This window comes from Prinia subflava, chromosome 5 (assembly GCF_021018805.1).
Source record: "Prinia subflava isolate CZ2003 ecotype Zambia chromosome 5, Cam_Psub_1.2, whole genome shotgun sequence".
In the NCBI taxonomy this organism is placed as follows: Eukaryota; Metazoa; Chordata; class Aves; order Passeriformes; family Cisticolidae; genus Prinia; species Prinia subflava.
Window position 1 is genome coordinate 1,282,870 of NC_086251.1, and position 72,089 is coordinate 1,354,958.

At 42.4% G+C, this 72,089-nt stretch overlaps 1 long non-coding RNA gene across 1 annotated transcript; it reads left to right on the forward strand.

The window, feature by feature from the left end:
* Window positions 1-229: 229 nt before the first annotated feature.
* On the forward strand, window positions 230-28,217 carry LOC134550521 (uncharacterized). Its single transcript, XR_010080350.1, has 4 exons — window positions 230-1,721; window positions 4,943-5,018; window positions 13,454-13,718; window positions 27,651-28,217. It is a non-coding gene; the product is annotated as an uncharacterized LOC134550521 (long non-coding RNA).
* The last annotated feature ends 43,872 nt before the right edge of the window (window positions 28,218-72,089 follow it).

Below are 72,089 nucleotides of genomic sequence, written 5' to 3' on the forward strand. Positions count from 1 at the left end.
AGTTGATAATTAGGGGATGCTCTTGAAAGTCCAGGAGCATTTCTAGAGTCAAGGCAAGCTACAGGCTTGACTGACCAGTTTGGAGACCTTTCAACAAGGGCATTAAAATAAAAGCCTTTTCTGTCACATAAGAGATGAGCAGTGCTTTGAAAACACCCAGGTTCCAGAAAACAGTGCATAGGAAGGAGCTGCTTTACAGTATAAATGGGCTGAATTAAGGTAAGCAAATCTGTAGGAAGTGGGTATAAAATACGGTCACCATTCAGAATGAAACTGTAAGAAACCCAGGCTTTTTTGTGCTCAGGCTACTCACAATTCTTAGGCTGTCCTTGAAGTGCTGCTTCATGGGACTTTCCGTGTCTTGGTTCTCCAACGAGTCCCAAAAGTACAGCAAAAGCTCCAGGGAAAAAAAAGAGGACAGCAGGGTAGTTGTACTCAGAGGACCTAATTCCTGTTATCCACAGAATTCATTTTATTATCTCTCTGTGCCTGTATCTTTCTCTATTCTTGGTCTGCTTAGACTGAACCTTCTCAGAAACACCAGTCACATTTGGGTATCATCGCTGCCATCTGTCAATAAAACTCTTCTCAGCTTTGAAAAGTGAGCGGGACACTATAGGCAGGTGTTTAGATAAGGATTTGGAACTATGGAGTTCACATCTCAGGTGCAGCACAAGGTTCCTGCATGAGCTTAAACAGGCCTTGAGCTGGGCTTCCAGTCCCTACGTGGAAAACAAGGAGTTTTGTTCACTTTCTGTGTCTTGCCTAGTTGGGTTTGAAATTCTGTGGTGCACAGACCTCTAACAAAGATATTTATCTACATGCAGGACCAGGAACAGAGGGAACTGAGGCAAAGTCTCTGCCATGAGGCTGTTTTACAGCTACTGGTTAGGAGTTTTGCCCAGGGCTGAAGATTTGCACATTGATTAGCATCTTTTTTCCCAAGCCTGGAAGACAAGGCAGCTTTGGAATTCAAAACCTCATCCAGGTTCACCAATGCTACTAAACTTTTTTTTTTTTTTGTAAGGCTGCCTCTTTAGACAATGAGACAATGTGAAATTAGATTAACTTAACCTCTTTCTGTATTTTGCTATCAGAACTTTACAGAGCTCAGATTTTGACTTTACATCCATGACAGATAAAATTACCAGTCTGGATTCCTTACTGCAGTGAACATTTTGGCAGAACTGCTGTCCAGGTATGGATTCCTGGATTTAGTCCCTGCTGTGCTCACTCTTAAGCTGTGTTACACACAGACCAGTGGGGGCAGAAGGAGATTCTGGCATGGAGTCTGTTTTCAAATCACCCCATAAACACAGAATTTTTTACCCCACAGCCAATCCTTTTGCTCAAAAACAGAACCTTGCAATTCAACAAATCTAACAGCAAAACTCCACACAGGAAAATTCCAGTTGAAGCTTAGGTAGCAGTTGTTATTCCCTCTTCTCCCGAGCCTTAGAAATTGCCCTTCTCTTCCCACTGCAGAGAGACCTCCTTTTAAGTGCATTTCCCTAAGGAAATGAGAATGTGTGTCTACTTAATTTCAAAAAGACTGCACAGGGCTGTGTTTTGGAAATTTTCTAATCTGATGATGAGCTGCAGTCCCTCTCCCTGTGCTGCAGACACTGTACCAAAACAAACCAAGCTTTCGCTGACACTCTTTGCTCTCCAAGTGGATTCTCACTTGCAGGAAGGATCAACACATCTCCCACTACAAAAAGGTCAGTCAGGTCCTTCTGCCCCTCAGCAGATGTCTGAGTTTCTTTTTTTTTTTTTGATTTTAATGGGAATTGGTATCAGCAGAAACCAGGACACTTGTTTCAGCCATTTGGAGAAATGGGAGGATTCAGATTAAGATTTCACACATTTTAAACTAAAATTAAGGTGCTGAGGAATGTTGGTAGAAGGACAATATCAGGTAAACAGAGCTGGGGGCTGGTATTTAGTAATTGCTGAGAGCAGCTAAATGGTAAAGAGCTGAAATACACCTCTACTTGTCAGGAGAGCTGAAGAAACCCCCTAGTTATTCCTCTATTTTTCATTCCTTACATCATGAAAAGCAGGCCATTTATTTTAAAGTAATGAATGGGTGATACTGTGTGGGAATTAGCAGTGATGAAATGCTCAGACTCCCTGAAAATCATAATCAGCATGATCTTATTATTGCCTCACTTCAATCCTTCAAAATACATTCTGTTCTCAAACCCTTCAAGTTGAATGATTTCATTTAAAAACTTTAGGCTTAGAAAATCATAGTTGTCTGTAATATTCTCAGCTAAAATTAGTTATATGCTGTGAACTATGCTACAATAATGGTGTGGTCATGTGTACTGTTCCAACTGCTTTGCAAATGTGAACTGTTTTTCCATCTGAATTATACTAAATATCTATTTTTATACTTCATTTCCCTGGCTGTGATTTAATTAATATTTTAATTAAATTTAATATTTAATTAAAATTAATGATAAATAATTTAATGATTAATAATATTGATTTAATGATTACTATTTTGCTCAAATACAGCACTATGTATATTTTATCCTCTTCTGCTACCACCTCACTGAAATTTAAGAGTTCAATAGAAGAAAAATAGCTTTGTAGACCCATGAGTGCTTCAGAGTTCCATCCTTATTCCTATGCATATTTTAAAATAAATACTCCATACTTAATTTTTTTTGCAAATATATCAGTGATATAAATGCTAAATACATTTAGAGCTTTTTTCCTTTGATGAAATAATAATGAATCTCTCTCTTTTTCACCCTTAACTTTATTTCACTGCTGAAGGGGGTCCTGCACAGTGGCTTTAAAACCCAAATAATTCCAGTTTACCAACCACTATTTGCTATATATTGCCAAACCATGGGAATCATATTCTACATCTGACATTAAGCTGAAAACCATTCAGGAGATATATGTTGATTCAGGATTTTTTTTTTCCTAGCTTGCTGTTGCACAGCTAAGAGAAAAACCTTATGAAGATTTCTAATTCTCCTTCATAGTTCCCTTTGTCTAAAGAACAAATATAATGAGTCCACTGTGCTACTGCTCAACCTTAAATCCAGTGCTGGATAAAGCCAGGTTCACCACATGTTCCATTTGGATTTTCTGGGAAAAACACTTCCTTCTATCCTTTCCATTTTTCAGTGCTCATCAAAACCCAAACCGGTAACAAGTCAAGCTGAAAGAGATTGCTCCAAACCCATTTCATGCTTGTTAGAATAACTTCTGCCTGGAACAGCACCAAGCAATGAAAACAATTAACACCAGCTTAAAAAAGGCTTTTTTTGCAAGCTCCAAAGACTTGAAGTACATTTGGCTCAATTTCGGGTGTACATTCTATATTCTATACATTTAATCCAAGACTAACGTCACTGTTTTCTGTTAACAAGGAACTGTAGGCATGATTTGGAGGCTTTAACCTCCATTTAGTCCTTGTTCAAACAAACAATGGCCAGGAAGAGGGAGGAACTGAAGGACTCTTTAAAACAAGACCTAAATAAGCAGCAAAGTCCAAACTCAGCACAGCAAAGCTGGGGCTTGCCTAGAGTTAACCTAGACTGAAGTGATTTCCTGCAAATATTGAAAAAAACCAACAAAATCACCTTGGGAACTTCAAAGACAAGTCAAGCATAAATTGTGTCTTAAAGAAAAACAACTTCCTCTTTTTATTACACTCTAATTATGTTTAAGTCCATATACTCTAATAATGTTTAATTCTATCACAGATTATTCTAAGGTATGAGAAACAAGAGGGCCAGATAAGTTTTGCAACCAAATTTTGCTTTTATCATGATGAACTTCCTTACTTTACTGCTCTATTAAACACATTGTACTAAATAACCATCAGTGAAACAGAGGTGTCAGTCTAGCAGTCATTTCTAAACATAATTTTGCTGACAAAAAAATTATGTATTTTAAACCTTTTCAACATTTTTCCTGTTTCTGAGTTTGACAGGCTGAGATGTGTCTGCAGTATGATCTCAAGCACTACATTCAATTAGGCACAGGTTTATTTACTACTGTAATCACTGTAGGAGAAATGGAATTGTTCCTTGCAGGGAAGCTGACAGCAGAGTGCAGAAATCTGCTCAAAGGCTGGGAGCTTTTTTGGGGTTTTTTTGATGGCTGCAAAGGAATCCGTTGAGAAAACAGGATATTATTTGCATAATGCATCAAAATGACTGTTAGTTTTCCTTTATGAAGGCACAACAAACTTCCTGACACAGATAATATCCTAGCAACTCCTTGTGGTAACAGAGACACCATTCCAGCAACAGAAATATTTACAGTATGTTTTTATGGCATATTAAGTCTCAGCTATTTAAAAAGCTGGAGGAATTGTTCTGTATTTCTAAAAATGGGTGCCTGAGAGTAAGCTTTTAGAACTATGCATAGCTTACAATCCAATTGTTGCTTTTTTTGTGAGATGCAGGTTGATTTTGGAGGAATATTTTTAAAAGACAGGATATTCTTGTCATTTTATATTGGCCGATGTTTTCAAACACAAATTTTCAGCAGAGTGGTAATTTTTTTGTTAGACAAAGATTGGAGAATTTGGAGCTATGTGGCAAAATTCAACTTTTACAAAGGAAATTAAGTCATGAATATATACAAAAAAATCTTAACAGAAAACTGGGGTAAGGCACTTCATAAGGATGAAAACCTGTATTTTAAGATCCAAATAGTCAACTTCCATTTGACCTATAACATTTTTTTTAAGGATAATATAGCATATTAATCGTAGTCTACGTACACAATGATGGCATAATCCTAATTTACATACAAAGTTTTCATCTTGAAAATTTTTAGACCTTAGGAGATTTGTACAAATAGGAGACTTTTAAATGAAAAAGTTAAGATTTGTGATAGTAAAAGGCTGATTTCTGATCTGGCTTTACTTTCTGGGGTTGGTTACTCATACCTGCCTGTTCCATTACAGCCAACAGGACTTCATGGGTGAGGAACTTCCTGAGGCCCCTTCCTGAAGAAAGTTTTGGCTGCAGAAGGATGGTTAGGTAAATGTGGATGTTTCTCCTGAGCAACATTTTTCCACTTCTAGGCTGAAATGTCTTCCAAGGTGCCTTGCCTCAAAAAGTGGATATGTAACCAGTTTAAAGTTAAATGGGTGTGAAAAACCAGCTTGAAAATCAAGATCCATTTGTATTTCATAAAAACCTTTCTCTTTAGTTGCAAATCTGGATGCTTCAAGGTTTTTACATTTCAAAACAGGTCAGAAATATCAAATAAAAGAAGACTAGCCCTGTTTCCTATGAATGAGCTCTGCTCTACACATTTCCCTGGCATCTCTCAGACCTCATGATATCTCTTTGGAGGACACCACATTAATAACCCAGCATGGCAAACACTTGTATATTTATGCTTCTGCAGCTTTCTCATTGAATGAACAGAGTGATTCTTCTGCCTGGTGACCCAAGTCAGGAAAATGTGTGTTCAAAGCACCCTGTCATCAATCATTTTCTTAACTTTAAACATATGTCAGGTCCCCATGAAGCTGACCAATGCTTTGGGTCACTCTGAAAACTGACTTTGGAGCAGCTGAAAGAAGTGGGATCTAGTTTTAAAGACTATTTTAACCTAATCCTCCATTCCTCCAGATAAAAAATGTCAAGACTAGGCTAAGCAGCTTATGATTTTTTAGCAAACGGAAAATAAGGCTCAGCACACTCAGCTGCCACCACAACCAGGGGCTGCAAGAATTCTGCAGAGTTTTCTGTGAATGCAGGAATCCGTGTGGAGTTTTTGCTTAATTTGTTTCATTAAGTCTGTCAGGAAATATGATATAGTGCTCAGGAACGTAAACACTCTGACTTACGAGTTTGTTGCCATAAAGTAAAGGGCTTTTTCTCAAAGCCATGGCAGACATGAGTGTACACAAAGATATTCTGCACAGCAGGGGAGGCCACCCACAAAGTTATGTGAATTTAATTTTTGATCCACATTCTTCCTCTCCCATAAAAGCCAAGGTGGGCCGTGACTGTTTTCCCATAAAGCGCTGAGAATGCTCAACCCGAGTCACTTGGGCCTCGAACAGAGAACAAACCCACACACACCCCCAGCCCCCCCGCTAAAAAGATCCTCTTTTTGTACATCCCACAGGGGAGCAAATTCCCCAGAGGAAACACCCAGGCTGAGGGAAGCACTGCAAGGACGTTTTCCTTCTGCGTTTTAAAAGAAATTCCCTGGCTGAGATCAGACCTGGTCCCTGCTGCCAACCCAAGGCCCAGGCACAGGAGATGGCACTGCTGGAGAAAAGGCATTTTTGGCTCTTGGCACCTTGGTTTTCCAGCTGCTGAGGGGGCCCCATGGGTGGTCGGAGCCTTTGGTTTCCCTTCTGCAGCCAACAAGAGACAGAAGGGAGATAACCGCATAGGAAAAGGGGGAGAAAGAGTCATAGAATGGACACTCTGAGACATGTGGAGCCAGATCCTCTGAGAGCTAAATTAACTCATCCCTGTTTGTGCCAATGTAGGATTTTCATGTCTTGGGAAAAGTGCATTTTGTGTCGCAAAATTAATGACGGAGCAAAATTAACCCCTAAACCCAAACTTCTACTGAGTACATCTTTCATCTTCCACTTTAGGACAAACATGAACCCAATCAAGAACAGCACTGGGGCATTTTCTCAACATAGGCTAAAAACCTGCTCCTTTAGTGTTGTTTGTTGCTGTGTTTACCTGAAATTTGAACAGACACTTCAGTGCCGCATGACCAGCAAGTGGCAGCTCTGGGGTGTGTACAGCCAGCCATGTTGTTGTCTGAGTGGTTTTAAATCTATGCAAATCTGGCATTCCAAACACATGGGCACTGTCAGGTCGTTTGTCTTTCAAGTTACTACTGGATTCTAGCAAAAATCCTAGGAAAATTATCCTCACTATAATTCTGTGCAAGTATCATTGGTTTAGGAAGATCAAGTTGGAAACTGGGGTTTTCCTGTCTTGGAACAAGTTGAAAACAACTTAAGCTCAGCAGATCTGCTTTAATTCTGTCTAAGTTCTCTCTTGAAAGCAAAGAGAAAATATTCTTTTGCTTATTCTTTCCCCATCTTGATATTGCTGGTCCTGGATCTGCATCAGACAGCAAATACAGATAAAAATTTTAATCTAGTGGAGACAAAATTAACTTCTCTGTTCCCCACTTTACTTATTGGAAAAAAACCCCCCAACATCTTTGAGGACAAGCCTGTGCTTCTAAAAGAAGGTGTGAGTTTATCCCATTAATGCATAATGGCATTAAGGCTTACCTCTCCAGTGTCCCCTAGGGCTTTTCCCAGTGGCAGCCAGGGAGATGAAAGCCCTGGCTCTGTTCTGTCCTGATGGACACTCTGAGAGTCCCCAGAGGAGCCAGCCAAGGTCATTGCTGTCCTGTGGGGCTCTGCAGCCTTTTCTGAGGGCACCCCACCCTCAGCCTGGGTGCCCCCAACTCTAATTCGGCCTCAGGATGTCAAATTCTGGAGATCACACAAGTCCCCATGGGAAACCAACTTCAAGTTCCACAGGGAAGCTTCAGATCCTGCTGTAGTAAATGAAAAGATACTCAGACAAGGTGATGAGAAGAATATTGAGCTTGATCATGAGCATGCCTGTGATACTTTCAGTTTTGGCTGTCATGTATTTCAGACTCTGTGCTGCCCAGGGTGCAGCTCTGAGCTCACAGTCAGTGCTGTGAGCTCTGCACACAGCAGGGACACAGAACAAATCCTTTTCCTGCTGCACACCAAGGACAACTTTCAGCCCAAAAGCACAAACAAGGGTGGGCTGGAGGGAGGAAGAAGAAGGATGGGACCTCACAGCCTGAAATTGGACAATTAAACCCCAATGTGCAAAGGGACCAAAACTTACAAAGTGTGAGCCCTCATGGCCTGTCGGCCATTCTGTGACCATTCTGGATCCACCCTGGGTGTGGCCCTGGCCAGGCCCTGTCCTGCCCAAGGTGTGTCCTTACAATAAATAAAGCCTTTCAATAAATACCTACTTTATTCTCTAGCTGTGTGCAGTCTCTGTTTCAGGTCAGCCTTCCCAAGCCATCAGGTCTGAGATGGAGAGAGCAGCATCTCCTTTTTTCAGGGGAAGGCAGAAGATGGAGGGCACTGCTCAGCAGAATGAAAGCACTGTGAGCAAGCCTGTGGGGGAATGCAGCCAGCCTCGCCTTTGAGCAGGTAAAGGAAGGGTAAAGGAAGGCATAAGGAATCAAGAAACCACATTTATTCCCAAGTCCTGCAAGTTATGTTCACTTACAGAGGAGGGATGCAGAACCAAATCTCTAAAGCAAAATTTACCATGTCTGTTCTACCCTGACAGAAATCCTCCAAACTGACCAAAACTGCAGCCCTTGGGCTGGTGGCCATTGTTCTGAGCTGCTGAGGGTGAGGACCTGCTTCAGCTGCTCACACACCTCTGTCACACACCCTGTGAGCCACCCCAGCCTGGCTGAGATACCCAGTGCTGGAAGACTTAGAGGACACACCTGGGGCTCCAGGCAGAAGCCAGGCAGAAGACTTTGGAGCATCTCAGATGGGCTGTGGGGCATCAAGATCTACATCTTTGCACAGACCTTCACTCAGTACAAAAGAACCCAGACAAATCACAGCGATGGGCACTGTGAGGGAAGCACAGAGAGGAGGATCCCTCTTTGTGTGCAGATCATTTTTCCCAGGTGATGCCTTGGGAAGGCTGACCTGACACAGAGACTGGTCAGAGCTAGGGAATAAAGTAAATATTTAGTGAAAGGCCTCCAGGGTACACCTTGGGCAGGACAAGAGCCTGGCCAGGGCTACACCCAAGGTGGATCCAGAATGGTCACAAAAATGCCTGACCAGTCACAAGGTCTCACACTTTTATAAGTTCTGGTCCATTTGCACACTGGGGTTTAATTGTCCAATTCCAGCTCCAGGCTGGGAGGTCCCATCCTTCTTGTTCCTCCCTCCAGCCCACCCTTGTTTGTGCTTTTGGGCTGAAAGTTGTCCTTGGTGTGCAGCAGGAAAAGGATTTGTTCTGTGTCCCTACTCTGTGAAGGGATCTGAGTGACACTGACTGTGAGCTCAGAGCTGCACCCCCGGGCAGCACAGAACCTGAAATACATGAGAGCTAAAACTCCAGGCATCACAGGCATGCTCATGATCAAGCCCAAACTTCTTCTCATCACCTTGTTTGAGCATCTTTTCATTTACTACAGCAGCATCTGAAGCTTCCCTGTGGAACTTGAAGTTGCCTTCCCATGGGGACTTGTGTGATCCCCAGGATTTAACATCCTGAGGCCCAAGTAGCTTTAACACCTCTTCATTGAGGGGGTAAATATTTACATGAAATTGTCCAGACTTTAACATAACAACTTCAATTCCTCCTGGCAAGAAAGCCAGCACAGGTCACTTTGTCAATGACAAGGCTTCCAGATAATTAAACAACACTCGCTGGCCACTAATTTATATGCATTATAACTCAGACTTAAGAACCCAAACAGAGTAAACTTCACAGACACTAAACACTTATTTGCTGTGACATTATTTACATTTGGATCTACAGAAAGCAGTAAATCAAAAGAGGGCTTTAGAAGAGGAAGAAGAGAGAACAGTCTTCCTTTTCCCAAAATTAATATTTAATAACCTTTCAGTCATGTGAACTTTTGGATGCAATTCCTAGAAATAAGAAAATCATAAGGACTTGAACGAGCCAAATAATTAATGTCTAAAAATGCTATAACGGCTTTTTCTGGCATACTGGCAGGGCCTACTGTGAGATCTTAGGGCCTGGTGTGAAAAGAAGCAGAGGAAGATGCATAAAAACATATTAGAAGTGATTGTCCATGTGGCAGAATATGCAAATAGGATGATCCAAAATTATATCCAGGAGTGCTATGTGGGAAGTAAGTCCAAGAGAATAAAGAATACAAACAATATTCAATCAAAAGAGTACTTATCCCAAAACCAGGCTAAAAAAAATTTGCATAATTGAGAAGTTTGGAGACTTGAAGAGCCTTTTTTTGGTAAAACTAATAGTGAGCCTTGAAAACAAGGAAGCTGAACAGGCAAGAAGTACAGCTACAATTCCTGGGGTTATTCATCTCTGCCACGGGGAAATAAATAAATCAACTTCTGTTAATGTTCCTGGGTTTTCAGTGTCTGGTGCCCAAATTTTGTCACCATCTTCAATTTTCATCCTATGATTTCAGTCAAATGATTTTAAATGATGCAATTTATAAGCATGTATGGCAAAGTCATTTCCCTTTCCTTTTTCTGCATGCAGCAATATCCAAACCAATGTAGAAGTTCGGTTTTTTTCACTTTGAGCCTGGTGCTTCTCTATTTCTCCAGGTGTTTTATTTCAGGAAAATGATCATGAAGATAGGCTACATTCTTGATTGCTTTTGTATTTCCTTCGTCGTTGTATTTTTTATTACTCTTGGCACCAAATCAAAACCAGCAGAGGTGTCTTTTCACTTGCAAGCAGAGAGTATTATATACACCTTATCACTTCATTAAATCAATTGTTGTAGTGATTTCTCAGCTTTTCTTGGCCGGTCTTCCAGTCGCTTTTGAATTTTCCCGAACATCACAGGGTACAATTAGTGCTAATAGTGAGCCATTATCTACATCGTTTTTCAAAAGGGAAGTATTTGATGCATTTTGCAGTGTGGGAGATCGGTGAATAAAGCCAGCCGGAAATGTAGACATTTTTCCTCCCCTCGAAGTGTTATTATTTTACATCCTTTTTAGTATCAAGTAAATGCACTGCTTAAATGCGAAGTATATTTTCAGTGTGGGCGCACAAGAAGGGAAGGTGCGAGCCCAGATGGATTTCTCATGGCAACAGATGTTTGTAATTAGCAGATGTTTGTAATTAATCCCTCTCGGGGCATTGAGAGAGACCTCGATGCCTTTCAGGGCAGACGCCGAGGTGCTTCTTCTCCATGCCAGAGGAATTTTCACTCTCATAAATAAGAGGCCTTATCTCCAGCACTGAAGACGAAGGACGTTTTCAAACCAGCCCTATCAGATGGGATGCAGCAGGAGGCGGCCTCTCGGCTCGCCCCGTGGGTGTCAGCATCCCTGGTGCTCCATCACACAGCCCAAGGCTCCAGCCAGTCGTGGTGCCTCCCTCCAAGCGCTGCTCTTGCTCACCGCTTCCCATTTTAGGCAGAGCAGCCACGAGAAGCTGTCCTTCCCCGGAGCTCTTCATGCAAAGACAATGGCCTGGCATTTGCTCAGCTCTGTATTGCTACCGGGTTTGTGTACTCGTGTTTATATACATTTAGCTTCAAAGGGCTCCCCTGTGCTGGAGCACAGCCAGGCTCACAGGCGGGGTCACCTCAGGGAGAGTTTTCCTTGACAGCTTCTTGGGCAAAGGCATTTCCTGCACTTTCTGTACTGAGCTACAATTCATCACCAGAGGGATCTTTGATGCAGATCTTGAAAACATGCAAATCAAAGTACATCTTTTGGAATTATTATGGTCTAAAACAACATCCTCATCTAATATACTCTCATCCTGGGAGCTGCAGAGGTAAGAGATCACTCTTCTCCTCCAGCCCAGAAAAATTGCCTCTGACAGGGAGCTTATAGTCAAAATAGAAAAGACAACGCTAAAATGCTGCACATTCAGTGTGAAAATGGAGAAATATAGGGCCAGTCTTAGTCACAGGGTCCTGACTGCACTCTCAGACACCCTGACATTTTTAGGCTCTCTAAGTGATGTGAAAATCAAGATCAAGTGAAAATTGATGGTGAGGAAGTCTCCAGTATGAAGAACCAAGGCAGCAGCAGCTCTGTTAAGCTGGGAGGAGGAAAGCAGGATCTCCTCAGGGACATGCCAAAGGATTGACTGGAGGTACAGCAGGAGAGGTGGAATAAAAAAGAATTTTTCACAGGTAAAAGCTAAAGAAGGCAAGGATTTCTAAACCAATATTAATCACCTCTCTAAAAGCTGACAGACTAAGGAAAACAAATAAATGCAGCAAATAATTATGGGCTACAGTAATATCATCACAAATATTTCACATCACTGGAACTCTCTCCTGATCTTTCATTATCCAAGTGATTATTCCACAAGAGAATAGATTTTACAGCTACCAATCTCTTCAGGTGATTGAAGCATTGAGGCTTTCCCTGAGCACTCTGATGGATACAGGTATGCTCAGGTCAAAATCTGGATTCCAATACCTTTATTCTCCCTGGGAATACATGCCCTAGCAGTGTCATGCAGATAAAGACAGACTGCAGAGACAAAGGAATTGATCCTCAAACAACTCATTTTCCTCACTGGAACATGAGTTGTTGTACTATCAGTTGTACCATCCGGAACTGAGCCATGGGTATTTTATTCTCTCCAATAAAATAAGGATTTGAAGGCACAGCTTTGCCAAGTCAGTGCCATAAACAGTCCACACAAACTGAGCCTAAGAATTTTTCCAGGGAATAGAATTTCCCTGGAAATTCTATTTCACTGAAGAAATGCTGAAGCTGCCCATTTTCCATGTGAACTGGGTGATCATTTTCTTTCCTCTGCCAGGGAAACTGAAGTCACCAAAACAACAAAAAATCCTATTCTGATAACAGACAAGCTGGCATTTATATAGATGCAATTGCAATTTACCTCTCAAAAGTTCACTAGCAGATTTAAAGGTTGATAACACTCTTTAGAATATAAATCATACATTTGTCTTTTCCTCTCTGCTGAGGTCTTTAGTAAAATAACATGTGCAGAAAAATTAATGCTTCTCCTGGAGATGGGAGATGCATCCAAGTGCTGGAGCTGGTTTCATCTGTGTTGGGCTAAACCAGAGGCTATTTTATTTTGTTTCAGAGGGGTGATTCTCAGCCCTCCTGTTTAATGCCTTCATAATAGCCTGTGGTAGATTCCAGTACTGCTCAGTTTTTCTGCCTAATTCACATTTTTCTTCGCTCAGGTTTTCCTGACCAAACCAGACTGGGATTTAATATGTTTAGTGTTTCAAAGGTTGCTTAATAAGCACCAGCCTGGAATAACTTGAACTATTCTTTTCCAAGACCTTCAGCTTTGTCACTGGAAGGCCAAGCAGTGGAATGACCACATTCCAAACATCTCTAAAGCTAAAACAAAAGCCATAACACAAATACATAATGTCAAGGACTTATGCTTTTTCACCATTCCTTTCAGCATCCCACATGCATTTGTTGCTGTCCCAGCTGTTCTGGAACATTCTCCCAACATTTATATAATGCAAGTAATTCCAGTTTCTGCCTTCCATGGGATTGCCTCTGTGCCTCAGGTTACTACACATTAAAGTCTCACTGCTTTGAATTAATTTAATGTGAGCTTGTTAATGGAGAAAGCAGTTTTGAAATCCTGTATTGCTGGATGAGGGGGTTACAGAAGCAGACCAAGAGCAGGGCTCTATGAAAACTGGACTAATTTGGGAGTTGGAAGAAAATGTCACATGAGTTATGTTTGTCTTTCAGGACTTTTTGATGATGGAAATTTGAGGCACCTGAAGCCCACCTGAAGCTTGGCCCAAGGACATTGTCAGGCACACAGATCCAGTGATAGGGAGAAAAAACATCTGGCTGGGGCTCAAACAAGTGTCTCGGAAACAAGTGTCTCATGTGTCTCAAGACAAGGAATTAAGAAAAATATTCCATTAACAAGAGGTGCTTTGCAGACACATGCTTCAAACATCAACATAAAGATTATCTGGTGATGAACAACCCCAGAGACCAACTTCAGGTATTTGTACTTCTGCTTATACAGCTGCCACAATTTCTCTGCTTTTCTATGACTCTGCAACTTGCTTTTATGACAATGGAGAAATTAATTTGATAAGAACACATGATCTGACAATGAGCACTTGCCTTCAAATGTCAAGTGCCACAAAAAGAGAGGCTTATTTTAACAATTTATTGCCAGTGGAAATGGGTGAAGACCCAAAAGGCCTGGCAGAATATTTATTGGTCTATCAGGCAATCTGAAAGTACATGAGTACAGGCACAATCTCAGATTCTATTGTTGTTTCCAGTAGGACATATAAACCACTATCCACATTTTCCAAAACAAAGAGGTCAATAACCTTCTTCCTGAATTTCCTATCACTGAAATAAGCAGATTTCAGCTGCTCTCAGCTTCACCAGGCTGAACTGAAACAGAGCAGTCCTGTCTGTAATTAGAAATTCATAAATCACTCATCCAGGTTGTGTATTTTTTGTAATTCAAGGTAGGCAGGATGTGTTATGCTAACTTTTAAATCCAATCCATGACCTCCTGTGTTTTGAGAACGGGGCCAGAGATGGAGCTGGGAAATGAGTGCCTTGGTGTTACAAGACACACTGCGCGTTTGTGAAATACAGTTTGGAAAGCGGCGCAGAGTGGCAGCCATGCACAGGAAATTTGATATGTAACAGATTTAGAACAGTTATAAGGAACAACTTCCTTTATGATGACGTCTAGGAAGTCATTTATCATCTCACAGAGGAGTCTGGCACCTTAAAGTGTTTATCTAGGGAAAGGAAATGAACCCCTGTCATGTAATAGAAACAGTATTTGATCCATCTCACAAAGAAGTACACTGGTCAAAGGAATTTTAAATAATCCTCAGCTCCAGCATTTGGCTATACCTGCTTCTTGTCTCCAGGAAGCTCTCAATCCCTTACTTTCCTGGTGTTTTCCTTTCTTTTCAATCCTTTCCTTATTTAGACAATCTCTGGGTTTGAACATGATCCAAGATTTATTCCTTTTCAGATTAAATTAACAAATACATCCAGTTACGCTGAGTTAAAGAGCGGGTGTACTTTAAACACATCAAAAATTTAGTTTTCAGGAGGAAAACGAACTTAGATTCACTCAATATTCCTGAAGCTTATTCCACAGACAGGAACACAAAGGCAGCCTCAGAGATACCACTTCTAATGCACAATCCCAAGTCCATTAAAACCTTCCCACAATCTTCAATGGGGCTTTGATTAAGGCCTGTGGGTGGGAGCATCATTGAAAGCTTTGCTCAAAAAACTGTGTTATAAGGAGAAATTTATTTAAAACGAGCAGAGAATGATGAGGCAAAGCTGGAAGGGAGGCAATAAGGAGGACAGGATGGGAACAGCTTCCATGGGAAGTATAAAATGGAGTGAAAATAGTAAGAAAGCCCATGAGGAGAAACAAGAGCCAGAACGCACAAAATAGTAGATTTATTGGTCTTTTGAGATGGAGATTGAAAATTGATTTGTGGGCTGAGAAATCTAAGCAGGAATCTGAATAAGACACCAAGAAGGGCAAGAAATAATGATGACTCTTCCCACAGTATTTAGGGATGGATGAGAAAAGAGGTAGGGAGGAGATCTGGGAAAAAACAACACCAGAGCTTCAAGACTTATTTGCTAAGTCTTGGAAATGAGAGCTTTAACTGGAAAAGGAGCGGCCTAAAGAGATCCTCAGCCTGTGGTCATGAGTTTCCACGAGGGTAAAACTAAAAGAAAAGTGTGAGATTTAGTATCTCAGACAATCTTTGCACCTTTTATGGCTTCTTCTGCACCAACCAGACCAGATGTACATAGAAATGTCCATTGCAGAGGACAAGTGTGAAGGATGTCATAGGCCCAAAGCGATCACTACTGAAAGTTGCAATAAATTCCCCTAAAAATATGAAATAGGAACTGAAAAAATGGTCCTGGTCTGCAGTCCAGAAAAGCAGAAGAAAGAAGACTGTAGGGAGACTAAAGGATATGAGTGTTTTCTCTGTGGGGAAAAAAACCCTACCCTATTAAGTAAAAATAAAAATCGAGCAGAAGTTACTGTCAAATATCAGCTTCTGGTCACAGGGAGGTATGGAAACAGCTCTTTAGGGTTTATTTAGAGATGATTGCTCTCTAGGGTTTCAGGCACACAATATTCCTGTGATGTAAAAATTGAATTATTATTCAATAATAAGAAGAACCAATATTAATAATAACTAATAATAACTGAAACAGATTGAATTTCTTATTTGGGGACAAGGTTGATTGCCTCATCAGTCAAGGTGAGCTCTACACCCTCCAGTTTTCCCTTTCACCAGGGAGCCACTGCATACAAGAACTTGCCTTAAAAAAACAAAAATAAGCAAACAACAAGAAAACCAAGTTATTTTTATGTTCTTTGACCCCAATCTTTCTTTTTGTGATGGTTCATCATGACCACCACTGCATGATATCTTTGAGTTTGTCACCTTTAGGGATCTGCAGAGTTCAAAGCCTTGTCCTGACTGCCAGGTTCAGCATCTTCCTTCAGCATGCTCTTGGCTCCCCCACACCAATCTCCCAGGGATTTACACCTCCCTGGGCTCTTGGCCTTCCCCCACGGCACAGAGAGCTGCTGGGACAGACTTGGCTGCTTTGTTCTTGGTGCTGAATTCTGCACATTCCCACACAACAGGATCACAGGGTTAATTCTGGCAAATTCCACTTGGTATTCCCTGCCTTCTTCCTCTCCTACCTCTCCTGGGACACAGACATTGCTGTCACCTGCCTTCCACCTCCCTCCAACTTTCAGTTAATAGGTTTATGAAGAACGTAATCATCTGCCAGACCATCTTCCACTCTGTCCACAACCCATTTGAACCACCCATTAAAAACATTTTTAGGAACTGCCAAAGGAAGAGACTGGAGAAAAAAAGCTCCTTTCCTATCCCTGGTCTTGCAAAGAAACTCCCTAGGTGACATGTCTTAGCTATTGCCATTTTTTAATATGCTGCATCCTTAATTTGGAGAGAGTGTTACCTAACTACAGCACAATGACAAATCAATTCCAACTCCTCTCTGACACAACTTGCTTTCTCTTCATACTTCCAGTGGGTTTGCACTGAGACCTCATTTGGCTGTGCTCTCCTGCCTGACTGAACTGTCCTCCCCTGACCTGTGCTTGTCTTTGGAACAGCACATCAGAGGCTGCAGTTGAACAGGCACTGCTGGACAGGAAAAGTGTCCTGGGTCCAACAAGCCTTTTACATTTATCTCCTCTCCGTATTCCTGAAGTGTAAAACCTTAAATCCACTCTCTCAAGTACAGAACATCTGTCTTCCCCACAAGTTATCCAAGCTTTCTTTCCTTAACAACCTTGCTTGGCAAATGACTCCTGTGTTTACTACCTTGGTGAGATCTTGGAGTTTGAATTCCCAGTCTGGCCTTAATTTTCCAGCTTCATTCTGCATGTGCCATTCCCACAGTAGTTTCCTGTTCAGTTTTATGATGATTCATTACACATTTCCGCTACTTCCAGAACTAAACCTCTTTCTTTCAATGAATTAATTCCTCTTCTTGAAATAAATGATCTGATTCTTTCCCCCACCTCTCTTCATTTTTTCCTTTTCCCTGCATAGACCCTGGCTTTGGCTGATTTGTAGCAACAGGAATTCCTGAGGAAGGCTAATTCCTCTATAACTGTATGAAATAATGCTATGGCCAGGCTGCAGACTGCTACTTAAGTCTACATAAAGCCTGAAGAATACCACTGAAACCAAAGGAAATAGATTTCAAATTACCTATCCCATGTTATACCTTTCAAGCAAATAATATATAAATTATATTTATCAAGCAAATAATATATAAATACCATTTCAGAAGAAAAGAGGCCAACTTCTAAAGTAGTCTTGCTCTTATTGTAACATTTTTGTAGGAAAACAAGTTCAGGCTGATAAATTGTCCAAGCTAACACATAAAAAAACTCTCTCTACCAAAAACCCAGAAGACTAGCTTGGAGTTGTGTGACTGCATGAACTGCTGCATGACTTCTCCTGATAAAGCATTTGATGGCAATTCACTACAAATCCCAGTCAGTCCCTCTGAGGCCTAAATGCCATTTTTGGTACAAAATGTTTTCATCTTTGGCATTAATCCCTCAATTTTTATATCATGTCTGCAAGTCTGTGACTATAGTGCAAGTGGGGCTCTTGTCTCCTCCAAGGATAGTGCTTTATGTGACCATGTCATTTGAATGAGTCAGTAAATAAAATAACTTGCTTCCCCCTTCAGTGTGTCTGACTTTCAATACATTCATCCAAAAACTCCAAAATCTTTTAAAATCCTGTACCATCCATCAACCTTTCAATGCTTCCAATTCTAGCATCTGCCAGCTCTGGATGTTGGCACCTTCCCATCCCATCACCATAATTTCTACTCCACTCATCATTCGGCCCTCAGGAGCGAGGGATTAGAGAAAGCCTAAAAATATCACCAAGGATGTCATTAATTTCAGTCACTTCCCTGGAAAGGCAGACACTGCACATTCTGTCCAGCCCTTTGTCCACCTCAGCCTGTTCAGCCTTTCCACAGCTGCCTCCAAGCCGTGGTGCTCCTCCTCAGGAGCACAGGGAGCCTGGTGAGGCTGTCCCAGAGCCCTTCACACACTTGCCCTGCTCTCCAATATCAAAAGCTAAATACTACTGAGATAATTCTGTCACTGCCTGGTGGTGCCTGAGAAAGTTATTTCCCTAATGTTTTGGTTCCTCATCTACTTTCAGCCTACTCCGTGTCTATAAATAGGGTTAGTGTCATTTGAGCAGGGAACTGCAGCTTCGTGCTCAAGGTTTATTTCTGCTCCTCTAATCATCTGGTAATGGACTATGCTGTAACATTCCCCGGCATCAAAAGGAGCAGTCAGCATTTATTTTTGCTCCAGGGCCTGAAGACCTCCCAACTGCTTCAGAAAAGAAGAAGGAAACCCAGTGCCAAACACATAACCTGCCATCACCAGACTGAAGGGGAGGTGACAGCCCAGAGTAAGTGAGCGACAGAAAGTGAGGAAAAGGGTTAAACACAAAAAGATAACCAAAACAACAATGGGATAATGGAGTTTCTGAACAATGGGATAATGGGGTTTCTGAGCAAGGCCACAATCTGGTGTCACTCAAGCTGTCTCAATGAGCAATTCAAAAAAAGATGTACTTCTGAATATTTGCCTGTAGCATTAAGACTGTTTCCTGTGAGCTAACCAAGAAAGGAAAAAACCTCTGAAGAGATTGGGAAATGGTAAAGGACATAGCTTAGTCTAATGTGATTTTTTCTTTAGGAAAAAGGAGAAGTGAAGCTGCTTACAAATGAAGCAGAGAACTGAAAGGACACTCACTGGTGCCACTTGCTGAGTACCCTAAGCAAGACCACTGGGATGAGCCTTAGCAGTGACTGGGATTTCTTCAAGTTGTTTTGCCCTTATCCACAAAAGTTTAGTTCAAAGAATTTTTTTAAAAAGTATTTTTGGTTCCCCACAGAGTGTCCTGCTGCAGTGGGAGCGTTTGAGGTCAGGACTGTCCCTGTGTAACAAAAGGCTGTCTCTGGAGGTGATTGACACCAGGCAAGGCTGCACAGCCTTGGCAGAAGAGCCAGGGCAGCACTGCTGTGTTATCTGTAGGAACACAGCCCCCCCATTTCCTCATGTGGAGAAAAAACTGGGAATAACAACACAGGCCCTGCTCAGCGAGGCCTCAGCCCTCTCACAGCCTCCCTAATCTGCACCACATTTAAAGACCAGACCACCTTCAAAGCATCACTTGACTTTATCTCTCCTTGTGTCTGTTCACACTGTCCTGGCCAAGCGGTTTTACTGCATTTTTATCTCACTGTGACTCACGGAGACCGTGGCCACCCTCCCACGGCCTGTCCCCGTCCCGCTGCAGCCTTGCTCCTGTCACCATTACCGGCATTGCAATGGCATGTGCTGTGGCTCAGGATGAAATACAGCTTCCCACAGCAGCCCTCGGCTCTCATCATTGCTTAGGCATGTTTTATTGTGGACCCTGAGGCCTGGCATGAGTCCTCCCCCCACGTCACTCAGGATGAATGTCTGTGGTTTCAGAATGGAAAAGGGATAGCCCACGCTGCTGTGGCTGCCACACCAGTAGGGATCAGTCTCCTGCTGTCCACAGAACCAAACACCACTGAGTTACTCCTGTCTGAAGGATTATATACCCAGAAAACAGCATAAAATATGGGAAAAAACATACCTGGATGATGTACCCAGAAAATAGCATAAAGTAAGGGAAAAAACATACCTGGAATGTTGCAGCAGCCCTCTTGTTAGGGGGGTAGAAAGGAACTGAGACACAGACCTCTTGTTTATCACAGCATGAAAAGGGTCCTGGTTTATTCCTCTTCACAGCTCAGCCATCCTGACTCCAACCATTCCCTGACTCTGGCTGCAGCAAGCTCCTGCTGTGGGCTTCCCTTGCAGCCTCTGGCTGCTGCTTATTCCCCACTAAATTCTGCAGAGATCAGTGTGCAGCCCCTGACTGCAGACTTTGACACAGCTAGACTGTGACTTCAGGGATTAGTTCACAGCCTCTGACTGCAGGTTCTAACAAAAAGCTCTAACTGCACACCCAGACTGACCCCACAGCAGTGATTCCCCCTCCCCAGGATGGTCCTTCATGATTTCCCCTCACGAGCTCATCCCCACTCCTTTCTATCACTTATCTTTATTGGATACAGCTGTGACTCATTAAGGGCAAGGCTGTTTTGGGTAATTAACACAGCTGCTCCTTATCAGGGGCAAGGTCACCTGCATTCCCTTCTCCTGCACTGGAATACTGAAAATGAAGTTTGCTCTACTCATAACTCCGAGTAGAAGAGCCTCTATGTTATCTTACTAATTCTGGAGGGGGAGCAAGTGAGTTATTAGTTTTCACTTCACAAATTTTGTGAGGTGTTTCTGAGGACAGGAAGAGGAGACAGACAACCTTCAGACAGACAACCCTTCTGATTAAGACTTATTTAAAATATGTGGACTAAGAGCTGAATTCTCCATGTTCACAAGAGAGAAACATTCCTATGCTATTCAGTGTTTGTTACTAAGAAATTAGACAAATCAAGGCCAAGATCAGTAAAGCATGTAAAAATTTGCTTAACTCTATCTTTAAACACTCAAGCTTTTCAGAACATGCCTACTTTAGCCCCACACTAAGTGCTGTTGCCCTCGTTTCACATAAGCACAAGACTTCTCTTGTATCTCTGTAAAAAGTTATGCCAAAAAATACAGTCCAGAACAATTCAGAGACAAACAGTGCTTTTAAAGCAGTATTAATAAGATTCCCCTCTGTATTTCTGAACAGTCACAGTATCCAAACCTGCCTTTCAACAGGTGATGTTTGGACAGTATTTTTCATTACAAATCTTATCCACAAAAGCAAATTAAGCTGAAAGGAAAATAATAAAAATTGCTGTTCTGTTTTCAATAAGAATTCCCATGATCTACTAATGTGAAGGGATCTTGCCAAGAAGTGTCAAGCTCCATCTACTGGTATTAAATTGAATTTGTAACTCAGCACGCCAAGTTTTGGGTCTATCTACAAGAAACAAGCAGCCAATTAGACTGTCTCTGTAGGATTTTAGTCCAATTCCACTATACTATATGTTAACCCATCTTACTTAAATATCAGCTATATTTTCATACTCGTGTGACATTTGCTGACTTATGTGAGCAAAGGAGAAAAGTCTTTCACTGCATGAGGTGCTGGGCTGTGCATAAATAACAATATCCATACAGCAAAACCAGAGAAGTTTGTAGGGCTCCGTTTCGTGTGCTGCTCACATCCCAAAGACGTGACCTGTGGGAAGTCACTTTTTAGTGATATCAAGGAGGACAATTTAGACCTGTAAATAGTTCCTCAAATGATTAAAAAGGGAGGGGAGATCTCCCTTCAGCTGCCATGAGGGAGCAGGGAACAAGAACTGTGGGCTGTAAAAAGAGACACCTCATCCTTTAACCAAGGATACAAAATTGATTTTTTTTTTCTATCAGTATTTACCTCAAAGTCATAATTTCTATATACACTCTGGCTTTTCATATACACTCTACCTGCTCTCAAGGGTAAAATCTCAGAGACTGGAAATAAATTCAATGATCATTTTGAAGAAGGGCAAATGCTTCTTGTACCTGCAATTTTTATGTCAGGTGGGACTTTTGATAACCTAGAGATAAAAATATATCATGCTAAATTCATACTGAGTAAAGGGACACCATAACAATTGTGTGTATTCATAAAATCAAATCAGGAACAGCAAGGCTTCTGTAATAGGGCATCACACAGATTCAAATCACTTTCAAGATATTGAAGATATAAAAGGCTTGAAGAAGTGCATTTCTCCCTGACTGATGTACAAGAAACATCATGGATTTTTAATATGATTGGGCCAAAAAAAAAAAAAAAAAGAAGAAAAGAAAGGAGAGAGTAGGAAAAGCCTCGACAGGAATCTGGTGTTCAGAAAAATTCAACAATCAGAGAAGTCCGTGATTAGTGTTAATAGAACATAACATCCTATCCGTTTCGTGTTTATTTACTTTTGAGGGAACATTCTTGCCTGAAATTGCATCCTGTTTCCAAAAAAGCCACTCTGCTGAAGCCTTACATGTACCAAGATGAGGAAAGTAGGTCGAGCAAGTCCTGTTGGTGTGCAGTGGAAGTCAGCTGAGGGGATGTGCAGGTTCCAGCTGCCACCGGGACTGTCCCCTGCTCCTCTGGTCCCTGGTCCCTTCCTCTTGGAGCACTTTGCACAGCTCATCCTGCGTGGAGCTGGAAAACCAACTCCCTTCCCCATTTCCCCGTGGTTTGTGCTGTTGACCATCAGCTCCAAGCGCCAAACTTCTCCTCCCTTAGCTTTTCTGACTCGACTCTGCCCTCTCCTGTTTTCCTCCTTGTTAATTGTTCCCTCCTTGCTGAGGCAAGAATTGAGGGGAGCCTCACGAAGATCAGCCCTTGGCCCCTCCGTCCCCACTCTGTGTGTTTCAACGGATGTAATTATTAGAAATTTTATTAGAAAATAACTGTTTCTGTTTCATCACACCTGAAAAACGCTGGTGAAATAGATAATGTATCTGCTATAATAAATAATAATAATGTACCTGCTATTTTTCAACAATCTTTACTCTCTAGAAAATCCCATTCCAAGGCATAGGGTCATTGACAGTATCTTCCCTGTTTTCTCAAGCTTAGGAACAACAGTAATGTAATTTTATGACACCATCAATGGGAAGATTAACAAAAGGACTAACTAAAAATATTGTGAAAACATTATCACTTTTTTGTTTTACTTTAAGGTGGTTTTTGTGGGTTTTTTGCTGTATTTCTCTTCCTCTTTTGATTTAGACACTCATTTCAACTAAAACTCACTAATAATTAAATCTATTTTGCCCAGCTCTGCTCTTGGCAAATTCTCTCCTGTCACCCTGAATCTGTTCCAAAATCTTTGGCCAAGTCATGACCCTGGACTTGCTCATGTCATTCCCTTCACAGCCTCTCTCTTGCTTCTCCTCCAGCCTTGTTCCAAACCCCACTTCGAAACTCCTCCAGTGCTTCTCACACCCGAGCCTGACAACTTTTCCCAGAGAAGCTGTGGAGCAGTGTCTTACAGAGGTGTCCTTGACTGTCTCATTCATTTTTTTCATTTCTATTTTTATACAACTATTACTCTTTTGGGGGAGATTTCCACAGAAATCCCCTCCTTCAGAACCACTCTATGCCATAAAGTGTGAAAGACAAAATCTGACTTAATAAGGTGTAACTTGGTATGTCAGTTTTACTCTCCAGCCTTTTACCTTTTTGCTTGTTCCTCTGTTGATCAACACCTTACCTGCCCTCATTAATGTCAAGTAAAATATCTGATGTATAAAGGATTTGCCTGTAGCAGTCTCTGACTGCCTTAAGCATCCTGGAAGCTTTTAATCAGCTGTAAATATGGAGGTAATCTCATTCAAGAAAATGGGACCAACCAACTGGGACCCTTGAGTTTAACACTGAGGTCCTTAAATAGTCAAAATGTGAAATAAACTAAATAGAAGAAGCATATTTTGGTACTTGCATAACATTGAGACAGTATTCCAGTCATTTTTCTCAGAGTGCTCAGTGGGAAATGTTGGTATCTCAAATCACATAATTTGTCTTTACTAAGAGCAAAATTCTCCTTTAGGATTTCCTGGAGCAGCCTGAGGCACTGATAACTGTGGAAAGAAGAGAGGTCACGAGTCAAATATGGGGAGCAACAGTGCTCCAGTATCCAAACAACTTTATGCTCTTTATTTTGCTTTTCCAACTTGTCATGAGCAGACATTTTTCTTCAGAGAAATCTGTGTGAGATAGAGGCAGAAATATTTGGGGAATCTGGGCCTGAAGTCATCTGATAAGGATGGAGAGGGCTGGGGGCAACCTCTTATTATTTCTGAAGTGGGAGATGACACATAACTGGGGAAAAGCCCCTCCTCTCCTGCCCCTCTAAGTCCAGAATTGCAGTGCTTTGTCTTCACACTCCCAAAGGGGATCTCTAACTTGGGCATGGGCTTCAAGTACCCTGAGAGCTCTTTGAGATAAATGCAGGGTGGTAAGAGGAAAAAAACCCAGAAATAGTCAAAAATATTCCTTCTTCTTAATTTGTTCTCTGATTATTCCTGTTGTCCTTCTTTCCTTTGAAAACAAGGATTTTGACAGCTCTGCCTAATACACTAATACATAACAGGGTTTACCACAGACAGGATTTTACTCTACGCTACATTTTGATGTAGTGGTTGGTGGTGCATATTTTAAATCTCCAAGCTGTTCTGCTGGGTATGTTTAAATGTGCATAACCTTTCCTCTGCAATTACCACAGGAGATTTCCCTTTTGCCCTGGCATCTGTCCCTTCCTGAGCATTGCCCCAAAGCTCCCTCCTGTATTCCTGCTGCTCTGGCCCTGCTCTCTGTGAGCAATCCCACATCTCTGCTGTATCCACCAAAGAAGAGATGCTGTCTTCCCCTTGAAACCCTCTCAGATGTGCACCTTGCTTATCCCTGTCCTCTGCTGAAATACCAGTGGGGAAAGGCAACAACATGGACATTTGGAGACTGGAAAATTCCTTTCCCCGGGAACTGGGATGGAGATGGAGTAGAATCTGTCCATGAATTCTCTCCCCGCATCTTCTTCATGCTTCCTGATCAAACTTGCCCTGGGAAGTTTCACTTGATTTCCTTTTTTTTTAAATCTGATGTGAGATGTTTGACTCCAGTTAAGAAAACATAGTTTGATGGAAATGCATTTGGCTGAAACTGTTCCAAAGCATCAGCTCTATTCACCTCTGACTTCTAACCAGTCAGATTCCAACCCTGATAGCAGCAGCCTCCCACTGCAAACTTGGTACTTCTTCAAACTTGAGAGTGTCCTGCTTCCTCCATGCTCTCTTTTAAACCCCCACAAAATTATGTCATTCTCCTTCTAACCTCTCCCTTGAGGAAAGCTTGTTAAAAAAAAAAAAAAGAGAAAGAAAAGGATTCTGCTGTACGAAGAAGTTAATAATTCTGAAGAAAAGAAACTAATGCAGCAAAACAAGCAAACAAACAAGCAACTTGCAAGTCAACTTTTTAGAAGTTACCTTGGAGTGAAGCAGGAACTTTCAGTTCAGCAGAAACTTTCTCTAGGAGAGATTTCTCAGGAGAAAGATGAAATTTCTGGCTAAAAGACAGGATCAGAACACTGCAGGCATGTTTATATCCATAGCATTGAATTTCAGTTCCCCTCTTGGCCTGATGAGGAGAAGCAAGTGCACTGGATGCTGGGCATATTTTGATTTGGGGCTTCTCTCTTTGTTTCTCCTTAAAAATAATCATCTGTGGTTTCATTTTAGGGCAAACCCAAACCTTTACCGTGAATCTGCAAAATATTTCAAAAAATGAGAAAGAGGATTGTTTTTCTACACCTTCAATTTTAATTAATTAAGCATGGTTTTGTGAGGCATTGCTCTGAATTGGTTCCAGGCCCCAAACACCAATATGTTGGAATAGATAATAGAACGAGCTGCGGAAATATTTCAATATTGCTCACACATATAAAAAATCACATCATACCTGTAACATGTCCTCTGTGTACTCGTAAAAGTTATGCTTATATTACTTAAAAAAAAAAGGAATATGTGACCATCCAACAGGGAGATCAGTCTCCTCTGACATAATAAACTCCACTAATGGTAATAAATGTTTTTCTTCTTCAAAAGCTTTTCAATAAATCAATCCATTTTCATTTCCATATATAGTATGACTAGTTGGGAAAAATGCTAACTAGAAGCAAACATTGCAATTCCTAAGTTTTATTTCAAAGTGAAACACCTTTTTTTGTGTCCTTCACTTCATTTTTGTCAGTTTTGGAAATGACAGTTTATGTTGAAGTGTAGGTTTGAGACAACAGAAATAAATGTTCAAATAAATTGTTTCAACATTTCAGAGAAGAAAACTCTCAGTTCTAGCTAAAGATTATGTCTCCATCTAGAGGTTAACGTTGAGACATCATTCCAAATAATATTTGAAATAACTTCACTGTTGGTACCTCCTGCTGCCAGCAGATGGCAGCCTCGTCACGTCAGTGAAGTGAAGATTGCTTCTGTGACATTTTGGCTTTAGGCAGCATTTCCCTTTTGAGGTGATTCCTTTGCTCTCCACACTCTGTCCTGACTTTCCCTCCTTCTCAGTGGTCTGCAGTCATTTCTACCTGAAGCCAGTCAGCCCGGAGTTAATGACAAAATCTGCAACTCTACTTCTTAATTGCAAAGGAATTTGGGGCTACAGTAGGATTTCCTAGGCTGACCTACAGAAGGTAAGCCCAAGAGCAGGATCCCCTTACCTGATTCATGGAGTTTAATTTTTATTTACCCTGCAAGGTGACCCAAATATCACAAACAAATAATGCTCAGTTGTACAAGGATCACAGGACTGAATTCCTGGCTGTGCTCTCCTGCTCTCCTGCCCCAGTTTTACACGAAAATGCCAAAACCTTCAAACCAAACCAAGCATTTCCATGATGGTTTTTTTCTCCAAAGAGCTGAATATTCATTATCCTTTCTGTTGGTGGTGAAAAAAATATGAAAAATTACTTGCTTCAAACTCCAGTATTTTAATCCATGGGAGATTAAACTTTTTTGGAGTTCTTCAGCCCGGTCTATAAACAAAGCAAAAGAAACATTAGGTATAGCATTTTCTGCTGCTATTGCCACCACAGTCATGTCACTCCTGAAAAAAGAAGGGTAAGTTTGAGATGAAATTAGGAACTCTAATGCCTGTGAGCTTTCTAGAAGTAGCAAGAATCTAAATCTAAATTTTGGAGCTACTTTCATAACACTGGGTCAAATCCTGTTGTCAGGAATATACTTAAATCATTGGGTTTTCTGGCACTAGAAACTTCAGCCTGAGTTTGTTGCTTCAGCCCTCCTTCATTTACTGCTATCAGATATGAACAGGAGATTTTGCTTACCCCAAGCGTTCTATGCCTTGGATGAGGAGGCAGAAGCTCACAGTAAATGCAACTTACACAGAGTCTGAAGTGAAAAATAACAGTAAAGCCCTCAGTTCATGAAGAACCAGTGTATATGTGCAGGATCTCTGGTTTAAAACTTCTCATCCTGAAGAAATCTATGTGGCCAAGAGCATTTTTTAAAATTTCTGAAATTCATGTTGATATTAATTTCAAATTTAGTTCATTTTTACTTCAGAGACATCAAATCAACACTTGCAGGCCTTGGATGCTGCTTCTGGGGAGTGTATCGGAAAGAAAATGATCCCTTGATATTGGGGGTGATGCATTTGAGATAGCTAACTGTACAACTTGAAATGTGTCATGAGCTCCAGGCACTCATGCAGGTGGTTCTCTAGGAATATTGTCTTAATTTTCTTTTTCATTTCCTTCCCTTAATCAGATCTTCTGATAATCAAACCAGCCTGAGGCTTGATTCACAAGGGAATAATTCACACTGAAGCTCAGGGAGAGCCTGAGGCTAAATATGTTGAGATATGAAGAACACACATGTATTTTCCCCCTGCTGTTTTTACTGCCACAGCCCTTGGCTTGTTTGAGAAGTGAGCACAGGACTTGTGAAGCCAACTTTGTCTTCTGCCAAGGAAGGGGCTCTCCTTGCTCCCACCCTCCAAGCCTGAGGTCAGACCCCACTGATGTCACAGCTCCTCGATGGGGGATGAAAACGTCTAGCAACAAAAAATCCAGTTGATACATTAAAGTATACGTAACTGGAGGTGAAGATGTTGATTTCTTCAGTGAGCTTGTGTTGCTCAGGACTTTCTGTTCTTAAATCATTATGCAGTTGTTGGTGCTGTGCTGTGTTCGTTCCCTGTTGAGCCATACCCGACTGAGGTCAACCCACAGCATTTTTAAACACACTCTGTTTAGTCTCAGGGTGTATCTCACCAGAAAAGGGAGCAATAAATAAATAAATACATAAATAAATTAATTAATAACTGGCCACACAAAGGACAAGCTTCCAAAATCAGGATGCTGGATGTTTTACTTCTTGCCCCCACCCTCCAAACCTTGGGTCAGATCCCACCAATGTCACAGCTCCTTGTTGTGGGATAGAAACGCCTAACAACAAAAAATCCAGTTGAAACATTAAATATATGTGACTGGAGGCGAAGATGTTGATGTTTCCAATGACCTTTAGTTGCTCAGGACTTTATGTTCTCAGATCATTATGCAGTTGTTGGTGCTGCGCCGTGTTCGTGCCTGTACCTGACTGAGGTCGACCCACGGCATTTATAAACACACTTTGTTTAGTCTCAGGGTATATCCCACCATAAAAGGGAGCAACTGAGAAATAAATAAATAAAAATATAAATGAATGAATGAATGAATAAATAAATAAATAAAAAGCTGGCCACACAAAAGACAGGCTTCCAAAATCAGGATGCTGGATGTTTTACTCTGAACCCCGCGGCTTCAGAGACTTACAGGGCCTTTTAAAGCTTGAACTAGAGAAAGGCCATGTGTGCCTGTACGCTGAGGACAGAGAGCCCGCCTGCCTGAGCCCGGGATTAAGTGTGTGAACTGATGCTGACACTCTGTCATCGGCACCCAGAGCTCCTCCAACCGGGCCCGCCACACACGGCACTCGTGGGTTCACCTCGCCCCTCCTAAAGATAGCAAAGTGCGGCCGGGCGGCCTTTGCTCAGGTTTCGGGCTCATTAGATGAGTGATGACAGCCCACAGTGGTGGTCCCCCGTGGCCAGACCACAAGCAAGGCCCCCCACTGCTGCTGCCCACCCTGATGGCAGCTGAATTTTGCCAGCTGTCGTGGCACCCGATGGGACAGATCTCGCCGTGTCTGTGCTCTTGGTGCAAGCTCCCCTTGAGCCTCTCGCTCCTAAGAAATGTGCCCTCCCAAACTCAGAATTCTGGTTAAAAGTGTTTTCCCTGTTTCTCTCTGCAACTCGTTTGACCAAAGATAACCTGAAGAAGGCATAAACACCCTCAGTCTCTCCCCCTTGCTGTGAACCATTCCAATGTTGAGCATTCCCACCTGTGAGATGACAACTCATCCAAGAAAGAGTGTTTGCTAATTACAAGTTTAATTTTGGTGTCTTTCAAGTATCAAAACCCTTACATGGTTACCTCAGCCTAATCTGTAATATGATCTTCATGTGTTCATTTAGTGCCATTGGCTGTAATCTTATCTAGGCTCTAAAATAAGTTAAACTCACAGCACTTCCAGTTTTATGGTCCTTCCCTGCATTCACTATTTTCTGAATTACTGGATCATACCTAATTTCATGGGTCTGTGAAAGGACCATTTTTCAAGTCTGTGTTAGCAATTAACACTAGGAAAGCTTCTTCAATGATCTCCAGCGTGCAAAAACTTCTCAGAATATGGGGGAAAGGTTTTGTTTCTGTACTGTAAATGTGTTGATTCACTGCTCTATTTGCTAGTAAAACATCACACATCATTTGGTGCAGATGAAGGCAAGGCAGAGAGCCAGGCACAGGGCATGGTTTGAGAACATGATGAAGCCTTTGTGGTTGTCTAAGTCATAATTTAAAATAAATTGCCTTAATAACAATGAGGTATTGAGATATTGCAAGTGTCTTCTTAATACCATCTCTTGCTTTCAGCTCTCAGAGAGACAAGGATCTTCTTCTTTCTAGAGACATTGTGATGCACAAAACATCAAGTCACTGAACAAAGCACTGATCCAAATCCAAACAGAAAAGAGTCTTTTTATGGAGAACTCTATCACCACTCTGTGCTGTGGTCAGAAATCTGTTCCTTTAACGGCTCTGAGTTAATACATTCTGTTACATCTTAGTGATTGCTGATTTCTGTCCTGAGTACAGAAGTAATTTCATGTTTCTGTGGAAAGCTATTCAGTGATAATTTCAAGCCTTTCTTTCATTTTCATGATTTCCTCAGCCATGCTGCATTCTTGTAAAGGCCTGCTGTCCTGGTTGTCTTTGTTTAGTATGAACATCAGAACATGCAACATGGCACTTAATGCATAACCTGTATTTGTAATAGATACTAGAGAATTAATTTTCACTCTAGGGGAGTTAAATCCTGGGATTTGCTTGTAGTTGTTTGCTTCAGATCTGAAATACTTATGCCAAAGTATGCTTCCTCCTTTTTTCATTTTGTTACACAACTCAATTTTCCCGACTTCTAATTCATTCAAGATGTAAAAAATTTTCTCCACTCTGAAACTAACTCAGAGGCATTCACTGAGGCCTCACTGAGCTGCACCACTCTTCACAGACTGGTGCAAATGCCTCACACAATTTTATGATGCCTCTCACTGCAGTAGCTGAGTGCAACACAAACAGGAACATTGATGTCTTCACGACTTGTTTGTGAGGTGAAAAGTGATGTTACACTGTCATTTACAGCATCACGTCCCAGAGAGCTGCATTTAGAGCAGTGTAAGTCCCAAAACTCACACTGGGCTGCAGGCCTGAGGCTTACACTTCGTGTAGCTGCCAGTATGAGAATTTCTGCCTCCAGCTGTCAGACTGGGAAGGGAAGATCTACACCCAAAGTCCAACACCCAAGTCACAAGATCATTCCTCTCCACGTGGATAAAAACTGGTAGTAACATAGGTCACCTGTAGAGTAATCAGTAAAAAGATGATCTGAAGTCAGGAGCACAACAGACTTATTCCAAAACGCCAGTGAAACGATCTGTAGTAATTCTGAACTGTTTATCACCTTCATTCACTTAAAACCTTGTTTTAGCAGAAGAAGGGGAAGGACAGGAGCAAGTGTTGGATCTGACATTGTTACTCATTTCCCTGGATTACCCTGGTGCCCTGAATTAAACCCTCAAAACTAACAAGAAACTATTTCCCAGGGAAAAAAGTCTCAGCCTGGTGTGTTTTTTCAGAGCTATTTTCACTGGTGTTTATTTCATGTGAGCTGATGAAAGTCCCGAGGGCTCACCTCAGACAAAAAGGGTGGGACAAACACACGAGTGCCCAGCAGCTCAACCCAGCTGTGGCCAGGCTGCCAAAGGAGATAATTCTGCCAAGCCAAACAGCTTCCAGACTGTGCACTTGTGTGTCAAAGTGACATTAGTGTATTTTGACATAAGTGCTGTCTTTTATCAGGGATAAGCTTCAAAGCCACAGAGATGGAGAGATGGGAAACTGGAGGTTGACAGGAAAAATAGAAGCTGACAGAAAAACATAAAGAGAATTTGTTAAAATAAACCAAACAGTCCAAGAGCCAGCGATACCCTCAAGCATCAAATTTAGAGCAAAGGGTGTTTTATTGCTGTGAGACCATGATAGTTTTGGCATGGTAAATAAATTTTCTTTGCAAAATGCAATGGAATTTGAAAAGCTTTGTGTTTGCTCTAACGTCTGGAGCTGCTTGCTGGTGAGAAAAACTTTAGTCACAGAGAACAGAGGTAGTTAAAATAGACTGACATGGCTGTTCATATCTATTTTGATTTAAGTTCTGGACAACTCAGGTCCTTACCTAAATAAAGTTTGGCAAGGAACTCTACAAAAAGCAGTGGGAAGGGCTTCAATCCCACAGTTTGCTGAACAGATCCTTTCAGAGGTGAGGTTATTTGCCAAAGTTTACATTCACAGCAGGCCAATAATGATCCCAAGACCAGAATCAGGCATCCCCAGTCCTACCCTGAAGCTGAATCCCACAGCTCAATTCACAGCAGAAGTGTTGTGGATTGCTGATAGTGTGGGTGAACTCACCCTGGGTCAGACGATTCCCCTGGACAATCTCTCCCTGATGGATTGCAGAAAGAGGAACATACAGCTCGGTTTGCAGCACTTATCACTGAGGTTTCCTGCCTCTTTGGTTAGCAAGACAGAATTTTCCCCCAGTTCCATGGGCCAAAGCCTTGCAGGATGGGGCTAAAGGTTTCTAACTTCACATCAAATCTTCCTGCCAGAGTGACTGTTATGTCCAGCAAGGTGGGTCATTCCCCTCCTGAGCATTTTCCTCCTCTTATCTCTGGTGGCTCCCCAAAGCACATAGGTTTCACTGGAGCTCAAACTAAAACAACACCCAGCATCTGGTAAATCGGGACATCTCTGATCTTTTGGTCAGTCCCCTTTGACAGCCACACAGTCAATAAAAGGCTCAGAGGTGCAAGGAGAGCTGAATCCCCCTTTCTATTCCTTTCCTTGACTCCTTGAAGCCTGCAGAAGACAGAATGACAATCTTCAGCTTCCTACCCAAATTTCAGCGATCAAAGAAGAATCTGCCAATTAAAGGCTCCCTCTGACAGCTGTCTGTTAGCATGACTGATGTCTGCTGGAGTCCAGAAGCTTCAGCAGGGCACACATGAAGATCAAAGACTTCTATCTAAGTCCCTTACATCAAAATATTTACTTGCTGTCATCTGGACAGATAAAGAGAAGTCATGCCCTCAACATCTGACAACTCTCCTGTGATGCTACGAATGTGCCCCGTTTGCCTTGAATGTCCCCGGTGATATAAATAGGATATTGCAATGCCTGCAGAAGGGTGGTTTCCAGACAGAGATAGCCAGATCAAATTTGACCTGGATAAGGCAAAAGGAAAACAGCCAGGAAGGAGGGATCACCAGGAAAATGGCCTTTGTGGAAGTAGATGTACAGAGAGAACAAAGCCCTTTAGCTCAAAAGACTTTTTTTTTTTTAATTTAAAAAAGAGCCTCTGATCCTTTAGCCCAGATCTGTGTGCTTAGATTTGATTCTCAGCTTGCTGCTATTCCTTAATGCCACACTGTCCACCTTGATTCAGTCACTCCAGCTGCACACGGCTGAAGAAAACATTTCATCACCTAGATTTTAGTTATAAAACTGCAATATCACATCTGAGGAAAGCCAGGAGTCACTGTGGGAACAGAGAAGCTCCACAGCACAACATTTTGAGACAAACAAAGAACATAAGAAATAAAAAAAAATCATAAAGCAAGATAAAAACATATCAGCACTTAAGTAAAAGGTGTATTTTAGAGACATGCTTTTTTTTTCCCTTCTCAAGGCCTTTTTAGCTGTTCACAAACAAGACTTTTACTGCACAGGCCAAGGAGCAGCAGAGCATTGACAGCAGGAGCTAAGGGACAATTCTGATTCAGTGTTTGTTTACAGTTCTGTATTCTGCTGCAAATATTTCCTGGCGAGTCCTGGTATTTTAAAAAAATTCACACCAGGTCCACAAAAGCATTGAGGTGCTTCACTGCCATTAAAATCCCCGAAGAAATCAGCAGGAGTTCAGCACTCGCTCCCAGTCAGAGCCTCAGAGCAGCAGAGGCTGCTGACAAACAGGGAACCCTGCTGCTACAGCTGCATCTAAGAAAGGATGACAAATTTGAAGTCCAGTTGATTTGCAAATCCCTAGTTTTGTGCCTCCAACAGCAGCCACAGTTTTGTTTAAATGACATTTTGTTAATTACTTTTCTGGACTGTGCAGTACATGGCCTGGCAGTCATTGAACACGAACTGGAGACCACAAGGCAAGACTTAAAATGCACTGCTGCCTGCAGTGTTTTAATTTCATGTGCAAAACCAGGCATCGTGAACAGAAGGAATCTTGTACCCACCTCCTTAGTGAAGCAGTCCAGGGTTAAACCTGTGATCTGGGCACTTGGAATGTTTACTGATTCCCAATAGAAATTTTACTCTGGTCTTTCCCCATCCCAGGAAAAGTGGTGATTTTTCAGAACATTTATTTGGAGGAGTGTTGAATTCACATTCCCGTGCTTAACTCACAGGTTGCAGAGACAATTTTTGCAGCAGCTTGTGGAAATGGAAGTCAACCTGTCTGTTGCTCCTGGTACATTTTGCAGCTCTTGGATTTCTGGACCTTTTCCAAAGTGTCCTTTGTCTTGCCATTAATGTCCCTACTGTTACGGTTTTGTCTGTTGGGTCAAAGAGATTAGATTTCATTAGCACAGCAAACTGAAAAAAAAAAAAATACAAGTTATTAGATAATCATTAAAGCACATCTGTTGCCTTTTTCAGAGTGCCAAAGTCTGAATTCCATTGAACTACTGACATGGCACTTGACCAGCGCTCAGTTCAGCTATGGGCAATGAGCTGCAAAAGGATTAAAATATCAGCAGCGAGTGGACTCAGCCTAATCCCTGCCACTTTTGTTTGGACTGCAGAGAGAGGTGCCCAGAGCAAGACAGAAAGAAACAATTGCAGCAAGAAAATGCCAGCATTTTTGAGGCCATTCCACAAACTGTGCTGTGCTGGTACCCCACGCCAAGACATGGGTTCCTCACTTCCACGCTTTCATCTGCTTCCACCCTGGCTCAAAACTCCCTGGGAACTTCCAGCCTGAAAGTCTGGCTGCTGGAGAATGGGAACAGGTTTTCCCCCATCATCCAGGCACCCAGAAATCTGGACTGGGAACAAACATCTCGTCTCAGCCACCTTTACTCTTTCAGAAAGTCTTCTGAAATGTCACATGGCAAATATTTTGAGTCATAGGCGCTGTTTATGTACAACTTTTGTTTCTTTTTTAAAGAAAATTGTATGTGTTATGTGTATCTCTTTGCAAAGCACTGGAAATCACATTTTTACAGACAAAAACGAGGTCTTCCAAAGAAGTCCTCATGGAGGAGGCACACAGTTCCCAGAAGATGTCACTTGTGGTTTAAAATTAAAGTGTTTCCATACAAGCACTGTAGATGTGCAATAATGTACCTGTCTAGGACTAATTCTACAGAATGATAGAAGGGAATTTACAAGGGAAGAAAAGGAAAACAAAAGTGTAACAATGAAAAAATATCACATATTAGACCATACATGTTTAGGGGGATTTACTTTCCTTAAGAAATGGAGTATTGAAATCACTGTTGCTTTGGTGTGGCTGTCAGCAGCTAATTTAAGCGTTGAGATCTTTTGGGATCTAGGATGAATTTTTTACGATTTAGTACAGGATTCCTGATTTTTCAGAGATCAAGCAAGATACACACAGAGTGAAAAGAAAATTCTTGGAATGGTTTTCTGCCATCTCTGACCACAGCAAAAATCCAGAGTCCACCTCTGACCTTCACAGAAATTAACGGGTGGTAAAGACACAATCTAAAGGCACTTAGAGTCTTTTTAGTTTGGGATTTTTTTTGCCTACGAAACATTTGCAAAGCCAAGCTACACTGAGGAGAGCTTCACTTCCTGGATTGATTAAACTGTTCCTCTGTGGAGCTGGGAATTTTTTACTAGCTCTCAATTGCTACATTTCAAGCAAATTCTGATGAATGGAAATTCTATTGATGCTGATTTTACAAGGTGTAAGACACGTACACCAAGGGGAGGGAGGGGCTCAGAGGCAATCAGGTTCAGCCAGAAATGTGGATATTTCTACATTTACATTTATATTTTACATTTAAAAATGATCATGTTTTTATGCTCAATCAAATCATTGTCTCAGATGTCCCTCTCTCCATGCCTATTGCCACCACTGCTGCTACCCTCCCATGCAGCTGTGGCTGTCCTTGCACTCATTAATCCCAATAAATGGTTGCTCACACAATTCCTCTGCATTGTACTCCTGGCATACGCCCTCCCACGCATTACTCACCTGGGATATCAGTAATAAACAAGAGAATGATGATAAGCCATCAAATCTGTAACAGGTGGTGAAAGGCAGAGAGGAGATAAACCCTACAATTAGGAGTTTATAATTGATGATTATTTCATCAATTGTTTTGTTTTTAACAATTATTTTTCTTTCTATGACTGACTTATCTGTTGGAATTCCTCTTTTAATGGGCAGGAAGTCAGCAGGATGACTTTGCTACTTCTTAACAGGCTGGAAAAGGCATGCCTAGGAAAACACAGTGCCTGGGTAATGTTCCAGAAAAAGCAATTAAGGAATAAAATCCACGCAACTCTGTACTCCTTGCCTACATAAAAGGTCATATTTTTGATAGCCTCTCCTAGGCTAGGTTCTATTGATTCCAATCTTGCACCATTCAGGGATAAGAAATGTGTCTGTACATCCTGCTGCTTGTCTGTGGTACATGTTCTACATGTACAGCAACAGTACCTAAAAAGCCACAAAAAAGAGTCATAGTTCAAACCTGATGGATAAAATATTTCCAGTTTAACTAATTGATGCATGAAGCTCATCCACGGGGCCCATGCCCCTCCTGTGTCATGGAGGAACTTGGAAGAACTTCCACTGACTTGGAAGTCGGTTTATGTACCTGAAGAGTCTGCATTGTTTATCTCAGCTTGTCAACAGCAGCTGCAAATTTATCTGGAGAGAACCTGGCTCCCCTGGCTTCCAGAACAAAATGAAAGTTGAGAAATTGCAGATAATTGGCTGCAAGGGCGGTTTGGTTTTTCTGTTTGTTTGCTTGTTGTGTTTTTCTTTTTTAAGATTTCTTAACTCAGAGCATTTCTCAGCCCTTTGGAAGGAAGAAGGAGAGCAAACATCCTGGACACGAAGCTTAACCTCAGGTTTTTTAGTCACCCTCGGAGGGATCAGCCCCCATGTCTGGCTTCCATGTAAGGTACCCCAGCTCCCAGAGCAAAGGGTAAAGCTGTGCCAGCATTCAGGAAAGAATTCAAAATTCTCAGGATGAGAATTGCTGTCTTGTGCTGTCAGATGATGGTTCAGGAACTCATTGAGGGTATGAAAAATTCGGATTCTGATGTCCCCTCCACCAGTGGACAGGGTGTTTTCATGGAATCAAAGAATGATTGAATGGTTTGGGTTGGAAGGGGCCTTAAAAATGGGAGGTTGCATTTTACAAGGTTAATGCTAAATAGGCCAAGGAAGGGACAATTTTCAGGGCTCTTCTTTTCTGTCTGCTTGCTAGAGGAAGCAGCCACACAAAAGCAGTTTCCTTGGCTTGGCAGTTCCTGAGAGGTTTTTTTTTCTGAAGAACAGAATAATTTTAGTGGAAAACAGCACACAGAGCAAGTCACAGGGCCCGGAGCATCCCTCAAACAGGGAAAACTCCAATCCAGGCCTTCCACCCACCCAGGCATTGTGCTCACACTCCATTTCTGTACGAAAATGTCCCAGCTGCCACAGTGAGAATGGTCCTTCCATTCTCTGCCACTGACTTCTATGCACGTGTTTAACAGAGCACTGAAATGCAAATCTTCTGTGAGGCCACTGCCCACCTCCCCGGTGCTTGGTACAGCTATAAAATGGGATTGGGGCCAAAGTGTGATGTGATCTGGCAACTGCAGCCAGCAGGATAGTGCCCTGCCGAGCGCTGGGCTCCAAAAGCAGGTTACAGAAGCCATAAATCTGTTTGCACTTGCAGTGGGAGCCCACTTGATCTCTTGCTTCCCATGCATCTCTCACCTCTTCATAGATCCTCAACTGTTCCCAGTGATTTTGTGTTTTATTTGCAAATCCTGGCACTTCCTGCAGGAGACTTTATCAGAACACATCCCCAGATTTGCACAAACCTGACTTTAAACCTTTCACTAGGGCTTGCTTTCCCTTTTTAGAAATGAAGCCAAGACTAAGTCAGTCAGAGGTGACGAGGATCTGTTTCACGCCTTGCACACGGATTTGGGTAGAATCTCAGTCTGGCAAGCAAACAGGTCACTTTAGCTTTCCTAAGAAAGTTCCTGTGACTCAGAACCACTGCCTTCTGCACAGTTATGACCTAAGTGTGACTAAAATGCTCCCAATCTGTGCAGTGGCCTGTGCACACTGGTAAAATTTGCCTGCTGTGGTCACGGGCTGACATCCTCCAGTGACGTCATGATCAAATATTTCCTGGTGTTCAAGCCCCTAAATACCCACCAAGGTCTAAAAGCCCCTGTCGTGGTTTATTTAGGCCTGGGGAATATTTTCACCAAGGTTAGAAATAGTAAAATAATGACTCATTGCTGATCTTTCAGCAGCCTGATGCTCTTCCAGCTGAGCTCTGTGTCTTGATGTGTGATTTTATTCCCATCAGCAAAGAGCAGAGCATCTTCTTATTGCAGTCACTGGGGAAGTGCTCAGGAGAAAAATAGGGCTCATTTTAGCTGTTTGGGAAATACCCCCACGTTCCTAACAGGAAAAAAGCAAGGCAGCTGGGTTACAATGGGGCAACGGAACAGTTCCATCTCGCCTTTAATGGTGTAAGACACATTCCACATGGAGCATAGAGCCAAGAGAGAGAACAGCTCAAGGGGTGAACAATTTCTGACCAAAGAGCATTATACCAACTTTGCACCTCCTAAGAAATAGGCTCTGCTTTTAAACACAGACAGGTGCATTTATTTTTATGCAGTGGATTGTTGTGTCAGTTGTTGCACCCTTCAGAGGCTACAACACCACCTTTCTCAAAAATCTGGATTAAACCAATTTGCTCTTTACCTGAAGCTGCCCAGTGTACTGTACAGTGCCAGTGCAGGTTCCATTAAACTTCACCACTCTTTGTCAAGTGCAAAGCCTGATCCGTAATATTCAAAGTATTAGTGCTTGTAGGGATCCAACAGCGTCTTCACAGGGTGTTCACTGTCTTACAGAGGTCTGGAACTGCAACCTGTTGTTTTTCACTTGCTACATTAGAACAGAATTCACACTCTCTGAAAGAGAGAACACAAATATCCTGAGTTACACTGAACTGCTTTTTTCCCAGTCACCTACAAAAAAAAAAATAAAACAACATATTCGTTTTTCTATGTAGAATAACAACAGAAGATAGCAAATATTTTGCCCTCTGTTTTCAGGAAAAAAAAATCATAATTTTGTGTAACTTCCATTTTCAGGTTCAAGTATGGACATGACTGACAGGTGTTGAATTTATGTACTGCCAAGATTTTAAGTGGTAAAGAAGCAGTCAAATAGAAATTATAGTCTGCTGTTTTTAAACGTGTGCTTCGCTAAAAAAGAAAAAAAAAAAAGAAAAAGAAAAAAGAGAAAAAGTCATTTCAGTACTATTATAAATCAAGTATTTGGATATTTAAGACTTGAAGCTGAATGGGAATCAGGTTAGCCATGGTTTGGCCAGAAGTTACCTGTAACTTTTTCCTGATGTAAAAGGGTTTTCTCTTTCCTCTTGGCAACATTCAGAATGCTGTAGGCCTACCATTTATGGCAAAGAATTGTGTTTATTGCTCAGGATGAAGAATACACTGCAGATAAAGGCACACAATTCTTTTAATTCTAATTCCCCTTGAATGAGAACCAGGAATTGGGTTAACCTTGAGGTCCATTTTCACAGTTTCCAATAATCCTTAATTAGACCTTTGAAATATCCCATAAAATACCTCCTTCTTTAAATCATTAATTTATTGTCAAGAAATAAAGTTGGCGGATCTCAAGAAATCTGAAAGTTTTTATTCACAGGATTTTAAAATTAATTTTTAATTACAGAAAACCCAAACCCGTAACATTCTTCTCTTATCTCAAAGGCAATCAAAAGGAACAAATTAATGGAGTAACTTCAGAGTATTTATTACTCACTGGGAGATACTGTACCAGACAGTCCATGGCACCTAAAATAATTATCAAGCTTTTATTATATTATTACTGCCACTTGCCCTGGCACAGAAATCATGTGACTTAAGAAGAAACTCTGGAGTAAGACAGAAAATGTTGGATAGGTTGAAGTCTTGTTCCTTTCAGGTCAAAGACAAGAATTCCTGCTGATTTCAGTAGTCTTGGTGGGGCTTAAGAAAAATTTTGCCAAAGTCACTCTGCCTGAGAGAGCTTTGGGGTTTATTTTTAAACAAACTGTGGTATCAGAAAATGGAGCAAAGACCTGATAAGTTTTTGTTCTGATACTCCCAACTCCATTCCCAACAGCAGATGCTTGCCTGGGTCAGAGTGGGTCACTTTAGGAGTCTTTTCCAATAAAATGTTCCTTTTTTCCTTTGGCCTTCTGCCTCAGTAATCCAGATGCAGAGACCAGTGATTTTTGATAAATGCTACACAGGGAGCAGCTAGACATGAATATCTTCATTTAAACTCAATGTAGCTACTGCCTGTTTCTTGGTTGAAACATCTCTTTCTCTAACAGCAGCACTTAGAGGTTCACCAAAACCAGAAAAAAACTCCCCAAAAGCAACTCAGAGGAGGGGAAAAGTCACCACCTCACGTTCTAAATAGCTGTCGTCTAGCACCTAGATTTTTGAGTGTGTATGGAAATTTGAGTTTCTCTTTCCAAAGTGTTTTACTTACCACAAGATGTCACTGTTTTTTATTTCTTTCCTCTCAACTGGCACTGTCCACAGTCCTCTTGAGTTCCACAATGCTCTCTAAAGGGAAAACGACCAGATCTCACCAACATGAATACTTTGTGTACCTGTTTATTTTGACCATCTGCTCTCTCTGTACTAGATTTGAAAACAGCCACTAGCTGTTTTGTGGCTTTCAGTGTTCATTTATTGCAGATATTCTTTTCCATTCAGACTGTAAAATGTTTCACAACCCACCACTTTTGATTTTTCACTCTCAAGCCAGCTCAGGCTTGCTTTGGGTCCACTAAATAAAAAAAAATGTTTTAGGTGTGAGACTAATCCAGATATTCTGCTCAATTTGGGGAGCTCTGTCAAGATTTGAAGGGTCAGGGTTTGAGTTTCAAATTTCTAATGAAATCAGGTACTCAAGTTTCTAAAGAGCACTTTCTTAGAAACACACTTCTTTCTTTTTACTTCTTTCTTTAACAAACTTCTACTACAATAATACTTTTTTTAGATTGCGTATCAGGATATGGTTTTATTGCATGAACTTATAAATCTGATATTGTTGAGTAGGTAAATGTTCCCATAACAGACTTGTACTGCCTGCAGAGACAAGAGGATTTACTGATATCCATATTTATATAAAGAAAGGGAAAAAAAAGACATTTCCATTAGCTGAAATAGGAGATGGGGACAACTGATTTTATCTTAAGATGTATTCAAAATGTTCCTTGTTGGCTCTATTTATCTGGGTTCACCAAGATGCTGCCAGCATTCTCTCAAACAAGGGTGTTACATGGGGCAGGATTTCTGCAGGATTCAGCTCTTAAGGAAGTTTCAGTTTCTTAAGGAAGGCAGTGATGGCTCTTTGAGTGAAAAGTTGGCTTTGTGTTTCTTGTTGAAAATCCATGTGGTGCCCCCAGCAGCGAGCCCTCCTGCAGCACCCCCAGCAGGTCCCCTGTGTCTGCTGTCTCCCTGTGGTGCTTTGGGAAGGCTGAGCTGGAACAGAGACTGGGCAGAGCCAGAGAATAAAGCAGGGATTTATGGAAAGGCCTTTAGGGCACACCTTGGGCAGGACAAGAGCCTGGCCAGGGCTGCACCCAAGGTGAACCCAAAATGGTCACAAAAATGGACAAACAGTCACGAGGTCTCACACTTTGATAAGTTCAGGTCCATTTGCATATTGGGGTTTAATTGTCCAATTCCAGCTCCAGGCTGGGAGGTCCCATCCTTCCTGTTCCTCCCTCCAGCCCACCCTTGTTTGTGCTTTGGGCTGAGAGCTGTCCCTGGTGTGCAGCAGGAAAAGGATTTGTTCTGTGTCCCTGCTGTGTGCAGAGCTCAGCAGCACTGACTGTGAGCTCAGAGCTGCACCCTGGGCAGCACAGAGTCTGAAATACAGCAAAGATCAAACTCAGGGCATCACCTGGTGAAGGAACATCTGCTGTGAGCAGTGGGACACATCTCCCAGGCCTGAGCCACCTCTGGGCAGTGCTGTAATAACCCAGGTCCCTGTGCACGGTGAGTGGGACAGGCAGGGCTCTCCTTTCCACATAATGGACAGGCTGCACTAACCTTGCATCTGCTCCTGTGTTAGCCTGTCACTCACAATCAGGGGTTACTTGATGCCTAAAATAATTCCTCCCCTGACAACTAATTCATCTGGGAAGAAAAAAGACTCCATCCAGATGGTGGGAATCTCACAGGCTCCTATTTTCTTTCTTTCTTTTTTTTTTTAAATGGCCAAGTCTCTCTATTTTTTAATAGCCACTCAATAAGTTATATAACATTCTTGGAGCTATCCCATGCTATTATCAGCCTTTAACTATGCGTTAGGCATTCAGAAAATAAGGCCTTCCCTGACCTGGCAGACCCCATCTCTAAAAATGAGGGCTGCTAAAACCCTGTACAGAAGTGAGTCCTAATACCAAATACTATATTTTTTCTCAAGATGTGAAAATTAAGAATGGAGAGGGTGATGGGGAAAGGAATGGGGCAGACATTTTTAGCTCTGTGCAGCATTGATTTGCAGAGGTTGTTGGCAATGTCACCCTCTGTGGTGCCTTCCTCGTGGCCCAGACACCAGGAATAAGTGCTTTTAGTCCAGCATTCAGCAGGTGCCCCAGTGATAAAATGCAGAATGATCTGTGAGCTCTAATTGAGGAAATAAAGGCTTAATATCCGTGAAAAGAAGCCTTATTTCCTTATTTCAGCAATGGGTTTTCAAGAAACACGTGCTCTGTCTGCTGAGAAAGCTCACACAGCCTTGTCCTGCAAGGCAGGGGGGTGCCAGTGGAATTGATTTTCCATTGTTTGGTTGGAAAAGAAGAGCAGCATGACAGTTGTAATGCCATTTTTCATAAACTGAGGTTCCTGTTCTGGCACGGGTCAGACAGAAAGGCAGCTCTCCTGGCTTTTGAAAAGTGATTTTCCTCATAATGTGTTTGGAGAGAAGGGCTTGGAAAAAAGGTTCAGGAAAGGTCAGAGGCCAAAATGCAAACACAAAGGTCATCTACCAAGCAGCATTTTGAGACAGTTTTTTATCAGAATAATATCTGCTGCCTCCCATGAGAACAGAGCATCACCAGCAGTGACAGAATATTCATCTGTGTTAGTGGGAGCATGACAAACCCTGCTTTTGCCAGTGAGACCAGTGGGAGATAACACTGCGTGGGTTTTTATTTCTGGTCATTCTTTAGGCACAGTGCAACACTCTGCTGTAACCAAAGGTAAAACTGGGGTTCCCAAAATGGCACCCCTGAGCCACAGGAAGGCTCCCTGCCCACGCCTCCCTCTTGTGCTGTGGGGATAACACAGCCCAGAGCCGTGGCACATCCTGGCCCTGGGACTGGTGGCCATCCCAAGAGAAATTCCCAGGATGTGGGAGCTTGTGGGCTCAACCAGGTTGATAATTGCAATCCTCAAGTTTTCACCCAGAATGTGGAGAAATGAGGAAGATGCAGCTTCTGCCAGGAGTTATTTCTCGTCTAAAAATTGGACTTGGAAAATAATTATCACCCTTCGTTTTTTAATTTGAGGCGTTCAGGTTCTTTCTGGCTTTGCTTTGTGGTTTTTCAGTCCCTTCTCTCCACTGCCAAAGTGCAAATCTCTGGATATAAACCCCACTGGTAATATTCCTGACTTTTTGTGGCCCTTTATTTGCAGCTCCACTCTTTGTGATCTCCAGCCTGGGCACCTCTGATCTGTCCTGGCACAACCCCAGACCTCACCCCGTGTTCCCACCAGGTGAATCCCTTAAATCTGCCTCAGGAGAGACTGGGCACAGCAATAAACCAATGAAAATCAACTGCCTCACTGTACAAATTACTTCCTTAGGCTCAAGATGCCACCTCAGCCTGTTGGAACGCTGGAATTTTAGGCTTTTTGTGCTGGCAGACACTGACCCCCAAGCAAACCCTGCATTTGACCTGAGGCCTTGGAAAAAGCCTCCAAAATTGAGTGACTGCACTGGGATTGTGGGTATGGAGTTTGAATAGAATTGTGTGATATCACAGGGTGGAAAACTCAGAGTTTAAGGGTTTAGAATATAGTAATAAATATATAAAGCAAGATAGGGGTTCCTTCACGGAGCCAGGCTCTGGGCTGCTCTTGGGGATCAGGATCCCTGTTTGCTGCCCATCCCAGCTGCTGTGGGGTCCCCTTTGCCATTTATTGCAAAATCCCATTGTTTTGGGGTGTCTCCGGCTGCAGGGTGCCTCTGTGAGGATGGGCTGGGGCTGCCCTGAGCAGGACAGAGCTGCTCCAGGCACCCCAGCCCCACCAGCTGAGCCCCTCATCTGGGCTGGTGGCACCTCTGGGAAAGGTGTTGAGTAAAGGGCAAAAATGCTGGACAGGCAGAGGAGGAGGGGTAAAAGCCGAGGAACCGTCCTGGAGCACCAGATCAGGGAAGGAGGAGGAGAAGAGGTGCTCCAGGTGCTGGCTGGAGCAGGGATTCCCCTCTGAGAGACCACAGGACAGTGGGGACACATGAGGATGGAGAGGCAGAGCAGCCAGAGATGGAGTCTGGGAAAGGGTGAGTGATTTCCCTGTCCTCATCTCAACCCACGAGCGATTCCATCCCGTTTTTCCCCCTCTCCCCGTGTCCCTGAGGAGGGGAATGGGCTGGGGGAGCAGCTGGGCAGTGGCCAGAGTTGGCCCATCACATAAGCACAGAGTAGAGCCTCTTGCTCTGAGGAGCTTCCCAGAAAAATAAGGTGACCAAAAGGGAAAGATGTTCAATTTTAGAAGTAATTCAGAAGCTGAGGCACAGAAACTGCTTATACTGTGGAGTTACAGAGGGAGACCCAGCTCAGTGACCCGCTGTTCCAGGCACTCAGGTCCTCAGCCACCTTCCCTCCCTCACCAGGACCATGGAAAAGTGTTCTTCTCCTGTGTTTTTGCCAATTAACTGGCACTTTATATTCCAAACCAGCTCAGGCTCCATGCACTGATTTTGGCCTGAAAACAGGCTGTGGTATTTCCATCTGTCAGTAACAGATTAAAAGAAGATTTCACGGATTCTTTATAAACAACCCTAAAGCTTCACCTAAGCTATTTATACCCAAACTGCAGAGACTCCTCATGAGTGATGGCTGGGCTCCTCTGCCAGATTCTTGCCAATAGACTGACAACCCAAATTCAGTGAGACCTGTGCCCCACTGCAGGGGCCAAGAGCAACACTGAATTCCCATTCCTCAACAGTCTGAAACGTTTTCTGCTGACTCCTGACCTGTGGGAATGAATATTCATTTTGCAAGAAGGATACTAAGTATCAAATATTAATTTACTCATTTTTACCACTTGCTTTTCTGCTTTAAACATTTTTAGTGGGTTTTTTTGGCCAACAAGCACAGGACTAACAAGTAATATTTATTTATGATTTCCAAATACTTGTTTATTGCTAATCAAGGGGACAATGTTTTTAAAAGGAAGCAAGGAAGCAGGGAGTGTGATTTCTTTGTAAGAGAGAAATGTGTGATTGACCTACTACAATAATGAGCATTTTAATATTGGAAACAAAGATTATTTGAATTAATTGACTCTCTGTGTTAATACTGTTAACCACCAAGGTTCTCAGAAAGTTAATTTAAATTAAGCACTTGAACACAACAACCTCTGAAATATTTATCCACAAGCAGAGCTGGGAGTAGAATCAGCACACACATTTCTAGCAGAGCTGCTTTTATTTTATTAGCTGGAAAGCATCATTTACCAAGTTAAATACAAATATTTCAGGCTAAATGGGTTGGACAAATCCATTTACAAAACTGATAGCTTCCATTTTGAAACACTGCTCTGTCCTAGTGGATTTGCTACAAAGCAAATGAGGAAACTGAAATCAGGAGCAGAGGAAAGAAAATTTCCTTCCATCCTTCCCAAACTCCTTTCACCACTTTGGGGTTTTGTTTAGAAGGCAGTGCTGAGAATCCTATAAAGATTTGTTGTGGTTTTCCCCAAATTTTTGCACTTTAATGTAAGTATTTTCCTCTTTTTTCTCACACTTCATAATTTTCCAGTGAGGAAAAACTGAGGAAAACAAAAGCCAAATAAACGAGAAATATCTGGAAAATATTTTTTGTATTTGCAAGACCTAGTGGGTTTTGGCATATGGAATCATATAAGAAATACATGTTTATTCCTCAACAAATCCCATTTCGTGTGGATATTCCATCCTGGCCTAACCATTGTGGCAAAATGTGTACTTTTTTCCCCTACTACTGTGCTTGAATGATCATCCTCGGTAATTTAATGTATTTTTAGCACCCCTTCTGCTCCAGGTTCTAGGCATGAGTGATTGATGGGAGTGTGAACAGAGATGTGAGAACTCAAACCTCTTTGGGTGCCCCAACATAATAAATCTCAAATTCTGATCTGCAGTGATCAAAACCTAATTAATTAAGTTTAATACATGAAGTACTTCTTTATCTAAGAAATCTGTCAACACCCTATCTTGGTAAAACAATGTCTTTTTCTTGTATTTAGAGGAGCAGTATTTTGGTAAAATATTGTGTGTTTTATTTAGTTTCAAATTCTCATCTGAATGCAGCTGGATAGATCTGGATAATGCATGAGTTATAAACACTAAGCAATGCAAATTGAAATAAATGTGATGAGACACAGGGAATCTTTCTGGTAAGCAAAAAGGAGGAGGAGGAGGTTTTATTGAAGGAAAGGCCTTTTTGAAAGGGAAAATGATGAAGAACAAGCATCAGAAAGGATCAGAGTATTTCATGCAAATTCTGTATGTAATCGAGTGTCCTTCTTGTTGATTTTAAACCTGATTAAAATCAACCCTTGTTATCAGTCCACCCTGTTTGAGTGCGTGCTGCCACCTGGGACACCCTGCCTGCTTCTGAAGGGGAATGAAGGGTGTGGGTAAGCAAGCCATGCTCTTGCTTCTGCAGGACATTTGAATATTTTTAATATTTCTTTTTAAATGACAGTGATGTTTGATTACAGCATCTGTTTCCAGGAGTGCTTAACTTTTACACTGCTGTAAACCAAGGGTTTTCACACTTTCTGGAAACATCTTGTAAAGTGTAGCTAGAGGGGAGAGAAGGAGCTGGCGAGGGAAAGGTAAGGTCAGAGCCTCAGGTTCCTCCACGTGAGCTTCCCAGGCAGGATTGGAATGGCAAAATAAAAAATAAATCAGGACATAACATTTTTTATTTTGGCAGCAGCCCTGCGAGGGAGCCTTTGTGCTGGGATGCCTGCATGGAGCTGCCCCTACAAGCCATTTGTCTCATCAAAGACCTTCTGTTTACTGCTGTCTCATGGCACCTCACGGCTACAGGGCCTGCAGTTCTCACATTTGCTGGATGTCAATGAACTATAAAATAATCAGCCCAGAATCGGGCCGTTTAACCTGGATCAGTTTATGGCACGGTGTTTTCCTTCAGCACCATGCAGCCAGCCCCATTTGCACCACCCTAACATGGAGCTGGTCATACATTAGTTAGCAGTTATTCACACATTGCCCCGTGGAATAATTTCACAAAGGGCTGTGTAACCCAGGAGATGAAAAGGAGTTGGGTTTCACTGCTGGTTTAATATGTGCAGCTGTTTCACCCTGACACCCCCTCGCTAAATGCTCAGGAAAACCCCATGCCCTAACACATCATTAAAAAACAACAACAACAAAAAGAATCTCCAGTTCTCCTGGGCATCTCAGATCAGATAAGGCTCACAGCCTAAAATATATCATTGTTTAAAGTCCCATAGAGCTGCCACTTAAAAAGAAAGCTCCCATAAAGCACTTCCAAAAGACATGAACTCTGAGCAGATTAAAGGAAATTTCATTTATGTGCACAGATACATCTTTGACTGGGGAATCAGGCTCTGTGTTTTAATCATGTCTGAAATGATGACTCAATCATGACCCAATTGCAAACATGGGCAACCAGGACTGGAGGAAGATGTTCCTGCCCAAGGCAGGGGATTGGAATTAAATCATCCTTAAGGTCCCTTCCAACCCAAACTATTCTTGATTCTATGATAGAATGAGCTAGTGCTGCTACCCAGCCAATAATTGTGATCAAACCATTTGAATAATAAAGAGTCAATCACCTCTCTAGATTGGATAAGATTCCACTGTAAGTACTAGTTTGTTGTAAAAGAAGTTATCTCCTCTCTTATCTTAGTTAACTAACATTGAGACGCCTCAGAGAATTAAAGAAGATCGCGACAAATGAGGGAGGATGGAAGATATTTGTAGTGGTCATAAAAATTTCCCACACGGGTGGAAATAAATAAAAACAGCTTGTGAGAACTTTGCAACTTTTAAAGGGGCATCTAAGGTGCAAAATCTCCATGGTTAGTGCAAGGGCTGGTTCTGGTATTTGCCAGTGTTGTTCTATGTCCAGTCAAATCTCACTGACAATGGCACTTTATTGAATTTATTCCTAGATGGAGTCAGTGCTGTTGAAGAGGCAACAACCAAATGCCTCAGAGTTTTAGACCTCGAGTCAATCAAGATGCATTTTTGAGATAGCAGAAAGCTCCAGCCTGCTTATTATAGGATCTTCACACTTGTGGTTCACACTTGAATTCTTGCCCTACTCTGCTTAAAAGAGATGCTTCTCTGGATCTGATGCTGCATCTTTAACCCTTCTTAAATAAGTGCCTGTTAAACATCACAGAATTCTTAATTCAGTGCCTGCTGGAGGGGCAGGTGAACAATCTGCACCCTCCAGCTTTTGAAGCCAGACCTTTGGCTGGCAGACCTTGTGGCTGGCAGAGGCCTTAGAAAGGATCTGAAAGAGGCAAGGAAAGGAACCAGAACTTTTCAGGACAAACTTGAGTTGTAAAATGGAATAATGCAACATTTAACTTAGCCAGTTATCAAAAGAAAGTCAACAAGTGAAAAGGAATGCTTTAAATAATGGTAATGCATAGATCAGGTGGCTCTGGCTTTTTCCTGGAAGCAAACTGGTGTGAGACAGAGCCTAATTCTTCTCCTGGTGTGAGTCAGGAGGAATTCTGCAGAGAGCAGCACTAGTGGAAGCCAGGTCAGGCTCATCCCTGGTTTCCCAGCGCCCTGGATCAGGGGCTGACAAGCTGTCACCTGTGAGTCCTTCCTGCAAGCCCAAGGGAGGCTGTTTGGGAGCCAGGCTGAGGGTTATGGGGTTATACCAGTTAACATCCCCTTGAATGGCAGAGTGCCATGGGTCAGTGGTAAAATGGAAGGCTTAGCAATGGATCAAATTGTATCTGCCAAGTATATTTATCTTTCTGCCTGCTAAGTGTTAAAGAGTCCTGGTGACACTGATAAGGGAACTGTTACTTATATTTGCAGAGCCTAAATACATCAGGTCACGACCCCGGCTGGATAAGTGGTAGCTAAACCCTTATGGCTCCCTAACAATGGAAAAAAATTACAGAGCTGGTAATTGGGCACCAGCTACGGGGGAAAATGGGAATGGCCAGGAGTACAAAGCCAGATTCTGACTTTCTGACTCCTTGGCATGCTTTAGTGAGTATATGGACCATGCCACTTCAGTCTGAGCTGCACAAAGGGTTTGTCTTTGAACACGCCGAGACTGACAGCTTTTTTCTGGCTCTGTGTGGGGCTAAAGTCTGGGACCTGGCACTCATGTCACTGGGGCATGACAAAAAGTGGAGGAGCAGCACTTTAGGGACACAGTGGGCCTTCTGCTGCTTCTTTTGTTGCCTGGGCAGTGCAGTGCTCCCCCGTGTCCCCAGATACAATAAAGGTGCTGGCCACTGCTTTGGTCAAGGATGGGGCTGGCATAACAGCCCTGCAATGGTGCAGAACTAATCTGTGCAGGGCCTTTCCTGTGTGATCAGCCCACACCCAAGCAACCTAATCTGCAATGGGAAAATCACACACACACCACCACCACCAACAAAAAAAACCCTAAAAAAAGCCCCCCCAAACCCCCACCCCCAAGTGCCCAGCATTTAGTGATGGCCTGAATTTTTTCACAGTCATTCAAAGGTTTCCATCAGGGACCCTGCTCATTTGATGTGACAATTAGCACAAGGACTTTTGTGCTCCGCCGAGATGAATCAGCCCTCCACAATAATTATTTTATGCCTTCAACAGAAACAAAACAGAAAAAAAAGCCCAGAGAGTAGATAACGTTGTTACATCAAACAGCAAATGGGTTGTGCTTGCAACTATTTATTTTCTTTTATTAAAGCAAAGTGTTACTTTTCCCATGAGAAAAAAATAACCCTTGAAATTATAAGACAAAAATTCCCCATACTCCCCACCTTTTTACCTTCATAACTCAGCCAGTTTGCTTTGACCCTAGAGAATTTTTTAATTCTCCTGGCCTTTTAATCTCTGTATGAAATATTAGCAACCTGAAGGGGAAAAGTGTCAATACCACCTGCAAGCTCATTTTTGCTTTTGCCATCAGGGCCAACATGCTGGAAGATAAAGTACCATACTTAGGGTGCTGAAAACCTTTTCTTCCTCTCCAGCTATAATTTTGTGCAATCTAGAACTGTTCATCATTCTGAAGAGATGGTCAAAGACTTAAGGAGTAGTGGATACAAGCAAAGATGTTTGACCAAAAAATTATTAAAAACAGATCTCCAAGCCTGTTTGTAGAAATTTAAACAGATTATTATAGAGGGGTCTGTACATGAAACTGGAGATTCCTTCACTGGGAATGCAGTTTCCTTTGCAGAAAACCAGATTAAGTATATCCTGACTTCCCTGGGATGGAATTAGAGGTGTTCTCCTCCCTTCTGGACACATATGCTCACTACACATTTTTAACTTGTCACCTACACTGTAAAAACCCCATACTTACCCAGCTTGCTGTCATCAGCATTTAGTCCTAGCAAAAGAAATAATTTTTAGAAGGCAGAATGGGTGGGACTGATCATGTTCTCACTTGGATAATCTGAGTACAACGGGGACCAGATTCAAGATGCATTTTTTCCCCAAAAGACAGAGTGAATAATCTTACCAATTTAATTGGCAGTTACTCTTGTATTTTCCATTCTCACTGCAAAATATTATTTATTTGCCCATTCCTAAGGAGTTACCTAAACTTATGTGCTACAGATTGCATTTCACAGCTCCCCTCCCTTGAATCATGCAGAGGTTTATTTCATTAATGGTGAGGTTTTCCAGAAATGTTTTACACCAGTATAAAAAATACCCAGCTCAAAGGAAGGTAATGGATTGTTTGTGTTGTCTGGAGCTGGGTGAAATATTTGTACATTGTTTTCTTCACCAAGTTCTGTCTTGCTTTTGTGATTTTATTGCCTGTGTGATTTGGTGGACAGCCAGTAAGTTGTTTATAAGCTGTATCTTGCTGATAGCTGAGATCCATAATTTAAGATGGATTGCTAGAAACCCAGTATACAGTTAAAAGGCTTAGAAGCACATTTTTACTGCAAAATCTCACATTCAGCAATTGAAAAATCACAGCCATTTTCAGTATTTGCTTAAAATTCTTGTCTATTTCTGCCAAGAAACACCCAGAGAGTGATCCAAAGGAAGTGAAACACAGATGATTTAGTTCTATATCAACATGCAAAAAAGCATTTCTGGAAATGTGCTGTGTGATGTGCTCAGGTCTCGTGCAGCACAAAGTGGGGAACCCAATTCTCCTCTCTGGGGAGTGGCCTCACTCCTCAGGGAGGTGTGAAGGCACCACAAGCTCATCTGCATTTTGACAGTCCCTGGTGCTGTCTGGGGTAGTTTTCCCTGTACTAAATAGGAAAAAAAAAAGTTACTTTTTCACTTCTGTGCTGCCAAGGTCTAACTCCAACACCCAGAGCTGTGAGGTTTGCATGAAAGAAGCACCACTCCATGTGCTTCCAACCCTTCCTGCTCCTTTTGAGCACAAAAGGTTCTCTGTGCCTGAGTAGGAGGCCTGAGGTAGGTGAAAACATTTTGTCAGTGCCTTGTGGGGCACCAGGATTCCCCAACACCCAGCGAGAGCTGTCGTGGAGGAGAGGTGCAAACCCCAGATGGGATTGCTGGGAGTAGCAGTGGTGCTGCACTGCTTTAAACACAATTCTTACGAGCTTGTGGAAAGATAAGGACCCAGCACAGACACAGGAATGAGGGTGGAAGAGAACAGCTCTTACCCAGATGAGCTTCAGAGCAGCACAGAGCATTGACTCCAATAGGATTCACACTGCAGTTTAAGTGTTTAACTGAGATATCCATCTTTAAAAAACTCTTTTTAAGGCTTAGTTACATGGGGAAGCTGCACTGGTTTGACCTAGGATATGAATTTAATTGATTTAGGGAAATCAGTGAGAACTCTTGTGGGAATATATTCATTTTAGCACAAAAGAACAGCGATTAGTTTGTCTTAAATTAGCTTAGCTTTAAATTAAATTAGAAGTGGTAATAATCTACTTACCTAATTATTTGACCAAGCTTTAATGATGTTGATTTTAAATTTGCCTGGAGTTAAACCAGTGCACTTTTGCTGTGGGCACAGGACTTTTGACCTTGTTGCCTGAATTATGCAGTCCTCATCCCTGATTAAATTGATTCTGCAGCCACCTCCCGGAGCGGGCGTGAAGAGAAGCCAACAGCTCGTGTTCCCTCGAGCCCCTAAACAAAAAGAGCCAGTTACTTTTGGTTGACCTATGAAATAGATGCTCCAAAAACGTGCTTGCAGTCTGCTCCAGGGGTGTACATGTGTTCTTTTAACTGCCAGGGGTGACGTGGAAAACATCAGAGTTTAGGAAATGACAGAGCGAGTGGGTGGCAAGGAAGGATCACATCCTCCTCCAAGGCAGTCCTGGGCAGAAGCTGACTCCAGGATGTGAACAGCAGCTGTGGGGTGCATCAAAGCCCTCACAAATTTTCAGGCTGGGACAACATGACTGAGAATTTGGAGGGGCTTTAATGCAGGCTCAGGATGGCAGCCCCTCTGAAATTCTCCTTGCCTTCCTCCCCCCCACCCTGAGCCTTCCAGGAGAGGAATGGTGGAAGAAGTCTCATGGCAGGCCTGTCCCAGCAGACTTCTCTGAGTTTTTGTACATATAGAGCTGCTCCATGCCCCAAGGCAGAAGCCACTGACATTCTTTCTCAGGCCTTGATGGTCCCTTTCCTTCAGAAAAATACACCTGCTCCCTCACCTGCTGATGTCTTAAATATCCAGGTAGGGATCTAAAGGAATACAAACAGAGACCCAGATACAATGGAAATCCAAACTCAAAAGGAAAAAAAAAAAAATCTCCAATTAAGGTGCAGTTGGGATTGGTCTAGTTCAAGTCTCTGATGCCAATTGTATTAATTGGGAGATGGAGATTCGAGATACTAAATGCCGATATGACTCAATTACCCACGGGATAATGGGAAGCCATTCAGCTCCTGGGCTATTCTGTTCCCTCCCCATGGGGTTGTCTTGTCTGCTCAGACTGTGAGCTCTCTGGGATCTGGGCTTGCCCCTGCCCAGCACCTCGTACAACAGTGCTCCTTTCACAGCTGCTCCCCTGGCAGTGCAGCAGGACTACCCTCGCTACTGCCCCGGGGCAGGGGGAATCCTCCCAGAGAGTTGCACTGGAATTAGAGAAGGCTGGTGGGCCCTTTGAAAATGCTGGAGTGAGAGCCCTGCTCCAGGATATGGTTTCATGGAATGTCAGAGGTCAGGAGCGGGAACAATCCCGGACATTGTTCCCGTTTCTAGCTCCTGACAACAATCTCTTGGATGGCTTTTCCCGGCCTTCCACCACCATCTCCTGACAGGGGAGATTAGACTGATGCCTCCCCTGATTTCCAGAACGACTCACCAGCAGGGGAGCCTGGGCCATGCACAGACAAATATTGGTCCTTCTGTGCCCCTGCTCTGATTTTTATTGCAGTTACATTTCTGGTTGTTACCCGTGCCCTGCACGTGCTCAATCGGACAGAACCAAAGCTGACTTTTGTCAAACCAAACGTGCTTTTGAATGCCTAAATATTGTCCAAGGTGGGGCAAACCTTGGGCACGTCCACCCCAGGCAGCTGCAGGTGTGAAATCTGTGAGGTTTTACACCACGGGTTTGTGAAGAGTTGCAGTGCAAAGGAGATTCACAGCATTTAATTCCTGTGGGTTATCAACCAGGCAGAGAGCAGAGGTAAGGCTGTGCCCCCAGCACTTCTCTCTTCAGCCACACAAATCCAAATGGATGCTGGAGAAGTTATTCCAGATGTGATTCTGCATTACTGATCTCAGAGCCAGCAAGAAATGCACCTGGCACCATCTAAACCCCAAACGTAATTGAAATGTTTGGCTTAAAATATTTATTGTTGAAGCACGGCCTTTTCTCAGCATACACTCTTTATATGTAATATTATTAATTGGATGGGTATTTTTATTTTTAAATGAAGATTTTTATTGGAGTATTTTCAATAATTCTTTCTTTTTTCATTTCCACCTGTACTCATTATCATTTCTTTCCACAACTGAGAGTCTAAAATAAACACTTTTCAAATTATCTCACAAGGAGGTTCACCCATGTCAATTTTGAGGGAAAAAATGTGAAATTTGGCTCACAATTGAGCCAAGAGCAATCAAAACAATGCATAAAATTTTGACTGTTACACTTTTAGCCTCAGCATTGAAAAGGACTGTCCACAGTTTTACACTCTGACAAAATTCAGATGCTCTAAGTCACATGCTAAGAGACCTAGGAAATGGAGAACTAAAGGACCATTTTGTCTTCAAAATACCACTGTACTGATAATCCCGCTCTGCAGTTTAATAAAAGGTTACCCCATGAAGAGGACTGCTTCCCTTGCTGAAACAGAATATAAGATACAAATCAAACTAAAAATAGTTCAGAATATAATCTAAACAAATTCTGAATAATTCCAACTGGTTCAAAATGGTCATTGGTCATTAAACATTTTCAGAGTTTAGATAGTTATAATTAGTCAGATTTTGCTTTTGAGGTGTTTCAGGAGATGAAAGGCTGTTATAGGTTGACTCAGTTTAGTTTTTAGTTACAGTGGATGGAGTTTTCTGTTAGGACCTGGGCACTGGTTTCCTGACAAGCGCCTATCAGAGTCCATTTTGGAATACTGACATGTTGTTGGCCCACTGAGGAAGCTGGATGTGACTCTGAGGCATGTCCGTACACAATTCCAGGCAGTCCCAGCCGCCCTTTCCCCTCGGGCCCCGCAGGAGCCTGAGGCGCTCCGGGCTCTCCCCTGCGGGCCCGCCCGGCCCGCGCCTTTCCCGGGAGCTCCCCGGGCCCGGGGGCTCCCGGCCGGGCGGGGATGGGAACGCGGCCCCGGCCCGGCCGGAGCGGGTTTGTGGCAGCTGGAAACACCTCGCCCTTCCCTGCGGAGGGGAGAGCCGGCCCGAGGCCCGGCCGGGGCCCCGAGCCCTTCCCCGGCAGGGGCAGGGAGCCCGTGCCCGCCGATGGCAGCTCCGGGCCGGCCCCTCATGAAATGGCAGCGCGGCCGCAGCCGTGGATGGGCGTCTGTGGATGCCGAGCGCCCGCGGCGCTGCCCGGCCGGGAATGGGACAGCGGGAGGGAGGGACAGAGCGCTGGGGCGAGCTGGGGCCGCCACAGCCCCAACCCTGCCTGAGAGAGAGAAGAGAGATCACAGAAAGGGAGAGAGCGCACGATAAAGTCAGCGAAAGGACTGATAAGGGTTATTGGGAGCAGGGATTGAGGAGTTTGCCATTGTTGGCTGGACACCCTGGAGAATGGACCATTCCCTGTAACACACGAATGCTGTTTGGGGGATGCGTGGCTCCAGTGGAGAGTTGTGGTTGATAAGCCTCTGCTCCTAGGGAAAAAGGAGAGCTCTAGTTTATGAGATGAAGCTGATGTTGGGGACAGAACAAGAGAATCTTTCCTTTATACAAGAAGAGGCATCTTTAAATGGTGCCCTAAATAGGCAGGCATAGCCCATGTGCAGTGTTGGAAAGCTGCTGATGGGAGGGATTTCACAAAGGGAGGATCCTGGGTTCCTGTCCTTGTGAGAGCTGAGAGCCACACGAAAACAGCGGGGAAAATTCATGGGATAGCAGGAGAGACTCTTCTCCCAAAGTGATGGAAGATGAGGTTTAAATGGTGAAATTGACTGAAAATCATGGTTTTGTCTCTCCAGGTTGGTTGTGAGAAAGTGAATAGTTTGTGGGGAAGGGAGAAGAGTTTTGAAGTGTTCAAATTTCCTGGTTTTCCTTTTTTTTTTTTTTTTTTTTTTCCTTTTTTTAGTTTGTGTGAATAAAACTATCTTTGTAACCTTTAAGCTGGGCCTGTCTTGCCTTTTTCCTCCCGAGGTCTATCTTACAGAAAAGAAAGAGAGTAAATACAAAAAACCCTCACAAATTTGATATTTCTGTCCAGTTCTGAATCAAACCAGTACAAAGGCTAAGCTAAAATTAAAACAAGATTTTTTTTTTTTAATATAGCCAAAGGCGAAAGAGAACTCCCAAAGCGTTTTCCAGGCAGGTACTCACCATGGGTTAGGAAATTGGTGGTTCAAATGTCATGGGGAAATAGCATGTCAGTGCAAGTCCTTTAGTGATCAATAAAGTATTCTGCATTCAGGCTTCACAAAAAGGTTTCTGAGAGCTTTCTCAGACTCCCCGTGGGACAATCCTTTGACATATTCATTGACACCCACCGGGGTAGTTGTCTTTTCAGTTTTGCCATAAGACAGCAATTTGCCACCTCGTTATCAGTGTGATTGATGAGAACACAGTCTGAAAATCTGTCACATGATGATTGTGGGCCTGACTCCCTCTCTAGATTGATCTTCTTGGAGTCATACACTGATGTGCATGACAAAATGTTTTCTGGGGAAAGATGCCAATGACAGGTTTTTTGAAAGAAACTGCAGCTTCTGCAAAAGCAATTGACTCTCCTCTCCCTCCTCCCCAGCTCTCCAGCTCCCTCTTTCTTCCCTCTCTCTTTGATATTTGTGCTTAAAAAGTAGAACATTAGACAGCATTTGCTTTTAACAGAATCGCAGAGCTGACTCCATCCACTGGCAGATGTGGTGGCTTTGGCACGAGTGTGTGAGGCCCTTGCGGATCCCTGAATGAAAAGCACTTTGCAAATCAGAGTTACAGGCAGTGCACAAATAGGAGCCCTCACTGAGAGCCCTAAACATCTCTTCACTGCGGGGCTGCTCAGAGGCTGCACGATTTCACCCTCTCTGCTTCCTTGTTGCACTTCCACGCTCTCTCTGTCACTTTTACAGCTCTCATCTGTGCAACTGAACATCTCCCATTTTTGGCTTGTTCCATTTGTCCTTCTCATTTCAAGCTCCTTAGTCTCATTTAAGACTGAACTGAGACTTCACATTCAGAAAGAACCTGGGAAATAATCTTAGAAAAACCTCAGATATTTTGGCCAACCTAGATTTGGAAGCACTTTTCTTGAAGTTTTACAAGAAAACTTGTAGTAACAAGACTCTATCACTTTTGTTTTTCTGCATTTTTACTTCCTGACAACAATCTCACACTTCTCTCCTTCCATGAGCAGATTTCCATTCTTTCCTCTTCTTCCCTTTCATTCTGCCACAACTTTTCCAACAGAGAAGACCACCACTACATCATTCACTGACACAAAATTGGCAGCTGACAATCAGGATGACAAAGATGGGGATGTTAGACTTGAAACCCCTCTAACTCCCACAACCCAGAACACTGTCTTGAGATGCAAAATCTGCTGTTTCAATTTCTTCATAAATTCTACAGAATAACCCTAGAAAAGTGAAATTGTTATACGATTTTAAAAAACAGGGTTTCACCCCAGCTTTCAGCAAATAGGCTTTTGCCTATTTGAGTAGTAGACATATTTTTATTCGCTGATATTTGGGAAAAAGATCTCGATCTGCAAGGTATTCAGACCTGGTCCCTTATGAGCAGTGGATGTATTTAATCCACTCTCCTGAAATGGCTGTTATACAAACATGTCCAGCTGTTGTTCCTGTAAAGGTTTCCAAGCAAAAGTTTCCTTAAAGGTATTCAAAGACATTCTCATTAAATTCTGATAGAAAAGCAGTCTTAATATACATCAGCTGAGGTTTTCGAGAGCTCTGCTCCACAACATAATTTTAAAAGTAACAATTTTCCTGGTTAGTGTTCTTTGAACAGAGATAAAAAGTGCTGCTTCTCACACCTTCTGCATTTTCTCAAGTATTCAATAAGATTCACTGGGGACAGAGATATTGCAAGACCCTAAAAAGCATAAACTGCTCCTAGGCTGAATCAAAGAACTCCATGCAACACATCCCCACAGCCCTGCAGAGCACAGAGAGGGGACTGGTTTGGGTAACTGGACTGTGCTGGGAGCTTCAGGGAGCAAACCGCAGCGGAGATTTGGAATTGAGTTCAATCCTTCAGGAAGAGACCTTGGATAATGAATGGAGGCCCGGGCATAGAGCCTCAGCCAGCACAGGTTGCTGCATTCTCTGATCTCCACCCAACCAAGGGTTCCCCAGGTAAGGATGTGGTGCTGGGGCACACTCCAAGGCTGGCAGTGCTGGTGAGGGCAGGGATTTTCCCCGTGCAGGGATTTCTCCCCAGTTCTGCATCCCACGATGGGGGTGCCCAGGTGCTGCTCTCCCTGGACCCAGTGTTCCCCCAGTGCCACTGGGGCTGAGGGGGCTGCCAGGGGGACAGAGGAGAGAGGTCGGGGAGGGGGGACCCCAGCACAATGTGGAGTGACTCCAGGCAATTAAAAGGAAAACGAAAGAAATATCTGGCTGAATGCCAAAGCGTGCCTTTTTCTTTCCCCTTTTTTTTTTTTCTTTTTTTCTTTTTTTTTTTTATTCTTCTTCCTTCTTCGCTGCCAGCAGTCCATGAAAATGGGAAGGTATGTGAGGAATTCCCCCACTTTCTACTGCAGCTCGCAGCCATTGTGTGGCGGCTGTGGCAGAGCAGCACTGCCATTCTCCCATGCGGCCTGGGAAGAGGCAGGCACCTTGTGCCACAAGACTGATGACGGGCTGGGGCTGAGTGAGTGAGCAGCACCCCGGGCTCGTCCCGAGGAATCTGCTGATCAGATGGGGAAACAAGAGCGCTGCCTTCTGCCGACAGCCACCTTTTGGGGGGATCTCCTTTGTTGCCTCTCTTTGATGTGAGCAGCCTTTGCTGGGGCATTCTGCTGGCAGCGGTGGGAGGTCGGCGAGAGCAGATCGATGTTGTGACATCTTGGAGAGCTCTTGGGGTTGTCCTACTTTTGTTCCACCCTTTGGGTCACATTAAAGAAATGTTCTTTGGCTTTTGTTGTACAAAAAAAAAAGTCTCCCTGTGGAAGCCGGTGGCGAAAATCTTGCAGATGATAACAGGGATTGTAATTCAGTTGTGGAGCACTTTCTAATTATCTCCAAATTAATTAACTGAGCCTAGCAAACATCCTTATTATTCTGATTAATATTAGCAGTGTGCACCTGGCAAAAAATAATTACTCTGGAGTTAGAAAGGAAAATGAGAGCCCCCATCATAAGAGAGAGCTCTGGAGAAGCACCAAACCTGCTCTTTGCAGGTGCCCTCATTCCTGCACAGAGGAGATCCTTAAGGTCCCTTTCTGGCCAAAACATTCTGTGGCTCCATGATCAAAAAAGACACTGAATATTTACCATTTTTTCTGCATTAGGAAAAATTATGTGCCATTCTCAATTTCAAAATCACTTCCTCCTGTACGTGAAATGTGTTTGAACAAGCTCTCAGACCCTGAAAGTTGGAATTTTGTATTCGGGAAGCGAGGCCTGGTGAAAATATCTTTCAATCTGAGCAAATATTTTTTGAGTCTTACAGATGGTTATTAAAAAAGGTGCTGAACTCTCTGCAGATTTGTTTTTTCAATCAAAAGGTTCTCAGTATCTCAGGAAAACATGCTGGCTAAAGTGAAAATCACAGCCACATGAGCAATATGCTCAAAATTAAACTGTCTGAAATTGAAAACAATCATATCTACAATTTTATTTTGCCCACTTGCTCTAAAATACAACATAAAAATCAATATTTAAGAAAAACAACCTGCTTCCTCTGTGGAAACCTTAGTTGTAAAATAACAAAAAATTTGTGGAGTTTCAACTTTCTTCCTTTTTTTTTTTTTTTTAGAATTCTTATTTTTAGTAAATTTTTCTGAGCAGCTCTACTAAAATAATAGCAGCTCTCCCCTTCTGTGTCTCTCTTCGTACATTCAAATGCACATGCATGGAGGTCCTCTTCACAATTTTGTGATGGTCCTGTTGAAACCAAAATACTTTCAAAACCAAAAGACTTTTGCATCCAGAAGGAGGGAGAGGATGCACACACAGGGTGTTCCCGGGGATTTTTTGGTGAATGCCTTCCTCCAGGTCCTCCTGCAGTTTGACACAGGGCTCCTTGAGCAGATCCATGATTTAATGATCAGCAGCTGCAGCCGAAGGGATTTCTGGCCTAGTTTTGGTTGCATGCATTCAGGGAGCCACTCCAAACTTGTTTTATATCACATTACATAGCAACAGAACACAGAAAAGCCAAGTGCTTCTCTTTCTGAGCGTGGGCAGTCGAGAGGCAATAAGAATCAGAATTAATAACAAGGAAATAACAACTAACAAGGAATGACAACACTGCAGGCAGCGATGATGCCCTTAAATCAGGCAGCAAATTTGATTCGGGGCACATAAATGATTTATCTTGTTGATGTAATTGATCACAGACTTTCTGCTCCTCCAGCTCCCTTTCACCAAGGGCTCCTTGCATGGAGAATATTGTCCAGAAATGCAGACACGGCCAGAGTGCTCCAGAGACATGAAGGACCCTCCTCTGTTTCCAGAACTGCTCCAAGGAAACGTGTGGATTCCTGGACTCAATTCACCTTCCCTCAGGTGTCTACAGTACGCATTCATGCAGCTGAATCCATATTTTACGGGGATTTAAGAAACACAGACACGTTTGTCTCCGTGCTCGTTTGAAAGCTAAACCATTGAGAGACTCCAAGTCAGAAATACAATTTAATAGGAGAGAAAAACGTAAAATAAAACAGAAGCAGTAGCACAAAAGGCCACTGACAGAGTCAGAACACAGCCACCCCTCAAACTGTGGGCACATCTTACGTTGTAACCTAGGACAGTCTCAGCATTTTTCTTACTTCCACCTTCAATCACTAATTTCAGAACTATATGTAATCACAAACTCTAGTAATTTCTCTCCAGCCCCTCTAAGAAGAGTAAGGATGACAAATCTGGAGCTGAAGTATGTAAAATTAGGAGGCAGGAGCCCAGAGACAGCACCAGAGTGTATCAGGTACCACACTCTGTGATGGGTTTGCCAGGGATGCAAACTGTGCCTGAAGCCAGAACTGGATCAATCAGCTTTGGGGTTGTATCATCATAAATGAAGACAGAAGTTAGGCCTCGACCTAAGCATTTCTTCCTTTTTCATTCTTATTTTCTATATGGAAACATTAAATAAATGAAGAAATAAAGAATAAAGAATATACTCTCAAATGTTCTTTGTTAGGGCTGTTTTTAGTTTTTTTGGGGTTTTTTTGTTGTGTTTTTGTTTTTTGTGGGTTTTTTGGTTTTTTGGGTTTTTTTTTTTTTGCTGATGCCATCTTTGGGTGCAATTATCAGTCTTGTAAATATGTGATCACACCAGAATATCCTTTTCTTGGCTAATTTGTCTAAATAATAATCTGTATACCTACAGCTGCGAAGAGATTAAAGCAAATGCAAACAGAAATCACCCTTAATTCACTGTTTGATATGACCAGCATTTTTAGTAATTAGGAGTTACAAGAAGTGCCTTTTTTCTTCTCTTTTTTCATCTCTTTTTTCTTCTCTGCTCCCTTCTCCTCTGAGAGTAAATAAACATCATGAATTAGGACAGTTTACATCTAGGTTACAGGATTCAAAATACTTTTCTTTTTTTTTCTGTTCTGCCCTTTGTTTAGCTTCTTTGATTTATTATTGGAGGCTTCTTTTTGATCTGGCCCTACCTTGTCAGTCCTTCGTGTCCCACCCACAGACTTTTTATTTCTTTTTCATCTAGTGATGCTGGCAAAGAACTTAAAAAAAAAAAAGAAAAAGACAGAGGGAGGGATTTGGGATTGTCATATAAAACCTGTGTTACTCACTTTTCAATATCTCATTGAACTTCTCACAGCTTTGATATTTTAAGTAGGTATCACAACAAAGGGAAACAGAAGTGACTGGAAAGGTAATGCAGTGTATTAGGCTTGTTAATGGCTCTGAAAGTCCCAAGAAAAACCTGCTGAAAGAAGGATCCTTTCCCATGAGTACTATTTAATTTCTCTGAGAGGGTTTTCCTGGTGAATTAAAACTCCAAAGAGCACATTTAGGCAACACAACTGCTATCTTAGACTATGCTGTGTGCACGGTGACATTCACTTTCATTTTACAAACCCTTCTGTGAAAATGCCTATGGTAGAGAGATTTCTGGAGAATCTGGCTCCCTGTTTGCTCTGCTGCTAACGTACTTGGGAAATGTAGAAAATCGAAGTAGAAAACTGTTTCCACAAGGGCAGAGCAAGACCAAATGAATGCCATGAATATTTTACTAAACAATTCCTTTTATGAGTTGTAAGTAATGACCCTGCTCCGACACTTCAAATTGCTCAGTGCATGAGCATGAAGTAGGTTAAACATCTATTTAGAATAATTTTAACAGACAAGATGTGTGAGTCTAACAGGCAGAAGAACAAATGCTCCAGAGCTTATGATGTCAATTCAAAGCTCTGGCTGTTGGATTTCTCCAGAAAAAACAAAACAAACAAAAAAACAACTTCATGTTGTCCCACAAGCAGTTAATAACCATGGGATGGGGATGCAGCAAAAGTGTGGAACCCTGTGGTTTATTTTTCCCTTGTGCCACCTGTGGGCTCTGCCAGCAATGACCACAACACACAGAGACACTGGACACCTTCAAGCATTTTGATCCCAGTGGAATCTGTGGGAATGGAAGTTTTAGGAAAGGAATATTTCTTACATGATCAATCCTTAAGGCTTACAGTCCAAACTACGCTGATGTTTGCACATGTAAAATGACAAAGACTTTATGTGATGCCATCCCTTCTTTCTTGAAAAAGCAATGAAAAAAGTCAATTATTCTCAAGTTCTTAACAATTATTTTCAGTTTGTGGTCGTCTCATTCCTCAATACACTAATGCTGATTGGATTGCACCACAGAGGACTTCCCTCCATTTCCAAACTAAGTGATTACTGATTCAAGAACGCAAATTTAGCATTTCTGCACACAGTAGATTTTCAGAAAATATTGATCACCCTCAAGCTGAGCCTTGACTTTCCCCACTGAGGCCAACTCCCATCTCCCATTGTGTGACTTGCTTTGGAAATTACACATTTCAACAATTGCTTGCGTCTCCTCATTTTGTGATCTCTCACATGAAAGACCCTTCAAACCTGACCTGCACATTGAGATGTTTCAATTAGAGAGTGACCCCTGCTTTAACTCTGCAGGCCCTGCCTGTTTCTCGTGGCCAGGGTGCAGAGAGGGGCAACAAGGGAGGGTTTGCAGTGGTAACTGGAGAGCTGAGCCCTGCTCTCAGCTCTGAGCTGCATCCCGGGAGCTCCTGGCCCTGCTCAGGCTGAGAAACACCATCCACCTGTAAAAATGGTGTGCTGAAACATAACCCCCCAAAAAACTTCCCTAAATGATTCCTTCGTTTGAAAATAGCAAGGCCAAGTAATATCATCAAACCTGAGAAATCCAAAGTTTGTTATCAAAATTTGTATCAGCCTTAGAGTTGACATTTCTATAGAATTCATTTTCTGTTGTAAATTCTCATTCTGACAGGACTTATTTACTAGCTCTGGGATGGACTGGCAGCACCTTTGGAGTTATTTTTCTTGATAAAATCAGTGCTGGACACACCAGAAATTAGCGTTCTGGTGGCTGAAGTTTAAGTATTAGAATCTGAAACAAGCTCCTGACAGACCAGACCAATTAGGAAGGTTTTTTTATTTGTCTTTGAGACATAACAGTGAAGCTCCTCCACCAAAGTGGCTAAACACAAGATGTGAACACAAGACATATAAGAAGTGAAATTCGGGCAGAGTCAAGAAAAGAACCAAGAAACCATAGTAGAACTTATAAAATTTTTGTTGGTATTATGCAGATTTTTTTCCAGGAATTTTTGTTGTTGTTGTTGATTTGGAGAATCCAGAGTTTCCATCTTCAAAACAAATTTGTCCTTAGAAAATTTATTTTTAATCAAATTTTAATTAAAAAATCCCAATTCTTTTTAAATTTGTAAATTCAGACACTGTCTTCTGGTGGACAAAGAGGATTTTACTCTTTTTTATAACAGATTTTTTTTTTTAAATTTATTTTTCTGATGATTGCTTTTTAACAATCACAGATGTTTTTTCATGGTTCAATGCAGTTTGTGTGAAGGAGGTGTCCAAGGAAGGACTGGATGTGGCTCATGGTCTGGTTCTCAAGGTGGGAATCTGTCAGAAGTTGGACTCCATGAAAAGACTCAGAGGTCTTTTCCAATCTAATTGATTCTGTGGTTCCTAATTGCTTCTGTGATAGCTGCCAGAAAAGAAAATTGAATTTGTACAACACGGCAAACTCCAGCCTAAGATCCAAGTGAAAGCTTTGCCCATCTCTTTTGGAACCTCTACTGACTTCCTGCTAAGTATCCTCTTCTTACTTTACACTAAAGAATAAACTATAAATGCAGGTTTTCAAAAAGCAGAGTTGTTATGAAGCACTACTTTCATAAATGCAGGTTTGCTATGGCAGATCCCTGTCTTTGTGTACACTCACTATTCCCACATTTCACTGCACTCATTTTGCAAGTTGTTTATAATGCCTCCATCAAGAATACTTGTTATCTGTAAATGATCTCTTTAAAAAAATTAGATGTCAAATCCAAATATATGATCATCTGAGGATCATTTTGTATGTGTGTCATGGAAAATATTTAGGGCTGTTGATTTGAAATTCAAGGCAGTATTTAAGAATAATAATAATTTTGTGCTCCTTTAGATACTCCTGTTCCATTTAAATGCTATTGTGGGCAGTAAACTCTAACCCTACTGAATTCAACTGAGCTGGGAAACAATAATTTACCTACATTTTTACTGTTATTTTTGAGGAACATTGTGAGGATTTTTCCAAGCTGCCTCTGACACGCTCAGCGCCGAAGCTTCTTTTCCACAGCTTGGATTCCTGGATCCCTACAGAGGCACATCCTGGAGGGCAGGCAGGGCTGTGTTGAATGCAGCAGGGAAAGGCAGTGGCTCGTCCAGGCAGGAGCCTGGTGGCCACCTCAGCCTGTGACCCATGGCAGAGGGCCACCGGGGATGGCTGAGCGGCTCCTCCAGGAGCTCCCTCTGCGCACAGGCTGTGGCAGAAGGCTGATCCTGCTGCTGCCCCCCAGCTAGAGAGCTGCTCCTGCCTGCCGGACACAATTGCTCATTCCCAAAGAAGATATTTCAGCCCTGTGGCCCTCGGAGCGCTGAAAGCACTAATTAGTGATCGTTTAAAGTACTTAGGTAATGTTAACTCCGGCGCACAAGGGGTGCTCTTGAGTCTGACCCCTGCTCATTCCTTTGCTTTTTGGAGCTTTGAAGACAATTGGTTTTTGAAGACTGCAGCCTTCCCTGAAAATCAGGGACTAACAAGAGCGGGGACCTAATTCAACCATTCATGCCATCCTTTAAAGACCTGTTTACTTTTTTTTTTTCCTTCTGGATGTCAATTAATAGATTTTAAAGTCAGTGAATTAACCCGACGTGAAAGAGTTTAGGGCACAATTGCATGTGGGCAGAAAATGCTAATTATAAATAATCAGGCTCAAGGAGAAGAAGAAGAAGAAGAAGACAAAGACGAAGAAGATGAAGAAGAAGAAGAAGAAGAAGAAGAAGAAGAAGAAGAAGAAGAAGAAGAAGAAGAAGAAGAAGAAGAAGAAGAAGAAGAAGAAGAAGAAGAAGAAGAAGAAGAAGAAGAAGAAGAAGAAGAAGAAGAAGAAGAAGTGAGTGTACCTTAAATAGCTGATGGGAACAGGTTAAAAAAGTAAGTTGGGGAAGGGTTTTCAAACCTAGTTTGAAAGCTGCGTGTAGAGTTACATAGGGGAGAATGTCAGTCAAAACAATTGATAGGAAAGGTAACTTGGAGCTGACTTTTGCACACATTGGGTCAAACATGATCTGTATTTTCCCTTCCTAACAGCAAAGAAATGCTCTAAGAAAGACTCTAATTTGTACTGGCTAAACCAGAGAGGTCAGTGGTAGCCATAAAGGTATCTGGAGAACTTCATGGTGATGGAGCTTCTCCCTGGCATCTTTTGGCAGCACCTCCTTGGAATTTTTATTCCCAGTTGCTGTACACACTGTTGCCTTTGCAGAATTTTGGCTTCCCTACAAATGTACCTGCAGCAGTGCAGTTCAGCTTGGGTTAACAGCAGCAGCATCACCACATGTACCCCATATTTATTAGGTCTAATCCCTCTCAGAGCTGGCTTAGATGATCTGGCCCAGCCACAATCAGGATCCCCATGAAATTCCATGAAAAATGACCCTAATCCAAATTTACTGATTTCCATTACTGAGAATTTCCTGTTCAAAACGAGGCAATTTAGGATTAATTGCTGAACAGCTGCTGGGACACAATTACACTTTGCACAAGCTGAAGAGGATTCTCAAAGATTTTTCTCGAAGTCTGAGTGCAGGGTAGGAGACACAGAAAAAAAAGGGTGGTCATGAAATGTCCTTGAAGAAGACCTGCAAGGTGAGGTCCAATCCTTCTGAAGAAGATCCTGTTTGGGAGTGAGAGGTGAAAATACAGAAGCCTGTCCATTTTCCAAGGGTGTGGTCACAAGAGGTGGTTCCACCCCTCCACCATGACTGTCCTTTTTTATGTGTTGAAGGAAATGGAAGGACATTCTCCAGGGAATGTTCCACCCCTGGCATTGTTCAGGGCCAGGCTGGATGAAGCTCTGGTTTAGTGGAAGGTGGGAAGGGGACTGGAACTGGATGAACTTTAATGTCCCTTCCAACCCAAAACATTCCATGATTCCATCATTCCATGCTGCATGAAAACAGGCCAGCAATTTCTTCCCATCCAGCAAAATTTAGCTGATACTGAGATTCTGCTCTCACACTTTGGGGACTGGGATTTCTAAATATGAAGCTGTACTTAGGTCAATTAAAAAAAATTCCAATACTTCACTGTCAAGAAGCTACAGCATTTTTATCTCATATAGTTTAACAGCATTTTTATATATTAGCAGCATTTGTATCTCATGTGTTAGTATATTTAAGCATTACCAGGACATCAGCACAATGAAGCAAAACTGAGATTTGGTAACAGTTTCCTTTTAACACTTATAACATTAATTCTTAAACAGCTTCTTTCCTTTGAATTTCAGAGGATTTTTTTCTGCGAGATAAAGGATTCTCTCCTTGTGGAGGAATCAGCAGAGTAACACTTGAAAGAAAAAATTTATACACTCTAAACCAAACAAATATGTGGGGCTATATTGACATCAATAAAACAATCACTGCTGTTTGTATCAGGTGCATGTGGCAGAAAACCAGAAATGTTGAACTGTCAGCTATAAAATGTAATTTAAATATTTTTTTTCTGCAGCATGCCACTGTTTCATTAATATGGATGTTTGACAACAGGTTTGAATGCTCTTCCTTCTTTTCATCACTAGTGTAGCTTTGCTTTCTCCAAAAGTTTATCCTTCTTCTTTCAATCATTTTAAATAGAAGAGGAGGATGTGTCAAATTTCCTTTCCCTGAGTACAACGTGTACTGCTAGGCTAAAATAAAAGTGGAGAGGTATTTTGATTAAAAAGCTGCCTTTTGGGTGAGCAGGGCTGCTGCTGTGGGAGGAGGCTGGCACATGGGGGAAGATAAATGGTAAACAGCTGGAATACACCTATGATCCTGCAAATCCAAGCTCAAGGCCTGAATTCCTCTAATATCACAGAGTGAAATGCACAGAGTCATTGCCAATTGCTACACCACATCTTTTCTAAACTTTTTGTGATGAAGAATTGTAATTTTTTTTTAAAAAAATAAACATTAAAAGTTACTGAGATTAAACTGGGAAAGAAACTCACCTATGGCTAAGTTTGGACACTGGAAAGGATTCAGATATCCCTTTAAATACTCCAATGGTTATTTACAATAGGATTAATTTCATTCACATTGGAGAATACCTATTATGTTTCTTTAGTTTATGCTTAAGCAGCTGTCCAATTAAAGGGAATCGATCTTCTACAAAGCTTGTATCTGAGCACAGCACTGCCCACCGTGCAATAACTCCTTTGTATTTGAGAGGGAATATGCCATGCAATTCTGACCTGGTGAGGTTTGGGGGCTTTTTTTTGGCTGCTTTTTATTAATCCTTCCATTCCTCAATAATAATTTATCAGCCCACCATAACCCAGCATTCCCTCCCAGTCCTGCAGGTCGAGAAAAGGGTTAAAAATTCTCTATCTCTATCTCGATCTCTGCTGAAAATGGTGCACAGGAATGAAATGGTTGCCAATTTGTTTGCAATGCATTCTGACTGTACGGGAGTTCTTTTCTGCCTGACAGGCAGGTGAGATCAAAGTGGTGCAGGACAAAAGGGGCTCAGCAGTGATTTGTCAGGGGACGAAAGGCAGTCCTGTCTGGGAAAGTGGCTGTAGCCCAGAACGAGCCTTCAGATCACTAACAGGCTAAAGAAATCATGGCATGAGAAAAAGTACAGCAAAAAAGGTTCAAAGGTCAGTTTTATTTGGTTTGGATTATTGGTGCCTCCTTTCAAACCAAAGAGCAAGAAGGGGAAAAAAAAGAACAGGCTAATAACCTTTGTTATTGTCCAGGAAAAAAACTCTTTTGTACACATTGCTCGGGGATTGTCTGTAATTAAAATGCTGTTGTTAGATCCAGGACCTGATTCTGCAGAAGTTTTGCTCATGTGAGTAATTCTCCATTGCATGAATAGTCTTGTGGGGTTGCTCACGTGAATAAAGATTACTTCCACCACAAAGAGCTTGCAAGTTCAGGCATTACACACGGGTAGGGACTGCAGGTGTGCCTCTGTGTGTGCCTGTGTTTGTGTGTCTGCTCAGAGGTGGGCGTCCTTCTTTCTGGGCAAAGAAGAGATTTTAATGAGGGACCCCAAAAAAAAAAATTATATATTTGAGACCTGAAAATTTCAGATAAAAGAAAATAATTCTCCATAACGGCTCAATAAAATTCGGGTGATTGTAAAACCCACTGTTCGCTTTCACTCCAGACAATAACTTCACTGATTTATTTCAGAGGAGCCCTCTGAACCAAAATTATCCAAACAAATATCTGGGAAAAACAGTCCAAGATTCTGCTGTTGAGGTCTGATACAGGTTTCATTTTTTAAGGAGCAACTCAGACGTAGCTGGAGCACAACCCCTGGATCGTGGTTGATAAATGAGTGGACAAGGTGCTCCTGACACAAACAGGTGATGGTGCCCTGGACCCCTCAAGTGAGGGATCTGACTCCTTCACATTCCAATTCACCCTTTTTCCCACAATAAAATATCAGAATGGTGCAGGAGGGGAAAAAGTATTCCTGGGATAGGAGGCTCAACTGGTCTGTGCAAGCAGTCAGTGGGTTTGGTGGTTAGGTGTTAACATCAGAGGACAAGTGATTTCAGAAAAGAAAATAAACCTGAAAGTTTCCACAGACCCTTTCTTACACTTTTTTTTTTTTTTTTTAGGTGGTCTATTAAGGCAAATGACTGGATTTCCAAGGAGAGATTTGTGGCAGCAAACACCCTTTGGAGAAAGCAATGCTCAGACATAAAGACACAAATAAATGCTCACTGTGCCCCCTGTGACTCACTGAAGAATGGATTCTGCAAGGTGCATCAATTCTTTTCAAATGAACCACAGGAAAACTCTGCTCTGTACATACCTATCCCAAAAAAAAGGCCTCAGTAAAGCTGTTTAACATGCCACATCTATAGGATGTAACTCATCTATCCTGGGAGTTTCTGATTTTTTACTTTTTTTTCCCAGAAAAATCAACTTTACTTACTATCCCAGCTAGAGGAGAGAAAGCAAGTTTTATTTCCCAGGGAGAAATTATTTCCTGGTAAAGAGGGATCAGATATGGCAGTGAGGTTTAGAGACATAAAATATAATATTGGTCATTAGATCCTAGTTTTGCTGACCTGAGTTTATGACCTTATGTTACTCAATTCCAAGGAAAGAGAAATTGCTGCCAAAGAAGTACTGGGAAAAATACCCATTGCAGATTCCAGCACGTGTGGGATGCTGGCAGTGCAAAGATTCCCAGACCTGACCCTTGTGTGCACACTGGGGCATCACCTGGGAGGTGGCATCTGCCACAGGTATCTGAGTTAGAGCACCCAGCAGAGCTGCAGCTGTGCAGTGCAGCCTCCAGGAAAGAAAATTTTGACCTCTCTTATTGATGGTGACACCACATCCCTTTGCCACCAAAAAAGCCCTGGTCAGTGGGAAAATATTCTAAAAATCACTAAACTAAAACAGAGGCTGCAAGGAGAGAGGTGGGTAGAGCCCTTCCCCTGTGGCTTTGCAGCACCAGCTGTGTCACAGGCAGCCCTCAGCCCATTTCTGTGCTGTCACCTCTTGCATCTGCATCTTCCTTCTGAGGTATTTCAGGCACAACTTGCATCTGCATCTTCCTTCTGAGGTATTTCAGGCACGTTTCATTTGTTTTAGATAGTTTTGCTAATTTGCGTGTCGCCACTTCTGTGATATTTTCCTGAGGACAGCAGACATTGTAGAGGACTGTCCCAGGTTAGAGAGGGCACTGAGATAACACACTATTCAATTATTGAAACTCCCTCTTTATGTTACAGGTGAAAAATATACCTTCAGTTCCAGCAGCTCAGGCAACCAAATTGGGTTGAAACAAGAGAGCCAAATTGTCTTATCTACCCCATGCTTCCTTAGATGCACTGTCCTAGGGACAGGATATCTAGAACACAGTATTAATCAGTTGATTAGTACCCTAATTAATGGAACTGCTATGAAATAAAAAAAAATTGTTAAATGCTGTAGAAGAGCAGCAAAGGAACTGAGGCCATACCTGCTGACATGGGGTAAGCAGTGGCAGGACAGGACAGAGGAATTCCTCCTTGTTGGCTTGGCTGGTTTTGAGGACTTGAGTAGCAGGACTTCTGCTTTCACAAAACAGGGAAAAAAGATGAAGAAATGTGGGTTTTTATTCTCAGCAGCTTCTTTGGAGCTCCAGGTCTAGCAAGAGAGAATTTTAATCCCCCTGTGGGATTAAATGCCCACAGTGGGAAGGGTCTGTATCAAATGAAGGCCTTTTCTGCTGGCTTGGCTAAGCCCCAGACCCTGGTCCCACATCCTCTTCCACTTCAGACCTTATGGAGGGGAACAAAACAACCCTGATCCCATCCCAAGCCTGTCCAGGTGTGTCCTGAGTGTCTCCCACCTGCCCCACAGAGGTGGAACAGAGGCGTCATGGCCACTGTGTGAAACTCTGTGAGCAGAGAGGCCTTGGCGACATCGGGTCTAGAGATAAATTCATATTTGTACTAAGGAGCCCCAGGAGCCATTCATCACTCCATTTCCCACCCTGGCTCTGAGAGATAAATGCAGGGAGTACAAGAAGGAAAGATCCTTTTAGCTTGTTCTCTCTTTGCACTGCACCTTTCCCTTTCACCATTGCTCTGTAGCACCTTGGTTTGTGTGGTCGAGGAGCACACCCGGGATCATCTCCCTCTGACAAATGCCTGGCATCTTCCCCTGTGGGAAAAGAGGAATTCTGCTGAAATTCATCCAAGGCACCAACTTGGTGTTTCTGTCGTTCTCTACATCAGCATTTTTTAGATTTGAAAATCCCATGACCTTTCCTTGCTTGTGTTTCTCCTGATTCCTTGGCCCTACTCCTTATCCCTTGAGATAGGAGGAACTTTAAGACACTTTGCATGGTGGCCTTCTTAGGGCAACATATAACTATGGATGGGATTTTTGGGAAAACCCCAGGCACAAGATGCAAACGTTGATCTGAAGTGGTCTTCCCAGAAAAATTTAAATGAAACAGTTGCTGACTGGAGTGTGATTCAGACTGGAGTGGATCATTCCTGACACTGGTGTTCTCTTCCCCAGGGACAAAAGTCCATGAGCCTGGCATTTCCCTAGGGCAGCCACTTCCACGTTTTATCACTGGCATTTCCCTAAGGCAGCCACTTCCAGGTTTATCCCTGGCATTTCCCTAGGGCAGCCACTTCCAGGTTTATCCCTGGCATTTCCCTAAGGCAGCCACTTCCAGGTTTATCCCTGGCATTTCTCTAAGGCAGCCACTTCCAGGTTTATCCCTGGCAT